The 69,930-nt window shown below is 42.2% G+C and overlaps 2 protein-coding genes and 1 pseudogene across 2 annotated transcripts; 2 read left to right on the forward strand and 1 right to left on the reverse strand.

The window, feature by feature from the left end:
* Window positions 1–2,460: 2,460 nt before the first annotated feature.
* On the forward strand, window positions 2,461–8,633 carry TSPYL2 (TSPY like 2). Its single transcript, XM_054565706.1, has 7 exons — window positions 2,461–3,389; window positions 4,625–4,702; window positions 4,826–4,937; window positions 5,018–5,163; window positions 5,293–5,390; window positions 5,677–6,329; window positions 7,966–8,633. Exons 1-7 carry the CDS (start codon window positions 2,583–2,585, stop codon window positions 8,103–8,105), a joined length of 2,034 nt encoding a protein of 677 aa, XP_054421681.1. The 5' UTR covers window positions 2,461–2,582; the 3' UTR covers window positions 8,106–8,633.
* A 4,374-nt stretch (window positions 8,634–13,007) lies between these two features.
* On the reverse strand, window positions 13,008–21,310 carry LOC129064571 (small ubiquitin-related modifier 2-A-like; annotated as a pseudogene).
* A 22,048-nt stretch (window positions 21,311–43,358) lies between these two features.
* KANTR (KANTR integral membrane protein) lies at window positions 43,359–43,610 on the forward strand. Its single transcript, XM_054565688.1, has one exon. It carries the CDS (start codon window positions 43,380–43,382, stop codon window positions 43,608–43,610), a length of 231 nt encoding a protein of 76 aa, XP_054421663.1. The 5' UTR covers window positions 43,359–43,379.
* Window positions 43,611–69,930: the final 26,320 nt, after the last annotated feature.

The following is a 69,930-nucleotide window of genomic DNA, read 5'->3' on the forward strand; positions in this document are numbered from 1 at the left end:
ACCATTGGATTTTGTAAATGGAAAACTGAAATGAACAATGCTATATTGGATGTTTTCTCTTTCTGACTGTGTGTATGTGTGTGTGTCTGTTTGTGTGTCTGTGTGTCTGTGTCCTGTCTGCATGACCACATGTGGAGAGGTATGATCGAGTGAGACAGTGTGTCTGTGTGACTTTGTGTGGGGAGGCACCCCTGCCTGGTACACACATGTGAGTAAATGCCTGTATGTGGAGACATATGGCATGCACACACACATACATGTATGCACCTAATTGAGAGGAGACAAACCAGAGTATGTGCCTGCAGCAGGAAGTAGAGTGGTTGGAGAGATGGCACTTGAAAACTGTATGCATGTATGTAGCAAGAGGGAGACTCCCATCTCATCATATCTTCCTCCCTCGGTCCAGACTCTGAACATGGCAGATAGAATACTTGAGAACCCATCTCTTCCCAAAGCCTGGAGCCCCCGCTTTTGACTCCTGAATCAATCTCTTCTCCAAAACCTAAACAAGGTGTTCCTGAAACTGGACCACCATGGAGAATGGGGATTGGGAATTAGGGATCGGACTTGGGGAGAACATATAGACTTAGGAAACGCCCCCCACAAAGAAATGGCTTCTGGAAGGACTGTTCAGTCTGGGATGGGAGATCTTCTGAAGGGCCTACTTTACACAGCTGGGACTTGGGTAAACTTTGGCTAAATTCAGAGGGAGGGATGTCAGAGGAGGAGGGAACCCAAGCCTGGGAGTCTACCCAGCCAGCCTGTTGCCTGGGCACTTGATTACCTTATTATTTATTTACTTATTCTCTCAGGTGCACAGAATTGAGTTGACCATACTCCTCAGTTCTTGGCACACTATATCATCACTGATCCATGCGAAGCCCTTTTATTCTTTATTTTGTTTTATTTTGTCCCCTTCATCGCCCATCCCTGATCCCATTCCCTTCTTCCACACAGGCACCCACTCTCCTGTATTTAACATACATCCTTCCAATCAACCATTCATGTGTTTATTTACATATATGTGTATCTGTGAAAAATATATGGTATTGTTATGTGTTTTAATTTACATAAACAGTATTGTACTATAAATCTTGTTCTGTTTCTTTTTTCACTCAACATTCTGTTTTTGAGAGATCCAGCCATGTTGCCGTATGCAGATCTAACTCATTCTAGTGGTCCATCTTATACACATATATCACATTTTCCTTATCCATTCCCCTGGTGATGGGTCTCTAGGTTGCCTCCAGTTCTCTGCTACAACAAGGCTGCAATGGGCAGTTTCCTACACTTTAAGAACGCCTCACCTAGAGGAGGTGAAACTGAAGCTCAGAGAGAGAGTGAGTTATAAAGCGAGGAAGAGACCCATGATTTGAATCCCAACCAAAGCCAGAACCCCACCACCATGCCTCACCGAGACTGTCCATCTGGCCAAAATAATGTTTGAAATACAATTAATACAGTATAGACTGGGTACAGGGAGAGGGGAAAGGAGGGGAAGAAGTATTGGGTAGATGAAGACAAAGTTCTAGAAAAATCTAGCATACGAACTGAATCACATTTTAATGACGCATAGGAAGTTACCTTTTTTTTTTTTTTTTGCGTGATTATTATTTCTAGAGCCATTTTGCAGAGATGGAAAACGCCACGTCAAAACCTGGCCTCAAACCAAAGGCCCTAGGTTTCTAAAGTGCAGGCTCATTTAGAGCCCCCTGAGCCCCCAGGGACCTCATCAGAGTTTGCTGCAGGGCAAAAGCCGAGGATTGCGGAAGGGACACGGGCAGTTTTTTAAAACTGCGTAGTTCCTGAAGGGAAATGGGAGGGGAGGGGAGGGGAGGGGAGGGGAGGGGAGGGGAGGGGAGGGAGAATGAACGACAGCTAGGCTCTCCAATTTGATTTGAGCACGTCGTGCTCCGTGCCTGCGTTCGTTTTCTGGTCCTAAGAACCACTGGTAACATGGGTTAATAAAATTATATAGGTTTTAGGGGTACAACTTTACAATACATTATCTGTATATTGTATTGTGTGTTCACCCCAAGCCAAGTCTCCTTCCATCACCATTTATCCTCCCTCTATCCTCTAATTCAATTAAAAATAAAAGGAGGACCATTGGTACTTTTCCCATTGGATAAAACGTTGAAAGGTGAGGGAGAAGGGCTTCTTCCCCTTAGCTTTTCTCACGGCCAATTGCCCAGCAGTTTCCCTTTGGTCGGTCAGGGGAGGGGGAGGTGTCAGCCCGATGATTGGCTGACCGAGGAGAACCAATGGGAAAGTGATGAGGTGGGGTGTTGGCAAGCAGATTGCGGGAGAGCGAGCAGTGGTCTAGGGAGCGTGAGTGACGCCTCTACGGCCAACAGCCAATGGCAAAGCAAACGGGCCCCTGACATCAGGGAGGGGCGGGGCCTGGGCGCTTGGCGCGGAGGGAATAGGGCAGGAGCTGTGGGAGGGAACGCCAGAGCGAGGCTGTGAGCAGAGCTAGTCGCGTGAGGCGCGGTGGCTCCGCTTCAGGTGTGACAGGCAGCAGCGGCCTGGCTGAGTGAAGGGGCGAGCGCGGTTCCCCTTGCGGTGTGAGCGCGGTCACCATGGACCGCCCGGATGAGGGGCCTCCGGCCAAGGCCCGCCGCCTGAGCAGCTCGGAGCCCCCTCAGGACGACGTGCTGCCGCCGCCGCCGCCGCCGCCGCCGCCGCCGCCGCCACTCCTGCGACTGCCCCTGCCTCCACCGGAGCAGCGCCCGAGGCTCCGGGAGGAAACTGAGGCGGCACAGGTGCTGGCTGACATGAGGGGGGTGGGACTGGGCCCCACTCTGCCCCCGCCGCCGCCCTATGTCATTCTGGAGGAGGGGGGAGTCCGCGCGTACTTCACCCTGGGTGCTGGGTGTTCCTGCTGGGATCCTGAGATCGAGTCTGGGTATGGGGGGGCGCCCCCTCCCACGGAGAGCCTGGAAACACTCTCTCCTTCGGAGGTTTCTGGGGGAAGCCTGGAAATCGACATTCAGGTTTCGGAGCCCAGCAGCTTTGATGGAGAAAAGGCCCTAGAAACCTGTAGCATAGGGGGGCGGGGGTACCAGATGTTAGCTGGTCTACAGGGGAAGGAAGAGGCCATCATCATAGTGGAAGACGATGAGGATGAAAAAGAAAGTGTGAGGAAGAGGAGGAGGAGGAAGAGGAAGCAGAGGAAGGTGAAGAAGGAAAGCAAAGAGATGAATGCCCAGAAGATAGAGTACATCCTGCAGGCACTGGAGAATATTCAGCTGGACCTGGAGGCGGTGAACATCAAGGCAGGCAAGGCCTTCCTCCGTCTCAAGCGCAAGTTCATCCAGATGCGGAGACCCTTCTTGGAGCGCAGAGACCTTATCATCCAGCATATCCCAGGCTTCTGGGTCAAAGCAGTATCCTTGTCATCTATACTCATGGGCCAAGAGCCCATGACAGGAAGGGGGGATGTGGGGGCAGGGACGGACAGGGCGAAAGGGTGTGGGGGCTGGCCTCTATTGAAAGAATGTCTAGTTTTGATGGAGGAGGGATGGAAGGAGGTGGGGAAAACATCAGAGAAGCTGGACTAGAAATGGGGAAGGGGGAGGGGCATACAACATAAAAGCTGGACTATGGATGGGAAAGGGGAAAGGGCAAGAACATAATATTAAAAAATGCATCACAGACAGTGAAGGGGGGAAGGTAGTAGAGTGGCATACAGCAGAAAAAATTGGACCAAAAATGTTGAAAGGAGGAGGGAGGGGCACGCAGAAGATAAACTGACTCAGAGACAGTGAAGAGGGAGGGGAAGGGCACCACAGCAGAGAAATTGCCTAGAATGGGTGCTTAACTCACACATGGCTCTGCAAAGCCTAGGCATCTACCTAGATACTAGGGAGACCCCAACCCTGGCTGGAGAAAAGGGGGCTAGAAAGGTTCTGGAGCCCCTGAAGGGTCAGAAGAAGTACCTAGGAATGGAGATCAAAGAGTTAAATGAAGGAAAGGGGAGAGGAAGAAATTCCCATTCACTAGTGGTAAGCTCATCTTAGGGACACACAGACGTGCAGCATGTTAGGAACACATGGGTTTAACATTCTAACAATTACATAGATACACACCCTTGGCACTCTCACACAAAGTATACATGATCACAGACCCTCAGTACCCAGTATCATTTGGACACAAACCCTCAAATCCAAACATATAACATCATGTGGACAAAGACCCATAACACCCAAATATGCATTATGTGACTACAGGCCCTGAACAACCAGATATAGCTTTACTTGGACATGGACCTTCAGCCCCCAGATACACAATGTCTTGTGAACACAAGTCCTCAGCATCCAGAGACATATCACATGGACATAGACCCTCAGCACCCAGACACAACAAACAACTATAGCAGGACCACCTGATACAGAGGTTTGACATAGCATAAACACAGGCCCTCACCATATAGCATGATGGAAATAGAAGTACAGGTCAGGTCCCATGATCCACTTGCTTCACACATACCAAATGAACACAGAAGGAATTCTGCTCCAGCTTCTCTTTTGCTTTGCCCTGCCTGACCTGCTCTGCCTGGCCTTCCCTCCCTCCTTCTCTCAATGAACAGTCACTCCTTGACCTAAACTGCTCCCTCCCTCAGTTCCTCAACCACCCCAAAATTTCAATCTTGATCAACCAACGTGATGAAGACATTTTCCGCTACTTGACCAATCTGCAGGTCAGGCCAAAGAGATTTTTTTTTACTAAGACTGGACAAGGAATCTGGTCCTTGGAGGAGAGGGCGGGGGGCGGGGAACCATGGTACAGTGGAGATTCCATCATTACCTTCCACTCTGAGCAGGTACAGGATCTCAGACATATCTCCATGGGCTACAAAATGAAGCTGTACTTCCAGACAAACCCTTATTTCACAAACATGGTGATTGTCAAGGAGTTCCAGTGCAACCGATCGGGTAAGAGGCAGTCCCAGGGCAAATCCATGGGTCTTCCATGTACACTTGTCCAGTCCCCTCTCCATTACCTTTTCCCCCAGGCCGGCTGGTGTCTCACTCTACCCCAATCCGCTGGCACCGGGGCCAGGAACCCCAGGCCCACAAGCACAGGAACCAGAACAGCAACCACAGCTTCTTCAGCTGGTTCTCAAATCACAGCCTCCCAGAGGCTGACAGGATTGCTGAGGTGGGGCCCCTCCTGGTAGTACCAGAGAAGGCCTCTCTAGGCTTGGCTCTGGGTGCCTGGGAAATTGGGAGTAGGTTCTGAGACTTGTACTCATAGCTCCACTTTCCCTTCTCCCCTCTCTTTCAACAGATTATCAAGAATGACCTGTGGGTTAACCCTCTGCGCTACTACATGATGGGCGAAGGCGGCTACAGGGCAAACAGAAAGAAGCAGGAAAAGAAAGAAAGGTGATCGGGGGTTGGAGGCTGAGAGGTGATTTGTTAGTGTTATATAGGATTTATAAAGCCAAAAGAGACCTTTGAAATAATTCAGTCCAATACAAGTGGGAAATGATGCCCAGAAATGGGGTGTGATTGGCCTGAAATTACACAGTCAGGGGCAGAAATGGGACTCTACCCACCCTAGTTTCATCCCTGGGAGCCCTTGTAGCCTACTGCCTCCCCAGTTACTTACCACCTTTCAGTAGTCTGTCTTGCGTACGCCACCTCCCACCAAACTTATATTCAACCCCAGGCTTTCGCACAGTAAAAAGAGGGACAAGTATGAGGTGGTGATCATGGATGACTATCAAGTAATGGAAGACATTATTGGCGAGACCTCAGACAGTGATGTTATCACCGACAATGAGACCATTCATGACATCAAGATCTCTGACTTCATGGAGACCACTGACTGCTTCGAGACCACTGACAATGAGATAACTGACATCGGCGAGAGCCTCTGTGACAGCGAGAGCCTCTGTGACAGCGAGATCCCAGACCACAGTGAGACCACTGATAACAATGAGGTTGCCATTGGCAATAAGAATCCTGATGACAACAATGAGAACACTGATGGTGATGATGAGAACCCCAAAGGTGGCAGCTATGGCAACAACCTGGACAACAGTGACAGTGACAATGATGGAGACAATGAGGCCAGTGATGATGAAGATAATGATGGCAATGAAGGTGACAATGAAGGCAGTGATGATGACGGCAATGAAGGTGACAATGAAGGCAGTGATGATGATGACAGAGACATTTATGACTATGTGAATGACATTGAAGAACCTGAGAAGGATCAAGTTAACAGCAACTACCTGGATGACTATGATGATGAGGTAGAGACCGTCTTGGAAGAAGAATCATCAATGGAGGAAGAAGAGGAAGAGGGCATTGAGGAAGGTGAGCTAGACCCCCTCTTGTTTTCCCTCCTTTCTCTTCTCTCAGAGAAAAGCTGGCCAGTATCAGGGAATCAAGGCATGAGCACATCCTGCCCTTGTGGAGAAAAGAGAAAAGCATTCTGTGCAGCTTTTAAAACAAAGTAAGGCCAGGGAACATTTAACTTACAAATGTAACAAAACCAAAGAAACATTTCAGTTGTAGATGATGGGTACATAGGTTGTAACAGCAAAAGACAAAGAGGAGGGAAAAGATAGGAGAGAGTAGGTGGAAAACTGAGGACTGTTTCACACACACGGGGGGGGGGGGGGGGGGGGGGGCAGGGGGGGGCGGATGGAAAGTAGCAAACACATTGCAATTCAGTACACTTTGTACTCTGCCCTGGCCTTCTGGCAACTCCCAGTTTTGTTTGGGGAGCTGGGGCTGAAGTGAATGTTATGCTTTGTGAGCCCAGAGGAAGGAACAGTTAATTCTACCTTAATGAGGAAGGGGAAAACTAGAGAAAGGAAGTGACATTTGAGTTGAAAGCTGCATTAGTCTTAAGGAGTGTTATAGGGCATTCTCGGTGGAAGGGATCACATGAACCTGGAAGGGTGAAAATGTATGGTATGTTGGTCACAATTTTCCCCAATTGTCTTCTGAGGACCCCTCACCAGTTCTGAAAGCTGTGTCTCACAAAAAGATTTAGTGGTCAGATATGTTAGGGAATATACTGCCTATAGTAATATCTCCATATGGAGTCACATGTACATTAGCACCTTAAAGGCTCTGAGAAGTCCTGCTGTAAGAAACCTATTTAAACTTTGTGGAACCCAGTATTTTTTAAGTTTCTTGACCACAGAAGCCACTGCTCACTGCTCACCAAAGAATGCATTTTGGGAAATGCTATGTTTGAAGGAAAAGATGGTGTTTAAGATGACTCCCAGGTTTGGTTCTGGCCTGGATGACTGGCAAAAGGAGGTGCCATTTCCTGGGATGGGGAATGGCATTAGTGGTGAGATTGATGGGATACAGGGAGAAACATGAAGTCGTAAGGGCGTGTTGGACATAAAGTGCACCTCTGGGGGAAAACCAACCACTCCTGTGGGTTTTGACCATGCAGTCAAAAACTTCCATTGAAGGGAAGGGACTAAGGAAGGAGGCACTGAATGAGTGAGTATACTCAATCTAGACATTTTCAGGTTGACTACGGAAATGGAGGGAATTGCTGGCCCCATCCCCTCCCACCAGGTGACACCTCTTTTGTTGGAGGAGAGGCAGAGCTATCTTCCCAGCCCTACGAGGGGAGTGAGGGTGGGGAATGGGGCTGAAGAAGACAGACTGGGGTCTGTTTTGATCACACTAGGGAGAAGGAGCGAGGGAGCTGCCTCCAGATGAATAGGGTTATTCAGCTGAGGTCACAGCTCAGGAAAAGACACATTGATGCATACAGGGGAAGAAAAAGGTACTTTCACAGACTTATCAATTTTGTTTGGACAGAGGCAAGGAGCTCACCCTGTTCTCCCGCCGTGCCCTCCCCCGCTCCCCCGCTTGTTCTAAGCAGAGGTGCTTGGCAAGTGATCCCTCACCACCAACAGCCCATCTAACCACCCTCTTACATTTTCTGGTCCTTGCCTCTCTCTTTGCCCTCTGCTGCCAGGAGGTGAGGACAGCCATGACGAGGAAGGAAGTGAGGAGGAGGAAGGAATCGAAGAAGATTGGGAAGACTCTGACATGGAGGAGGTCCTGCAGGTCCAAAACGCTTGGGCCGACCCGGGAAAGAGAGGCAAAACCGGATAAACAAACGTCCCGCCCTTGCCCTTGTGGCGGCGGCCTCTGTATTCCTCTCCCTCTGCCCCATTTGTCCTCCCTCTCAGCTAGGCCTTGAGGCCCCACGTTGCACTTCTGGGGGGTGACCGACTTCGTACACGGGTTTGAAGTTTATTTTTATGGTTTAGTAATTGCAGAGTTCTTATTTTGGGGGGGCAGAGGAAAGGGGGTTCCCCCTTCCTTTGGCCCTCCTTCGCAGGCTTCTGTGTGCTGCTATGTATTTATTGTGATGCCTTGGTCAGGGCCCCTCTATCCCCCTCCTCGTGCTGTATGGAGTGGACACCCTTGATCCCGAAGCGGGGCGGACTGCTGTGGCCTTGGGGGCTCTGCTGCCACCCTGTTGTCCCAAGTCTCTCTCTTTCCCTCCCCTTTTCCCGCTGTGCCCGCTAGCCCGCATCGGTGTCTATGCAAGGCCGCTTTGCCATTGCGGTATTCCTGTCCCCCTCCCCCAGAAGTCCTGCCTCATTCCCTGTGAACCCTGGTAATCCTAATAAAATTCAGAGCAAATTCAAAGTGCTGCTTCGAGTCCTTTGTTCCGCCGGGTGCGCTGTCCCCAGCAGCCAGTCTCCCTTGCTACAAGCCCTCAGGTAGCCGGCCCCTCTACGCACTAGGCTGCAAGGTGGTAGTTGACAGGAGTTGGTGGGTGGTGGATTTGGCCGGCTGGAATCGTGCTTGGCAGGGCCGCAGAGGTGTGGCGTCAGGCCAATGCGGACCATTCTGGCCAATGGCGGGGCGAGGTTGAGGAAGCCCCTCCCTCTCCCCTCGGGCCCCCAGTGGACTCAGCCAGGTAGCAAACAGCTTCCCACGCCTTCTCTTGCGCAGGCGCACAGAAACGCTTTGCGCCTTGGAATATCCATTTATTCAGTGATTCATCTTTTAATTTATCGTGCGTCAAACCTTTCCTCAGGCCGAGTGTGAACTGGGTGGTGGAGGGGGGAACCAGAGGAATCCATTTTTCTCGTTCGCATGTAGTAGAAAAAAATCATATCAGTTGGGACATCACGACCCAGTAATGCAGGAGTGCTCTCTCGTCTTAGGGCGGGGGTGCAGGGTCCCTGGAACTGGGCCTGGGAAAGAAGGCCAGAAAAGATGGCTCAGACGGAGGAGTTTCCATAGAGATGAGTACAAAGCAAAGGGAAATTACTATGTAGCTGTGTGATGGGGTGGGCGGGGGAGGGGTGGCGTTGGGAGTCTGAAAGGCAGACGTTATCTGGGAGACCTGGAAAAGGCTGAGATGTTTTAAATTTTGGATACAGTAACTTTATTTCAAGGGACACAAGAAATACCTCCCAGATATTTTTATGGATCATAATGACAACTTATGTAGCCATCTATCTGGGTCCGTCTTCTGCTATATACCTCCAGAACTTTCCATCCAACGCCCTTGCTTTGCTGGAAGAATTCAGATTTGCGTTTTACAGAATGCCCTCTGCTGGCTGCCAGAAGAATGGATTGGAGGAAGAGAGATCAAAGCTCGGCCTCAACTTGAGAGTGGCGTCATGGGGGTGGATATAGGAAGCTTTTAAAAATTTTGTTTTAATTTTAGAAGTTTTCTATATACAGAATTATTGCAAAGATAATAGAGTTCCCATATACCTTATAGCCAGTTTCCCCTGGTGGTAACATCTTTCATTAGTATGCTACATCTGTCACAATTAGTGAACCGGTGTTAATACTGTACTGTTAACTATAGTCCATACTTTATTCATATTTTATTAGTTTTTACTTAACTTCCTTTGTCTATTCCAGGATTCCATCCAGGACACCACATTACATTTAGTCATCATTTCTCCGTAGGCTCCTCTTGGCTGTGACAGTTTCTCATACTTTCCTTGTTTATGATGACCTGGAGTCATCAACATTTGAGGAGTACTGGTCAGGTATTTTGTAGAATTTCCTCAATTGGGATTTGTCTGATGTTTTTCTCCTGATTAGAGTGGGGTTATGTATTGAGGAAGGAAGACCACAGAAATAAAGTGCTATTCCCACTGCATCATATCAAGGGTACGTGCTATCAATATACCTTATTGCTGTTAATGTTAACCTTGCTTTCCTGGCTGAGGTAGTGTATGTCAGGTTTCTCCACTGTAAAATCACTCCTCCTTCTCCTTTCTTTTTTTTAAATATATAAACACATATTTTACTGATTATGCTATTACAGTTGTCCCATTTTTTTCTACCCTTTATTATCCTCTGCCCTGCACCCCCCTCCCACCAGCATCCCCCCTCATTTAGTTCATGTCCATGGGTTGTACATGTAAGTTCTTTGGCTTCTCCATTTCCTATATTATTCTTAACCTCCCCCTGTCTGTTTTGTACCTACTATTTATGCTGCTTATTCCCTGTACCTTTTGCCCCATTCTCCCCACTTCCCCTCCTCTCTGATCTCCATTTCTGTGATTCTATTCCTGTTCAAGTTGTTTGCTTAGTATGTTTTTGTTTTTGTTTTAAGTTAGTTGTTTATAGTTGTGTTTGTTGTCATTTTACTCTTCATAGTTTTCGATCTTCTTTTTCTTAGATAAGTCCCTTTAACATTTCATATAATAAGGACTCGGTGATGATGAACTCCTTTAGCTTGACCTTATCTGGGAAGCACTTCATCTACCCTTCCAGTCTAAATGATAGCTTTGCTGGATAGAGTAATCTTGGATGTAGGTCCTTGTCTTTCATGACTGTGAATACTTCTTGTCAGCCCCTTCTTGCCTGCAGGGTTTCTTTTGAGAAATCAGCTGATAGTCTTATGGGAACTCCGTTGTAAGTAACTGTCTCCTTTTCCCTCGCTGCTTTTAAGATTCTTTCATCTTGGGTAATGTAATTATGATATGCCTTGGTGTGTGCTTCCTTGGGTCCAAGTTGTTTGGGACTCTCTGGGCTTCCTGGATCTCATGGAAGTCTATTTCCTTGGCCAGATTGGGGAAGTTTTCCTTCATTATTTGTTCAAAGAAGTTTTCGATTTCTTGTTCTTCCTCTTCTCCTTCTGGCACCCCTATGATTTGGATATTGGAACATTTCAAGTTGTCCCAGAGGTTCCTAAGCCTCTCCTCATCTTTTTTTGAATTCTCATTTCTTCATTCTGTTCTGGTTGACTGTTTATTTCTTCCTTCTGCTCCAAACTGTTGATATGAGTCCCAATTTCCTTCCCTTTACTGTTGGTTCCCTGTATATTTTTCTTTATTTTGCTTTGTGTAGCCTTCACTTTTTCTTCCATTTTGCACCCATACTCAACCATTTGGGTGAGCATCCTGATTACCAGTGTTTTGAACTGTGCATCTGACAGGTTGGCTGTCTCTTCATTGCTTAGTTCTATTTTTGGAGCTTTGATCTGGTCTTTCATTTGGGCCATATTTCTTTGTCTCGTCACTCCTGTTATGTTGGAAGGGGCAGAGCCTTAGGTATTTGTGAGGGCGGGGCAACCCAGGTTGCTGTGTTGTGACCCTGTATGTGGGGGAGGGGTCCAAGAGGGAACAATACTGCTTGACTGGCTCTCCGCCAGCTTTCAGTCACTTCCTCCACTACCCACAAGCAAATTGGGCCCTACTGGTGCTGATTCCTGGGTGGGTGGGTTTGTATACATTCTGGAACCCTGTGGATCTCTCCAACAGACTCTCCAGTGAGGCTGGGAGTTTCTCCTGCCACAGCATCCCCCACAGGTTTTTACCTCCAGAGGTTTTGAGTCTTTCTTTTCTCACACTGAAACCCTGGATTGTGCAGTCTGTCTTGTTCCCCTGCTGTTCCTCCCGGTTTATCTGAACACAAATGTAAGACTGCCTGGTCCTCCAGTCGCTGCCTTGCTGCGCATCCTCTCTGCCCCGGCTGCCCGTCGCTGCCCCTCCTACTGGTCTGGATGAATGTTTCTTGTTTAGCTCCTTGGTTGTCGGACTTCCATACAGTTCAATTTTCTGGCAGTCCTTATTATTTTTTGTTTTCAAATTTGTTGTTGTCCTTCTTTTGGTTGTGCGAGGAGGCAAAGTGTACCTACCTACACTCTCATCTTGGCTGGAAGTCTCCTTTCATACTTTGGAAGGAAAACATTAAATGTAGCTCGTTCTTAGGGAGTTGAGAGTTATGCTCTCCATCTCCTCAAGGGCAAAGTATTTACATAAATGAATTAGAATTGTTCCACACTAGAAATGTGTCTGTTGTATGAGAACTTTCAAGATCCTGAAATTGACAGGCTTTATTTTTTTTCCATTTTAACCAAAAAGTTTATTTAAACAACAAGATGCTGGACATAAAGAGAAAACTGTCTAGGATTCATTTCTTTTAGAGTAATTTATCCCTATTTGAAGTCAGATTGCCCTACATGTAACAGCTATGTACGAAAATTTTATAAAATTGTCCTTGGTTTTACAATGATAAATAAAAAACATTAAAACTCTCCAATTGAACAAAATATGCAAGAATTTTATGCTGTTCTTTTTTGGTTAGACAGTGAGAAGAAAATAACTTACTGGAATATAAAGATAAGAGCTGAATGAGTATGCCATTAATGGAGAACGGGGGTATTTTCACAGAACTAATATTTTCCCTGTCCCATCTTCATTTGATGTCAATCAAAACATATGATTGGTTATTTTCTAGCTTTCAAAGGAAATCAAACTTTTGTGTGAATAAATAAACTGATTAAAAATGTGAGAAATAAACAAAAAACATACCGTTGGCCCTTTATTATATTTAAAAACGCAAATACTTGCGCGTATACATCAGTTACTTTATGTACAATAAAGGAATGGGGAAGGGGAAAATGAAAGAATAGAGAAAAGTATACTGTAGTAGTCAGGATGTGGTGGAACAAAACTGTGGTTTTCTAATTGAGAATGTCTTCTTGGTCTGGAGGAACAGAGCTCTGGAGTGAAGTAGCAGGTTCTCTTTTTAGTAGCTACCTCCTGTCTGTTGCTGCTGGAACACATCAATTGTATTTTCATCCTCCATGTCCAACTGTGCAGGTATGTCTGTTTCATTGATTGGCTGCCCGTCAAATTGGAATCTGATCTGCCTCATTAACAAATCCTGTAGTTCGCAATGGCCTTTCATTTATTTACTATGTGGTGTCTGCCTCAATCTTAAACTGCACCACAGAACCATCCTGTCCCACCATCTTCAAATTAATATGATAGTCCAAGTCTCGACTCCCTTGGGTTTTTTGTCAGCTTTGGCAAGTGCCAGAGTCTCCTCAGCTGCCACCAAATGAGCACACAAGCAGGAACAGGAGTGGCAGAGGCCAACAGGTTTTAAATATGGGAAAGGAAAGATTGAGAGAAGTCAGGGATGACTACTCAGGTTGCTGTGGAACCTTTGTCAAAGCTCCTTCCTTTCTGGACCTCCTCTGTGAAAATATTGGAATCCAGATCTTAGACATACACCACGATTCTGATGAATGTTTTGGGAAGAGCATGGGGGTTTGGATGCTTCTTGTTCTCACCTGGGACTGCACTGTCAGAAGTGAGTGGAGGAGACCCTGGCCCAGAAAGGGGAACATCTTGCCTCAGAGCCAGAGCTGAGAGTACAAGATCCTGAGTCAAGGCATCCTGTGCATAGGGAAGAGACAACTATGTGCAATCTCTGGAGCCGGTCCCAATGAGCAGGTGGTGAAGTGAAAGGGAGGAGAAAGCAGGGGCAAAGGTCTGGAGTGGGCCAGGGAGAGGTCATCCTGGCAAGAGGATACCAGCCAGTGTGAGAGACAGATGGCTTCGGTACCCTTGCCTTGGTCTGCTCTGCCTCACAACATGACTCCCTGGCCCTTTCTAGAGGGCCTCAATTTTCCCATCTGCAAACTTAGGCTAATCATGCTTAGGAATCAGTCCAGGAGAAGCAACCTGCCTATATTCCCAAGATGGAATCCAGCCTTAAAGTAGACCTCTGAGGCCTGGCCGTCATCATGCTCTTCCCTGATTCCTGTCTGTTTTCCTATTCAAATCCCCAGCCCCTCATCCTGGCATTTGAGGCTCCCTTTCACCTACCCTGTCAGAGAGGGCCTCTGGCTTCAGGGGCACTGTTAGGAGCTAAATATGGGATTCTAATATATAATAGTTAGTTAGGGCGCTCATGTCCTGCCTGAGGCATGGGAGAAGAGGATGTTCTTTGCCTAGAGTGACATCTTGTTCCCTGTACCCTCATTCCTCAGAGTATGGTGTGGCTTAAGGTTCTGCCCAGTCTGGGCCTCCAAAAGGAATGGACTGTTCTTGAATGTCTTTAAGGTCACATCCAACTCCAAAATATAGTCTTTGCTGAAGACCAGAGGAGATGGGCCCCATTTTCTGGGACCCTGAACAGCAACCAGTAGAAAGACCAGGAGGAGAAGACAGGGTTGTAGACCCAATGTACCCGAGGGCCTGTTCCCATGCTGAAGCTAATTGCTTTTGTGTCTTTCACAGATCACCTCATTTGCCTGCAGCAAAGGGCCCTGCTCTTGGGGGTGAGGTTCCCAGGATCTCCTGGGGCCAGACCTTTAAAATGCCACCCACTTCTGTGAACCAAAGATTGGCAAAATTGAACCAAAACTGGATTCACAAATATCCCTCTTTCTTAGGTCACCAAAAGGTCCAGCACTGGCTCCTTCAGTTGGGGGTGTATAGGGTGGTTAGCGAGGAATCCTATTATTCATTCAGTAAACATTTATTGAGCACCTACTGTGAGCTTGATACTAAACTGGGTGATAAGGATATAACAAAGAAACATGACAGAGCAGGTCTTCACTCTCCTGGGGCCCAGACTTCAGGACAAATAACTTTTTAAAGTTTGATTATACTTTTTTAACTTTCTTTTTTAAAATATATTTTTTTTAAATTTTTCAATTATCTTTGACATACAATATTATATTAGTTTCAGGTGTATAACCCAGTGATTGGATATTACATAACTAAGTGATCACCCTGATAAATCTTGTACCCATCTGCCATCATACATAGTTATCACAATATTATTGACTCTATTCCCTACACTGTACTTTACACCCCTGTGACTATTCTGTAACAAGCAATTTGTCCTCCTTAGTTCCTTCATCTTTTCCACCCATTCCCCAAGCTCCCCTCCCATCTTTCAAAAACCCAGTCTTCCAACCCCCCTCCCCTCTGGTAACCACCAGTTCTCTCTCTGTGTAAGACAAGTATTCTTAACACTTTTTATGCTACAGACCTGTTTGATGATCTCGTGAAGTCCATAGACCTCTCCTCAGGAAACAATATCTTTTAAATACATAAAATAAAATACCTTTGGTTACAAAAGGAAGTGATTATATTGAAATATTTTTATTAAAATATGGAAAAAGTACATGTTATAGCAGTATATGTGTTCCTTGTTAATTCATTAAATCGTAAGATCCAATGCAGAGTCTAATGACTATCATGATTTTAAAATAGAGATGAGATTACATGATATTTCAAAGGATCTGCAATATCTATAATGTCATACGAAATATCCCTTTGATTTCTATTAGCGACAGTCACATGTACTACTATTGTGGTTAGTTACATTCTTTACTGAATAAATGCTAAATTTCAACTAGAGGAGAGTGAAAAATAAAGATGTAATTCTTTTTCCTATGCAAATTCATGGACCCCTCCAAAACCTGTCCTCAGACTAGGTTGGAGGTCTGTGAACACAAATTAAGAATCCCAGGCAATAAGAAAGTCCTTCCTTTCTCTCCTTTCTTAAACAGCCCTCGTTTGGAGGACAGAAGGCCTGGGTTTTATTCTGGGTCTTACTGCTGTGTAACCTCAAGCCAATCATTTTGCCTCTCTGGGCCATAGTTCCCTCAGTCTGAAACAATGAGAAATGCAAGCATTGGGCCAGGAGGCCTTAATTATTAATATTCTGGGCAATTAATTTATGTTCTCTCAGTTAATCCTCAAAACGATAGTGTCTGGCAAGTTTTTTTTTTTAAATTGTCTTCCCATTTCACAGATAGTTAAACTTAGGCTCTTAGTGAGGTTGTCACTTGACTAACGTCTTTGTAAGTAGTAGGGGCTGGTGGGTGACTGGCCACACCCCTATATAAACTCCTCATCCTCCATGGATAAAATTAGGAACTACACTCATTTTGAGCTCAAGAAACCTAGCTCAGAAGTCTTTGCAGGGAGGATAGAGCGATAGAATATTGGGGGCAGTCGCATCAGAGAAATGCAGATCAAAACCACCATGAGGTACCACCTCACACCGGTCAGAATGGCCATCATAAACAGATCCACAAACAACAGGTGCTGGCGAGGCTGTGGAGAAAAGGGAACTCTAGTCCACTGTTGGTGGGAATGCAGACTGGTGCAGCCACTATGGAAAGCAGTGTGGAATTTCCTCAGAAAGCTGAAAATGGAACTGCCTTTTGATCCAGTGATTCCCCTGCTGGGACTATACCCTGAGAACACCAAAACGCCAATACAAAAGAACCTATGCACCCCAATGTTCATAGCAGCACAATTTACAATAGCCAAGTCTTGGAAGCAACCTAAATGCCCATCAGTAGATGACTGGATCAAAAAATTATGGTACATATACACAATGGAATACTACGCAGCAGAAAGAAAAAAAGAAGTACTAAACTTTGCGACAGCATGGATGGAACTGGAGAGCATCATGCTAAGCGAAATAAGCCAGGGGGCGAAAGACAAATACCATATGATCTCACCTATAAGCGGAACCTAACCAACAATGCAAAGAAGCAAGGAAAATATGACCAGCAACACTGAAAGGAAAAGAAATCAACAGAGACAAGAGGGAAGGGGGGGCAGGGAAAGGGAAGGGAAGGGGAAAGTCAAGGAACATATAGCAAGGACTCATGGACAAAACCAAAGGGGAAGAGCTGAGGGAGGGAAGGTGGGAGGGGGCAAGGGAAAGAGGTGGGGGGAAGGCAGAGACAAATGTATTTAAAAAGTAAATAAATTAATTTAAAAAAAAGTGCAAATAGGTAGCTACGGAATAGCCATGAGGATGTAAAGCACAGTATAGCAAATGGAGTAACCAAAGAACTTACACACATGACCTATGGAAATGATTAATGGTGTGAGGGTTGCCTGACAGAGTGAGGGGTGCTGGATGGGGGGGGAAAGTGGGAAAAATTGGGAAAACTGTAGTAGAATAATCAATAAAATATAATTTTAAAAGAGAAAAAAAAAAAGAATATTGGGGGCAGTCGTGTCTCTTAGCAGGTCAGTGACTTATGCAAAGGGGCTTACAGAGTTAAGACATCAGAAAGCCAGGATCTCTGATCGCTCAGTGACTTGCACCAGGCCCCACTTTGGGCTTAGTGCCTGAGTGTTCCCAGCTAACCTCCTGTAGCCTAGTCGAACAGACCTGGCAACGGGAATGATGAAGTGTCTTTCCCTGGCAAATCCCATTAAAGGGTGGGCTTGGCTCGTCAGCCAATCGAAGACCCACGAAGAGGAGGAGTTTTCTCCCGCCTGGGTCCTGTCCTGCAAGTGAGGGGCCGGGGTAAGTAAAAATAGTGTTTCCGTCTTCAGCCAATCCCAGGGAATACAGGAGGGCACTCCTCCAATGGGAGTCCCCGGGGCTGTAGGTAGCAGTGGAGCTAGCAACCCAGCATACACTCCAGCCCGCGGAAGGGACCTCCTGGGTATTCTCGAGATCCAGCTCACGGTTCCTGGAATCTGCTCGTTTGTGGCGTGAACTGCTGGAGGTGTCCGGTGAGAGGCTGTAAAGACCGAGGTCGGAGGCGCTGGGAAAGAGGTCGGACGGGAGTGTGTGAGGTGTGGGGACTTGGCGAGCTTTTACTTGGGTGGCCTCTCAACCCTAGGTCTGCAGGTTGCGGAGGATCGTGCGAGTAGCAAAGGGAGGGCAAGCGCCCCTGCGGCCCCATACTGCGACCAGGTGAGTACCCTGAGGAGCCCACCGCCCACGCCCTCTGCCCCCAATCTCTTGGAAAACGGTTCTTCAGTTCACGCGATTAGCAGCATGCGTGTCTGTAAGTCTCCCCCCAATCCTCCGCCCCGCCTTTCCCTCTTGCAGTCTGTCTCTATCTCCATCTTTCTGCCTGTACCTTTCTGTTTCTCTCCCTCTCTGAGACATACTAGACAACCCAGACCTAGAAGGCTGGATCCTGATAAAACTAGCCATGAGACCTTGAGCCATCTCCTTCATCCATGTGGGCCTCAGTTTCTTCATCTGTCAAATAGAAGTCTAATAACCCCGACCTGAGACAATACATGTGCATCATTTTGCCCAGTGCTTGGCCCCTAGAAAATATTCAATAAATAACCAGAGTCGTGATTGAAAAGAATATTATCTCGACGTTTGGCTTTGTTTTCTCCCTGTCTGTCTCTGAATCAACCTCCATTGGTTCTTCTTTTTCAATCCTTCTGCCTTTCTCTGTTAGTGTTTTTTCTCTTTCTACCTGTCTCTTTTCCTTTCCTAAATAGGTGGAAGGTGCATTGTTTATAGCAATGAACTTGGCCTGAGAGCACCTATGAACTTAGCCCAGGGCTCTGGACTGTTCTTTTGGGTAAAAAATGGAGCCTGGACTTGGGCTGCTTCTGGCCTCATTGAGGAGAGACCCTCTTTGTTCCCCAGTCTACTGTGTTAAACAGGTAGAGAGACCCCCAGGGGGAGGAGCAACTTAGATGAAAAAGTGGATCAGGCCCTTTATCCTGTGTCACGTTAGTCACCACAAGTAGCCCAGGCGCCTTCTAGTTACATCCCCACACAGCCCTCTGTCTCCATCTTGAAATCCTTTGACCAGGCCTTCTGGAACTCACCTACAATCATCAGTAAAATCCCCTCCTTTCTCTCCCTGGCTTCTGAACAGTCTCTTAATTTTCCTACCATTCCTTAGTGGTTCTCATTCCTATTGGATACAACACTCCACTTTTACAATGCAGATTTTGAAATGCCCTCTTCATTTCTGAAATGAAGTGCATAGCTAATAGAATCTGTCTACACATGTAATTCCCCCAAACCAATATAATGTCCTAATTGTAATATAAAAGAGAAGTAAAGGAAGGATAATTTATAATAAAACAATATGTATTTTGATATGTAAAGGCTCAGATATAATTCCACTAGAAGACATAATGAAATGACCTTGCATATCATGATACTTGAACCTGGGAATGTTGACAGACACATTTGTGTTGATTGGTGACTCAGAAACCATAGGTAGGGTGATACAGTTTTCCTAGATGATGAACAATTCTTCATAAAGCTCTAAACATAAAGTGCATAAACATAAAGTGCAATCTCCCCTGAACTTGTGTAGTTGTTGAATTTCTGGAAAAGTCAGTATATATTAAAATCTATGATCTGGCCTTCATAACCTCTCTGACCTTATCTCCTACCATTCTCCCCAATTGCTCTCTGTGTGTCACCCGTCCTAGCCTCGTTTGCACTACTTGAATGTATTAGGCACACTTCCACTTCAGGGCTTTGTAATGAGCCCTGTACCTAGAATGCTTCTCTGGCACAAGGTTCATACCCTTCCTTCCTTCCTTCCTTCCTTCCTTCCTTCCTTCCTTCCTTCCTTCCTTCCTTCCTTCCTCCCTCCCTCCCTCCCTCCCTCCCTCCCTCCCTCCCTTCCTTCCTTCCTTCCTTCCTTCCTTCCTTCCTTCCTTCCTTCCTTCTCAGATGTCACTTTCTCAATAAGGCTTACCCTAACCATTCTTTTTAAAATTGCAGTTCTCTGCTAGCAATGCCCTTATCTATTTTTCTCATAGTGCTCCTCACCCTCTTACAGAATATAAAATTCATATTTTTATTATGTTTGTTACTTATTATCTGATTTCCCATTCAATTGTAAGCTCTAGAAGGGCAGACATTTATTTGTGTGTGTGTGTGTGTGTACACCCTGATGCATCCCTACCTAAAACAGTGCCTGGTATATAGTAGGCTATTTTAGTAAATGTTGAATGAACGAATAATGAACTTTTTTTTTTACCTACATGATTGTCTGGTGTGGCATTCTAAAGTTGTATGGAATGTGGTACAACTCTTTGCTGTGTGGACCTGTCTTGTGCAGCAAAGCATCCATGGTCCATGACCACTAAATGTCACCAGTGATCTCCAATTATTGTGACAATCAAAAGTGCCCCCATATACCCCACGATTGCCTACCTCCATACTGAAAACTACTGCTTGAATAGAAACCTGCCTTTCCCCTGAGCACTTTGCTCTCCCATTGGCCCCCTTATATACCTCTTACCAGGAGGCCAGGAGATGGAGGTAGTTGTCTTCACTCTAATTGCCCTTCCCAGATATTTTCTTTTCCTCTTTCTTAAACAACCTGCTTTTTAGAATTAAAAGTTTCATTTAAAAATAATTTTAGACTTTTAAAAAGTTGTAAAAATAATACAAAGAATTCTTATATATCCTTTGCTCAGATTTCCCAAATATTAAGCAATTCAATGATCAAAATTAAGAAATTAACATTGGTACAATATTATTAATGAAAGTACAGAATTTATTCAGATTTCATCAGTTTTTTTCCACTAATATCTTATTTCTCTTCTAGGATCGAATTCAGGATCCCACATTGCATTTAGTTGTCATTTAGGCTATTCCAATCTGGGACAGTCCTTTAGTCTTTTTTTGTCTTTATGACTGATATGTTTGAAGAGTCCTGGCCAGTTATTTTATAGAATTTTGGTTTGTCTGATGTTTCCTTGTGATTGTAGTAAAGCTGTGGGGTTTGGGCAAGAATGCCACAGAAGAGATGTGTCAGCAGTGCTTTGTATCAGGAGGCACATGATACCAGTCTGCGCCAATACTGGTTTTGTTCACTTTGGCTCTTTGTTTAAGGTGGTGACTGCCAGGTTTCTCCACTATAGCTACTCTTTTCCTTTATGATTAATAAATAATTTTTGGATCGATTAAGATTATATAAATATCAACTACCTTTTTAAAAAAATCTCAGATCATCAAACTATACCATCTCCCACCCATCTGTGTTATAGTCGGGCACAGACAAACACATACCTGCCCCTGTCATGCTTTATTCCTGGAAGAATTTAGCTACTAGCTTCCTGTCACTCTTTGTAACACTGCCCCCATCCTACTTCTTGGTGGTTTTAATATCCTCATAGGTAACCCTTCCAGTGTTTTTGTCTCTTATTTCCATGATCCACACTCCTACAATGCCCTTGCCATTCAACCTCACCTCAGCCATGCACTCCAATAGCCATACCCTTCTTACCAGTACCTGTGGTGGCATCACCTCCATCATCTGTTTCAGGCATCCTGCTATCCATCCAGTACCTATTATCCCTCTAGTTCATTCCCTCTAGCACCCCAACTCCAATAATCCTTCAACACCACTGGGATGGAACGTTTTCACTACCCTTTACTTCCTTCACTTTCCTGTGTCCTCCCTTTAATCAGCTCAGATTCCATGGTCCATCATTATAGTCATTCCCTTGCATACATCTGTATCGCAGGAGGTCGAGCCCAGGGATTTCAACTGCTTGTCTGGATAAGCCGAAAAAAACCACAAGGAGGACTGGATGAAGCAGACACAGCCTTTATTACATTACAGGGAGAACCGATGGCAGCAGATTGACAAAGTGGGACTGCACCTCCGTGAGTCCGAGACTTGTTTTAAGAGGTCCCAGAAAAAGGGGGCATGTGTCTCACTCTTGACTCTAAACTACATGACCTCAGTGTGCACATGCAAAGAGAAAAGGTCAAGAAGCAGTCACACAGGACAAGAAGCCACTCCCGGAAGGAAATAAAAAGAGAATTACAATCCATTTCCAAAACAATACACATTCCTGCTGGCCAGGGGACCTCTGGCCAGCCTTTCATTATGGGGTTTGGAAGAGCCATGTCCAGCACAACCCCACACTCCACCCCAACATTGCTCTCCTACCTCACATCCTTCACGTTACATTCCTCCGACAGGGGACCTGTGTGGTAAGCGTGTTGGCACATTGCATCTGTATGCCACAAATACAGTAAAGGCTACACCCCAAAATCAACAATGCAAGAGAAAACCCAAGGAGACTTAGGAGAAGGGAATGCAACCAAGAACCTAGAGAATTCCACCAAGTTATAAAGGGGTCAATGGCTAGGGAGGATAATATGATTAATTTCAGCTTTTAGGGCAGTTAAGGCTTGGGATGCATGTGAGAATTATCAAGGACATATGTGCAACACTCGATGTGCAGAGTGGCACAGATGCCCTCCATGGGCAGCACTGAGTAAGCCTAATGCCATTCTGTTCTGCAGCACAACTTTCCTCATTTGAGTTACCTCATCAGAAACCAGAGCTATAGCATGTCTGGTGTGGTTAAGAGCTATTGCAGTGTGATTTGCTAGGGCTTTAACAGCTTCATGGGTTAGAATAGTACTTGTGGGGGGGGCACAAAAATGGCTAGGGGGTAAAGCCACCAGTCAGAGCACTTACTCGATAACAGTGATTCGATAGCAAGCCTGAAATGAGTCACAATTTCAAGGGACACTTGGAAGAGTATTTAACACTCAACCTAGGATATATGGTTCTCCCCAAGTGCAATGCTCAGTCCAATTAAATGGGAGGTAAGGCCAACCATATTGGCCATGGGCCCACAGGGCTCCCCATGAGCCGGGCCGGGCCTGTGTCTCCCTAGAAGACCATCTCCAGTGGTCTGTAGCAGTCATTACCATTATCTTCTTGCATAGGGCTGCCAGCACCCACCCCATGAGCTGAACAGTGTCATTTACAGTAACATTCCTATGTTCAATACATATGGGCATAGGTTGTTGCACCTCTACCTATAATGCTGACAGCCAGCCCACACCGTCCCAAACTGCATACGAAAGCCATGGCTTGACGCAGTTGGCCTCTTCTCTCATGAGGGAAAACACCTTTTCATGCATCTTCTTGAAGAGGGGGTCAGGAGCTTTCCAGCCTTGCAGCCAGCCCCAGAGTGTTTGGGTCACAGGGTAGATCCATCATGGTAGACTGGCGAAGGCAGCAGTGGGAAATTCAGTGCAGACCCAACAATCAGAACAGTTGCTGATGGCTGCTAGCACACCGGCCCACCGTAGAAAGGAGTTTCCAGAGCACAGTCTGAGGGTGATAAGAGAGATATTTAACAGGAACTAATAAAGGGAGATCTTGGCAGTCTGGCAATACGCATGCCACAGTCTGGTCTTTGGTTAACATGGTTACACTGACCAGCGGATGATGCCCTGGCTGTTGGTACCATGCCCTATCTGGCCCTAGGTTAAGGGCCTCCTGCGCTCAAAGGGCCAAGGGAGGTGTGTGTACCTGCCAAACCAGAGGTTATATAAGTTCCCTTTGGAACTGAGGTTTGCTGTGGGTTGTAACAAACAAGGGTAAGGGGCCAAGAGGCCATTATCATGGGTGCCAGCTGCAACCCCATGACAAGTCCTTCCCCACAAGGAGCCACCAAAGACCAAAAGTGGCACTCTACCTGCACCTACCAGGACCAGGTAAGGGTGCATTTCCCTGGGGGTATGTCTTGGGGCGCTGCTAAGATCATGTTATTTTGTTGTCCCAGCCCAGGGCAAAGAAGAGGCTCCTGTGTACTTAACTGTAGGTGGATAGGTGCTGCCCAAGGTTTAGTGAGGAGGTAGGCGGGAGATGCTTGTCCTACCCTAGGCCATTCATTCAAAGTTCATAGGCAGGCAGACAGGCAGGTCATCCACCCCTGGAATGAACTAGACTCAGTCTTTAGGGCACCTTTCAAGAGGCCATTGTATCTTTCAGTGAGGCTGGCTCCAGTGGGGTTGTATGGTAGATGGAATTTCCAAACTATATTGAGGGTGTCTGCCCATTCTTGTACTTGATGTCCCCTGAAATGAGTGTCTTGGTCACTTTTGATGACATCTGGGCTCCCATAGACAGCACAGAGCTGCTTTAGGCCTTGGATGGTGGTTCATTGTGTGACCTGCTGGCATGGGTATGCTTGCAGCAAGCCAGTAGTCGTGCCCATGCATGTCAAGTCATAGTGTGAGCTTCCAGATAGTGGTAGGGAGCCAGTGTAGTCAATCTGCCAGTGGGTCAGCAGGGTGTCCTCCCCATTGCAGGCCACCTGTATTTTGGGGCAGTCAGTGAGGGTGCTTCTCTGCAGAGAAGGTGCATTGCTGGCAGGCCATGACTATGTTAGAGTAATGGAGAGGTGGGCCCCAAGCTTTCACTACTTTTTATGAAGTCTTCTGTCCCACATGGTGCATATTTTGGTGGAGCCCCTCAGCCATGTCTTCTGTTGGAGCTTCTTCCAACCAGTGGATGTGTGCTAAGTCAATGGCTTTGGCACTGCCCGGGCTGCAGAGAGGTTGGTGTCCATTGACATGGTAAAGAGTTATTATTTTTTTAGACTATGTTCACAAATTTTTAAAATAATTTTTGCCCCCCACAGGGGTTTTCGAGCCACTTGCCAATTATTTCACTGTCAATGGGGCGGCCACAGGGTCAGTCCTCTGTAACTGCCCAGCTGTTTGTGCAGATGGTCGCTGGCCCAGGTTTTTGGGTTATGACTATTCAGATAGTTTTTAACTCAGCCCATTGGCTACTTTGTACTGAGCCATCTTCCCTCTATATGCTGTCCATGCTGGGTTGGTAAGGTCACCGCCCTCCAGGTGGGTGGCTGGCCCCGACAGGAGCCATCGGTGTACCAGGTGTCCTCAGGCACAGGGGCTCGTTCCTTTTTAATAGTAGGCCCAGTCATGGGAAGAGGAGCAGGGACTTCCGTGCCCACATCTTGGTAAGAAACTGGGCCCAGGAGCTGCTGCAAGTTTTGGCTCAGAGGGCTCGTGGCTAGTTTGTTTTTCTGTTGGAGATATGCAGTCCACTCAGAGTGGCTGCCTGTGCTACTGAGCTCTTCAGTCAGTTTACAATGTCCTGTACCTGCCCAGTGATGGGATAGGTAGTATGTACTCTAACCTCAGCCAGTCTGGTAGTGGTTTCAGTAGTGAGGAGAGCCTGGTAAAGAGTATTCACTTGTTGTTCTATTGGGCTGTATCGAGCCTTCCACCTCTTCCAGAACTGGGACCAGAAGCCAATTGGCACCTTGGTGTGCCCTTGCCATTGCCAGAGACTTCAGGCATAGCCTTCAGGGGTGACGTGGACGTGTAAATCACATGGCTGAGATTGTTCTATGACCTCTTGTGCTTGTACAGTCTTCACCGCTTGTTTAGCAGCCTTAAAGGCCTGGTCATGCTTTTCTCCCCAATCCCAGGTGGCTCCTTTGTGGGTGAGGGGATAAATAGGGCACACTAGCTGAGCTAAATGTGGTATGAAAACCCACCAGTACCCCAATAACCCTAAAAATTCTTGTAATTGCTTCAGCTTCTGTGGGATGGGGAGAGCCTGAATTTATCTATCATGGCAACAGGCATCACCTTTTTCTGACCCGACCAAACCACACCCAAGAATTTGACAGACAATCCAGGTCCCTGGATTTGGTTGGAATTGACTGCCCATCCTTGACCTTGGAGGTGAGCCAACAGCTGAGGTGTGGCATGCTCTAACTCTGTAAGAGGATCAGAGGTCAGTGTGATATCATCAATGTAATGGTACAATTTCACAGAGGATGGTGCAGTCCATGCAGCTAAGTCTTCAGCCACAAGGCTGTGGCAAACAGTAGGGCTGTGCAGGTAACCTTGAGGCAGAACAGTAAATGTCCACCGGCAGCCTTCCCAGGTGAAGGCAAACTGGTCCTGGCTTTCAGGGTCAATATCGATAGAGAACAAGGCATTAGCTAAATCTAATACATAATGGTATGTGCCCAGCTCATGGCTGAGCTGGTCTAGGAGGCTAGCTATGTTAGGCACGGCTGCAAAGGGAGGTCCCAGACCTCTTATTTAATTCTCTATAATCTACAGCCATGTGCCAAGTTCCATCCTGCTTTCAGATGGGCCACACAGGTGAGTTGTAGGGACTGTGGGCCAGTTTGATGATGTTCACCTTAGCCCATTCTTCTATGGTTTCCCCAATCTTCTTATGGCCACCCAGAAGACGGTGTTGTTTGGTGGCCACTATTCTATGGGGAGTGGGAAGTGACACAGGGGGGTGTCTGTCATGCCCCCTCAAAATGGCCTTCACAACCCATATTTGGAGGTAAAACTCCCCCATGATGGTCTGTAGGCGCATGACAACTAGAATGTCGATTCCTAGGATATACTCAGGGATAGGGGAAGCATACACCTTATAGGGGCGTGGTGGTAAACGCCCTATTGCAAGAGTCAGTGTCACAGCCCACGCTCAGATAGACTGTCCTCTATAGCCATCAATGGCAGTTATGGGTGTCCTAAATCTCTCCAGGTTACCATAAATAAGAAAACATTCTGCACAAATATCAACTAAAGCCAACACTCTTTGTACATTCTTTGGGGACCAGTAAATAGCAAGTTCTACATGTGGCCTCTGGTCCCCACTGGGTCCCTATAAGCAGGTCCCTCGGCCACCCTCCTACGCAAAGACCCTCCCCATGGATCATCCTCGGGATGGGCCAGAGGCAACTCCACAAGTGGGACAGCCATGAAGTCAGCCAAGCAGGGCATCAGCTCTGGGGGCACTGGAGGGACTGTTTTAGTTGATGGTGTCCATTCCAGTGTTCAGACAGTAGATGTCATTATGGGCTGTAACTGTTGCTCAGGTTTCAGTTGCTGCCACAAACTTGAAAGAATGCAGTTAGGCTTTCTGTCTATTTTATTTTTATCTACCCCAGCCTTTATCAGATCATTCCATAGTTTGCAGGTTATTTTCACTGGATTTTTTTTGTTTATGTTTCATAGTTAAAATTTTTTTCCCTTTTTTGGAGTGGTCCTTTTTAAAAATTAGTTTTATTCCTTTTTTTTGTTTGCTTATCTCAGTAGCTTTACTTTCCATAGGTTGGCGTGTCTGTTTCACTTCTTGTACAAAATCACCCCCCTTGGTGGACAAAATAGTATTGGGGTGCCAAAGTAAGCCAGGGGTGCTGTTTGCACAACCTAGTCCCCCATTCCCAGAGTAACTCTTTCCATATTTGGCCCATTTAACTGTGGGTTATAGATGTTGTGTCGCATGCCTAGCTCCCGGATGAACTGCTGGAGTTCTAGCAGACTGGTCCAGCATGGGTGAGACGAGGGTAGGTCCCCCTCATTAGGCCATGCCGCCCTACAACCAGCCATTAGCCACATAAGGGGGGTAGTTGTATGACTCGCTTGGGCTTCAGCCATGTGAATTCTTTGTCTCAAAGAGGGATGGGTAGTGACAGAAGACATGTTTTAACTCATTCCCTGTAAGCAAAATGCCATCAGCCCCTATATCCCACAGCCAGAACAGTCACCCCGTGATGGTTTTGAACTCTTTCTGTTTGAACTTAGCAGCCAACTTTACTAGCTTAGTGGGGGTGTAGGGGCGCACTGTAGCGTACAAGGTCTGCTGGGGAGGTGGCACTGGAGTACTCTGCGGCGCCCGTGGCTGTTGGGTCTTAATCTCTGAGTCATAATCGGATGAGCCATAAGTTTTCCATTTTCTACTTTTATTGTCTTTCTATTCTCATTTATTGATTTTTCTGTCTGAGTCATTTTCACTTTCAGCCGTAGGGATCCCACTTGCAAGGATTCCAGTCAGACTGTGCCCTGATCATCCATATATGGGTGGGTGCTAGTCACCGTCCCCCTGCCCTGGCAAAGTGTCACTTTGGGTCCTGTAATTGCTCACTGGCCTGTTCTATTGGTCTCTCTAGGGCGTTCTTATTGTCCGCCATTAGGAGATGCATGTTCCTTTCTAGTTTCCCTTCCTTTTCTAAATGCACCACGTGCCTCTGCCTCCATCTGTCTCTCAGTTACCCTCCCTATTAACCAGCCCAGATTAACCAGCGACAGGTGGAGCTCTTTCTTTTTCCCTAGGGCACACTGCTCTCCCACAAGATGCAAGCCTTGTAGGAGGCCATTGGGAGTTTCAGGGGCATCCCCCCAATCCCACAGTGGTCCCTGTGGATTTAGAAGGTTTGCTACCTCATACCACATAGAATTTGCTGGCTAGCCCAGAATTCCTCCCGGCATCCCCCTACTTGGCATTACATCACCCATAGTCAACTGAACTTGGGGAGTTTTGGGGGTATCCGAATCTTGCTGACTACGCCAAGTGTAATGCAGGAGGTCGAGCCCAGGGATCTCGACTGCTCGTTTGGATAAGCCGAAAAAACCACCAGGAAGACTGGATGGAGCAGACACAGCCTTTATTACTCACATTAAAGGGAGTGCAGCTGGCAGAAGGTCTGTGACGCAGAACCGCACCTCCCTAAGTCCAAAACTTGTTTTAAGGGGTCTCAGACAAAGGGGGTACGTGTCTTGTGTGTGACTCTAAACTATATTACCTCAGTGTATACATGTAAAGGGAAAAGGTGAAGAAGCAGTCACATGGGACAAGAAGCCACTCCCAAAAGGAAATGAAAAGGGAATTACAATCCATTTCCAAAACAATACACACTCCTTCTGGCCAGGGGCTCTCCAGCCAGTCTCCCATTATGGGGTTTGAAAAAAACACATCCAGCACAACCCCACAACATCCTCATTTTCCTTGCCCCCTGTCATCTCAGCATACTTACAGGGCAAACCCCCAGCCATGGCTAAATTCAATTCCACCTGCTCCACTGTACTTCCCTAGGCCGTTCACTCTCCCACCCTCCTGGATGAGTATTTCATACCTTCCCTTTCCTCAAATCTCCAGCACCTCCTCTCCCACCCTATACTCAGGATGTCTACTTGACTGAAAAATGAAAACCATCAGAAGAAAACCTCCACAGATTCCCACCACCACATTCAACCACCAAACAGCATCCGTACTCACACACTTTGTCCTCTTTCCTGTTCTTATGGATAAAGTGTCCTTGCTGTCATCAAAATCTAGTCCCTCCATTTGGGCACTAGATCTTGTCCTCTCTTACCTACTTGAGGACACGGCTCCAGCAGTGTTCTCTTCCCTCTCCTATATCAATATGCCCCTCTCTACAAGATCATTCCCATTAGCACACAGACATTCTGTTATTGCTTCCATCTTTTTGTTACGGTTTTATTGACATATATATTATGTACCATAAAATTCACCCTTTGAAAGGGTTTTTAGTATATTTACAGAGTTGTGCAATCATCAATTTTGGAACATTTTTATCCCTGACAAAAGAAGGTACATACTTATTAGCAGTTACTCCCTGTGACTCCCTACCCCCAGCCCTAGGCAACCACTAATCTACTTTTGGTCTCTATTTATTGATTTGTGTACTCTAGACATTTCAGATAAATGGGATTATATAATATGTTAGTCATTATAAGTGGCTTCTTTCACTTAGCATAGTGGTTTTGAGGTTCACCCATGTTGTTGCATGTAGCACTCCCTTTTATTGCCAAATAATATTCCATTGTATGAGTATACCATGTTTTGTTTATCCATTTGCCAGTTGATGAACATTTCAGTTGTTTTCATGTTTGGCTATTATAAATAATGTTGCTCTGAACATTTCTGTACAAGTTTTTATATGGCTGTATCTATGTTTTCCTTTCTCTTGGGTAAATATCTAGGAGTAGGGTTGCTTGGTCATACAGTAACTCTATATTTAACTTTCTGAGGAACTACCAAACTATTTGAAAAAGCCATGAGCAATATGTGAAGGTTACAGTTTCTCCACAGCCTCACCAACACTTTTTATTGTTTGTCTTTTTAAAAAAAATCCTCACCTGAGGATATGTTTTATTGATTTTATACAGAGAGGACGGGGGGGGGAGAGAGAGAGAGAGAGAGAGAGAGAGAGAGAGAGAGAGAGAGAAAGAGAGAGAGAGAGAGAGAACATCGATCAGTTGCCTCCCGTAGGCACCCCGACCAGGGATTAAACCCTTAACCTAGGCATGTGCCCTGACTGGGAATCAAACCCCACAGCCTTTTGGTGTATGGGACAATGCTCCAACCAACTGAGCCACCCAGCCGGGGCTTATTGTTTTTGCTTTGTTTTTTTTTTTTTTTTAAATTATAGCCATCCTAATGAGTATGAAGTGGTATTTCATTGTGGTTTTTATTTTCATTTCCCTAATAAATAATGATGTTGAACATCTTTTTTTGTGTTTATTGGCTATTTGTACATCTTCTTTGGAGAAATGTCTATTCAAATCCTTAGCTCTTTTAAAAATTAGATTATTTGTCTCCTTATTGTTGAATTGTAAGAATTCTTTATGTATTTAAGATACAAGTCTCTTGTCAGATATAGGAAATGTAAATCTTTTCTTTCATTCTGTGAGTTGTCTTTCACTTTCTTGATGGAGTTGTTTGATGCAGAAAAGTTTTAAATTTTGAAGTCAAATTTATCTATTTTTCTTTTGTCACTTGAGTTTTTCATGTCAAATCCAAGAAACCATTCCATAACCCAAGGTCACAGAGATTTATTCGTATATTTTCTTCAAGGAATTGTATGGATTTGTATGGATTTTAGCTCTTACAGTTAGGTTGATGATCCATTCTGAGTTACTTTTTGTGTGTGGTGTGAGGTAGGGATCCAAATTTTATTCTTCTACATGAGAATATCTAGTTTTCCCAGCACCTTTTGTTGAAAAGAGTATTCTACCCCCCATTGAATTGTCTTGGCAATTTTGTGAAAAATCAATTGACCATAAATTATATATTTAAAAGTTACTGTAATTTATGTACTTGGAATTCTATTGGTCAGTATGTCTGTCACTATGCCAGACTACACTGTCTTGATTACTGTAGTTATGTAGTAAGTTTTGAAATCAGGAATTAGAAGTCTTCTACCTTTGTTCTTCTTTTTCAAGATTGTTTTGACTTTTCTAAGTTCCTTGCATTTCTATACGAATTTTAGGATCAGCTTGTCAGTTTCTGCAGAAAGTCAGCTAGAATTTTTATAGAGATTGTGTTGAATCTATATATCACTTGGAAGATATCACTGCTTAACAATATTAAGTCTTCCTATTCATGAACATAAGAAGTCTTTTCATTTAGATTTCTTTGATTTCTTTTGGAAGTGTTTTGTAGTTATCAATATGCAAGTTTTGCACTTCTTTTGTTAAATTTATTCCTAGGTATTTTATTCTTTTTTGCTGCTATTATAAATGGTATTGTTTCATTAATTTCACTTGCTGATTGTTCATTGCTAGTGTGTAGAAATACAACTGATTTTTGTTTATTGATATTCTATCCTGCCACATTGCTGACTTGTTTAGTAGTTCAAAATGTTTTTTAGTGGATTCCTTAGGATTTTCTATATACTAGATCATGTCATCTGTAGAGATAGTTTTACTTCTCCTTTCCAATCTGGATGCTTTTTTTCTTAACTAATTGTCCTGGCTACACTTTCTAGTACAGTGCTGACTGAAAGTAATGACAGCAGGTGTTCTTATCTTGTCCCTGATCTTAGGGTGAAAGTATCAAGTCTTTTTCAATTAAGTGTGATATTAGCTGTGGGTTTTACATAGATACCTTTTATCAAGTTGAGGGAGTTCCCTTCTACTCTTAGTTCTCTGAATGTTTTTGCCATGAATGGGTGTTGGATTTTGTCAAATGCCTTTTATGCATATATTACCATGGTGTATTATACTGATTAATTTTCAGATGATAAACTAGCCTTGCATTTATTAAATAAATCCTAATTGATCATGTTATATAATACTTTTCATATGCTGCTAGACTTGGTTTGCTAGTATTTTGCTGAGGATTTTTATATTTATATTAGTAAGGGATGTTGGTCTGTGGTTTTCTTGTAATATCTTTGTCTGGTTTGGTATTAATGTAATACTGGCTGCATAGAATGAATTGGGAAGTGTTTTCTCCTCTGTTTATTGGATGATTGTGAAGGATTGATATTTTCTTTGAGTATGTCATGTCATTTCTGTTCCTTTGTTCTTTAATTCCTCTCTTCTTTTGTGTTAAGTAAATATTTTCTACTTAAACTTTTTAATTTCCTTATTAACTATATATTTTTTATTGATTGATTTGAGAGAGAGACACATCAATTTGTTGTTCCACTTATTTGTGCATTCATTTGTTGCTTCCTATATGTGCCCTGACCAGAGATGAACCCACAACCTTGGCATATTGGGACAATGCTTTAACCAACAGCTTATCTGGCCAGGGCCTTAGTTATATATTTTTTCAGTTAACTTCTCAGTGCTTGCCCTGGGGATTACAATTAACATCTTAACTTGAATCAATCTACTTTGGATTAATTCTAACTTTCAATAGTATATTCAAAACTGCTCCAATATACCTCTGTTCCCTCTCCTCTTCTTTGTGGTATTATCATACAAATTACTTTATATGTTATAAGCCCATCGATACAGTTTTAATATTTTCATTTTATGCAGTTGTATTTTACAACAGATAGGAAAACAAAAACATTACAGAATTCTTTTTTTATAATACCTATGTAGTTACCTTCAAGTTACCATTTAGTGTCCTCTAATTTCAGCCTGAAGCTAGCAACAAATTTTTTCAGTTTTCATTCATCTTAACTTCTCTTTCATGTCTGAAGGACACATTAGCTATATATGGAATTCTCCCTTGACCATCTTTTTATTAAAAAAAGATTTTATTTATTTATTTCAGAGAAAGGAAGGGAGGGAGAAAGAGAGGGAGAGAAACATCAATGTGTAGTTGCCTCTCGCGCACCCCCTACTGGGGAGCTGGCCCACAATCCAGGCATGTGTCCTGACTGGGGATCCAACCTGGGACCCTTTGGTTCACAGGCTGGCACTCAATACACTGAGCCACACCAGTTGGGTGACCGTCTTTTTATTACAACATTTTGAAGATGTCACACTGTAGTCTGGCCTCTATGGTTTCTGATGAGAAATCAGCTGTTAATATTATTGAGGATCCCTTATATGCAATGCCATTTTTCTCTTGCTGCATTCAAGATTTTCCTTTCGTCTTTGATTTTCATCAGTTTCACTATGTATCTAGGTATGCATCTCTTTGAGTTTATTCTACTTGAGCTTCTTGAATGTATAGATTAATATTTTCATCCAATTTGTGATGTTTTGGCCCCTTTCTCTTTCTCTTGTCCTTCTGAGACTCCTGTTATGTGTATATTTATATGCTGATGGAGTCTCACAAGTCTGTGAGGCTCTGTTTCTTTACCTTCATTCTTTTTTCTACCTGCTTTTCATAATGATAATTTCTATTGACCTGTCATTGACTTTACCCTTCTCTTCTGCCAGCTCAAATCTGTTGTTGAGCCTCTCAAAGTGTATTTCTGATTTCAGTTATACTTTTCAACTCCAGATTTTCTGTTGGATACTTTTTATGATTTCTGTCCCTGTTGATATTCTCTATTTTGTGAATAGAGACATTGTTCTCATACTTTCCTTTAATTCTGTAGATATGGCTTCCTTTAGTTCTTTGAAAATATTTATCATAGCTAATTTAAAGTCTTTGTCTATTAAGTCCCAAATACCGCCCCCCTCAAAACATGTTCTTTTGGCTGCTTTTCCTCCCTGTATATGTAACATAATGTACTGTTTCTCTGCATGTCTCACAAAGCTTTTTTTGTCAAAAACTGGACACTTTAGATACTCTAACAACTTTGGTATCAGATTCTTCCACCCTCAAGCTTTCTTGTTGTTCTGGGTTGTATGTGTGTGGCTGTTGTTATTGTGATTATTCTTGTTGCCGTTTACTTATTTAGCAATTTATCTCCACTAATTCTCTGAATTCTTATTCCCTGTGTTAGGGGGTGGGGCAAAAGTAGCTTTACAGTTGTTCATATGGAAAATAATATAATAATTCATAAATAATAATACAAGAATAAACTGCATTTTGTGTACTCACAACTGTAAACCTACCTCTATGTGTGCCCTGAACTCTCTGCCAGCTTTTTTTTAAGTTCTTGTTTTTATTCTTAAGCCTAGATTCCTAGAGATAACAACCAGCAAGTATAATTTGTAGTCAGACAGTGATTGGTCCAATAGATTTCCTTAAATGCCTTGTCTCTATGTCTCCTACTCTTTGCCAAGGAAATCTGTGTGAGAAGGCATGCCTTCACACTTAAGCCAGTTTACAAGGCAGCCTTACCTTTTACTTTCACTCTTCCTTTTTCATTTCTTTCTTGGGCATTCACATAGTAATGTGATCCCTTTAGATCCCCAGGAGAATATCATAGCTTTTCAAAGTTTCCTATAATTGTCCCATTCTCCATTCTCCATGATTTCCTTTTAAATTCCTAGCCAAAGCAGTCATGCCTCCTTGTTGTCTAGAATTTAGTCAGCTTTTGGCCACTGAACCACTGAGTTGAAGAGGGAGATAGGACAGGGATAACCACAAGTTAAAATGTCACAGAATCTGCTGTCTTACCAAGATTCAGTTGTTTCTCTTAGATAGATGATTTTCATTTCATCTATGCCCTTAGTTAATTGCCAGAATTTTGAGATTGTTGGCTTTAGTTGGTTTGCCCATATTTTCATTGTTTCAGTGAAATAGCTAGTTCACCAAAGTCCTCACTCTGCCATTCCATCTATCTCCTATTCCTTCCATCTTTTAAAAAAATATATAAAACTCTCTTTGTCCCACATCCCCTTGCAGCTATGGCTTAACTTCTCTATTCCCATAACAGCAAAACTCTCTAAAAGAGTTGTCATTCTTCACTTCTTTCTACTCTTCTCCTATTCTGTTTGGTCTTATGAAATATACTGGATATATAATAAAAGAATATATACATTACTTATAAAGATATTAATATGATGAAAACTCAAGAACTCAAAACCTTAACCAAGAACATTAATAATAGCATCTATCCCTGTGTCATTTTCTGTCCTATTCCCCACCCCCTGCCAGAAATTACCACTCTCCTAAATCTTGTGTTTAACATTCTCTTGCTTATATATATATGTATCTACACACACACATCACACACATGTACATATTTGTGGAAATGTTTCTAAAACATTGTTTATTTACCTTAGTTGTGAGTTTTGTAAAATATAGAATCATACTGTATGTGGTCTTCTGTGACTTACTTTTCCACTCATTATTGTGTTTCCAAGATTCACCTATGTTTTATATGTAGCTGTAGCTTGTTCATTCTCAGTGCTGTATAATATTTCATTGGGTGACAGTAAAACACATTATTCATCCAATTGTCTTTTGATGGACATTTGGATCATATAGAGCATTTTGCTCTTGTGAGCATTCTTGTACCTATCTCCTGGTACACATGCACACCCATTTTTCTATGGTATAGACCTAAGAGTGGAACTGTTGGTGAATAGGACATGTAAATATTCAGCTCAAGGAAATTGTGCCAGGGACTTCTGGTCAAGATGACGGTGTAGGCAGAAATGGTTCGCTTCTTCGCACAACATCAAAATTACAACTAAAATATAGAACAACCATCACTCAGAACCATCAGAAATCTAGCTGAATCAAATCTGACAACTATGGAATTAAGAAAATCACATCCATCCAGACTGGTAAGAGAGGCATAGATGCAGAATGGGTGGTCCTTCACTCACATGTGGTGGATAAAAATTTGGGAGGGACACCTTGGGAGCAATGAGTCACAGACCCACACCAAGCCCCCAGCCCATGGTTCTAGTGCCAGTAAGATAACTTCCCACAACTTCCAGCTGTAAAGACCAGCAGGGATTGGGTTGGTGGAAGAAACTTCTAGAGCCCCAAGCATTTCCTCTTAAAGAATCCACACATGGACTCACCTACTCAGACTCACTCCCTCTGAGCTCTAGCACTGGGGTAGGATCTGGAAAGGCACCAGTGGCTTACAGGGGGGAACGGAAGTGTCTGGCATCAAGGTAAGCAGAGGCCATTGTCCCTTTTCTAAACCCTTCCCCTACAGAGTCAGCAAGCTCGTGCCATATCTGAGAATCCATCAACCTGGCTAATGCTGTTTGATCGTCTTGGAGATCTCCAGAGATTCTGCCCCACCAAAATTACTGGCCCACCCTAGCTACTTTTCCATATTAATGGCTGGTCTTGGCTCATGCTTCACAACTTTCTAAATCCTGTCAAACAAGCAACAGCTGGCTTCAGTGAGCCCCAGGCCCAGAACTAATAGCAGCCAGCTTAGTTCACAGCTTGGATTCGCCTGGGAACCTCCAAGCCCAGCACAAGTAGCAGCCATCTCAGATTGCTTTATAGCTCAGGCAGGGTGACCCGGACAAAACACAGGTCGGGGCTGACCTTGGCTTGCACCACCCAGGAAACGCCAGGGCTAGTGCACCCAATGGACAGCTACAGACCACGTCAGAGCACCACCAGCCTGACCCTGCACAGCTGAACCTCCACGGAGGATGGAGGTTGGTGATCAATGGTCACAGCCAGTCCTTGCAGCTGACTGGCCTGGATAAATCCCTCCCAGTTACCTGCCAACAGCAACCAAGGCTCAGCTACAAGAGGAGGGTGTACTCAGCCCACATGAAGGGTGTATCTTGAGTACCCAGTTTGAGTGATAGGGGAGGTTGTGCCACTGGGCACTACAGGACACCTACTACATTAGGCCACACTACTAAGACACGGAGTCACAGCAGTTCTACCTAATACATAGAAACAAACACAGGGAGGCTGCCAAAGCAAGGAGACAAAGACACATGGCCCAAATGAAAGAACAGATCAAAACTCCAGAAAAAAGAGCTAAACGAAATAGAGATAAGCAATCTATCAGATACAGAGTTCAAAACGCTGGTTATGAGACTGCTCAAGGAACTTAGTCAGGACCTCAGCAGCATAAAAAAGATCCAGTCAGAGACGAAGCATACACTAATTGAAATAAAAAAAAATGTACAGGGAAACAACAGCACAGTGGTTGAAGCCGTGAACCAAATCAACGATTTGGAACATAAGGAAGCAGAAAACAGCCAATCAGAACAACAAGAAGAAAAAAGAACCCCCAAAAATGAAGATAGCATAAGCAGCCTCTGGGACAACTTCAAGAGGTCCAATATTTGCATCATAGGGGTGCCAGGAGGAGAAGAAAAAGAGCAAGATATTGGAAATCTATTTGAAAAGACAATGAAAGAAAATGTCCCTGATTTGGTGAAGAAAATAGACATGCAAGTCCAGGAAGCACAGAGTCACAACTGTGATGGATACAAAGAGGCCCACTCCAAGACACATCATAATTAAATTGCCAACTGTTAAAGATAAAGAGAGAATCTTAAAAATAGCAAGAGAAAAGTTAGTTACCTTCAGGGGAATTCCCATAAGACTGTCAGCTGATTTCTCAAAAGAAACTTTGCAGGCTAGAAGGGATTGGCAAGAAAGGTTCAGTCATGAAAAGCAGGGACCTATAGGCAGGATTGCTCTACTCTCAAAGCTATGACTTAGAATCTCAGGGCAGATAAAGAGCTTCCCAGACAAGAAAAAACTAAAGGAGTTTATCATCACTAAACCATTTTTATATGAAATATTAAAGGGAGTTATTTAAGGAAAAGAAGATCAAAGCTATGAACAATAAAATAGCAAAAATACATATCTATCAACAATTTAATCTAAAAAATAAACTAAACAAACAAGAACATGGACATGGAGAGCATTTGATGGTTGCTAGATGAGTGGGGGGTATCGGGAATGGGTATAGAGGCGAGGGGATTATGAAATACAGCTAGATAGTTACAGAATAGCCATGGGGAAGCAAAGTACAGTACAGGAAATGGAGTAGCCAAAGAACTTACATGCATGACCCATGGACATGAACGATGGTGGGGGCATTGCTTGAGGGAGTGGCGGGTGCTGGGTGGAAGGGGGAAAAGGAGGGAAAAATCAGGACAACTCTAATATCATAGTCAATAAAATATAATTAAAAAATAAAAAAGTTTGTTCCAAAATGTATTTTATTTTATTATTTTTCAAAAAGTTTTATATATTTTTAGAGAGGGAGGGAGGGAGGGTAAAAGAGAGGGAGAGAAACATTGATGTGAGAGAGAAAGATCGATGGTTGCTTTCCATATGTGCCCTGATCAAGGACCACACCTGCAACCCAGGCATGTGTTCTGAGCGGAAATTGAACCGGCAACCTTTAGCTTTGCAGGTCAACGCCCAACCAACTGAGCCATGCCAGTCAGGTCCCAAAATGTATTTTAAACTGATAGTACCAAGTTATACACCTTTCAGCAATTTATAAGCAACCCTATTGACCCAAAATCTAATCAAACTTAATTATTTTCCCACTTTTTAATTTTTTCATAGTGAGTGTAAAGTGATACCTCATTTTGGACTATATTAACATTTTTTCCAGTAACTAATGTGATTGAGCATCTTTTCATGTTTACTGGCTACTCATGTTTCTTCTTCTGGGAAATAACTGTTAGCACCTTGTGCCCATTTAAAAAAATCGCTTTTTTAAAGATCTTCAGAGGTAATTATATGGCTCTTTTGAGAGCCACTAAGGGCACTGTTTCCTCACCCAATTCCATCATAGATCTGTGTAGAGTTATTTGCTGGATTTTGATTTCCTGGAATTCAGGGTTGGCTCAGGGACTGAGTTAGTTTGCTTAGAGGTGCCAACTGGTGGCCAGACATTGCATCCAACACAGCCAAAGAGGTTCCTGGTATGATGGTGGAGCTCCCTGGGTAGGCCTTCTGTTCACACAGCTGATTGCCTAGACACCCTGGCAGGTCCGGAAGCAACTGTAGTATTTGGTGTATGTTGAAAAAATATATATATGGAGAGCCATTTTCTTAGATGAAGACTGGAAGATTTGTATTACACTTTTAGACTGAAAAAAATTGCTTTTCTAAAAATCATTTTTATTGATTTGTAGGAGCTATTTAATTGTTTGGAAACTCATTATTTGTCAGTTATTTGTGTTGACTATTTTCCCTCAGTTTGTGGCTTATTTTTTTCTTTGTGGTATCTTTGCATAAGCAGAAATTCCTAATTTTAAAGATGTTATTATTTATTTATTAGAGAGAGAGGAAGGGAGGGAGAAAGAGAGGGAGAGAAACATCAATGTGTGAGAGAAACAGATTGGTTGCCTCTCACGCACCCCTTCCTGGGGACATGGTCTGCAACCCAGGCATGTCCCCTGGCTGGGAATCGAACCTGTGATCCTTCAGTTCACAGGCTGGTGTCAGTCCTCTGAGCCACAACAGCCAGGAAAGAAATTCCTAATTTTAATTGAATTAAAAATTCAGTGTTTTTCTCTACAGATAACACTTTTTTGTATGTCTTTTTTTTGTATGTTTTTTTTTTAAATTACCTAACCTATGGTCTAAAAGATATTCTTTATTTTCTTCTAATAAAAGTTTAAAAGTTTGCCTTTCACATGTAAGTCCTTGGCCTAACAGGAATTGATTTTTGTGTGGTATAAGGGTATAAGGTAGGGAGTCAGTTTTATTATTTTCCACATGATAATCTGAAGTGCCATCTCTGACACACATTTAAGTTCTATATTTGTATTGGTCTGTTTCTGGGATCTCTGCTCTTGGCTGACTTTTTTTCTCTAAACCATATTACCATAATTACTTGAGCTTCATAAAGAATCTTGATATTTGATAGAGCAAAATCTTTTCATTTTAGTCTTCTTCAGGAATACCATATATTCTTGGTGCTTTGTTATTTCTAACACATTTCAGAATCGGCTTGTTATGTTCTACAAGAATATTTGAATTGCAGTGGATCTATAGATCAGTGAATTGATATGTTTATGATGTTGAATCTTCCCAGCTATGAATATGACATATCCTTTCATTTTAAATAAATTCTTGAATATCTTTTGGTACTGCTTTGTACTTTTCTGCATAAGGAGTTGCATATTTTTTTTTCTTTCATTCTTTTTATTTTTTAGATTATTTTTATTTATTGAATTTATCGGCATGATATTAGTTAATAAAGTTATGTAGGTTTCAGGTGTACAATTCTATAATACAGGTCTTGTATATCTTGTGTTAGATTTATTCCTTGGAATTTATGAATTTTGGTGCTATTATAAATGAGATCTTGTTATGTAATGTGTTGTTTATTTTGCAGGGGTATAGAAATGAAGTTGTTTTTAATATTGATATTATAGCCATTCACCTTGCTAGCCTTTTTATTTTTAAGCATACTTTTTATTTATTGATTTAGAAAGAGAGAGAGAGAGAGTAAGGGGGTGGAGAGAGAGAGAGAGAGAAAGATTGATTTTGTTCTACTCACTCATGTATTCATTGGTTGATTCTTATTTGTGTGCTGACCAGGGATCAAGCCTGCAACCTTGGCATATCTGGACGATTCTCTAACCAACTGAGCTACCCGACCAGGGCCAAACTTTTTATTTTATCATAATTTTATAGTAATAGAAAAGTAAATAAAGAGAGAGTACAGAGAGTTCCTGTACATTCCTCACCATAGTATATTTGTCAAAACTGAGAACGCAACATTGTTATATTACCAGTAACTAAACTTCAGATTTATATGGATTTATCAGTTTTCCCACTAATGTCCTCCTTCTGTTCTAGGCTCCAATTCAAAATACTACATTGCATTTAAGTTGTCATGTCTCTTGAGCGTCCTCTGGTCTATGCCAGTTTCTCAGTCTTTCCTTGTTTTTCATGACCTTAACACTTTTGAAGTGTACTATAGAATGTCCCTCAATTTGAAACGTCTGAAGTTTTCCTCATAATTAGACTGGGGTTGTTTGTGGAAAAAACACCACAGAGTTGAAGTGCCCTTTTTATCACATCATATCAGGGGTATGTGACATCCCCATGTCATCACTGGTGATTCTGACCATCTCTTGGTTAAGGTGGTTGCCAGGTTCATCCAATGTAAAGTTGCTATTTCCCCTATTTCCTTCTCCGTTCTTTGGAAGAATCTAGCCCACCTTCAAGGAGAGGGAGAGGAATTAATTTCCACCTCTGAAAGGGGATGTATTTATATATATTATTTGGAACTCTTTGGTAAAAAAAAAAAAGTGTGTTTCTTTTCCCTTATTTATATATTTATATGCTTATTTATTCAGTCACCTGTTTATATCAGTATGAATTCATGCATTTTTATTTAATATAATGTGAGTTATAAATCAAATACTACTGCATGTTGTCTTATTGTTCAAGTTTTACAGTTTTAGCTACTGGGGTTCTTTTTGAGGTTGGCTCCTGTGTTCTTTTGACATGCCTCCATCCTTTTGTTTTTAAGCACTTCCTTACTTGCTGGCACTGCAATATGCTTCCTATTCATCTTGTATTTTCCTGCCCCAGCCCTAGAATTTCCTATTTCTCAATGAGGCACAATTCCTTTCAGGCTGTCTGTATATTGTTCTGTGTTTTCAGCGTTAACAGCTATGTCAGCTATAAATATTGACAGTTTTGTTTTTTCCTTTCTAATCTTTATGCCTTTAATTTATTCTTTTTGTCTTACTAATGTGGCCGAGACCTCTTAGTAAGAAAAGACAGTGTTCAATAGAAAAGATGTTAGTGGGCATCCTTGTCTTGTTGGATATTTTAGAAGAAACACCACTAACCTTTTCCTATTAAGAGTGACAAGTTCTGCCCTGGCTGGCATGGCTCAGTGGGTTGAGCATTGTCCTGCAAAAGCAAAGGTTGCCAGTTCAATTTCCACTCAGGGCACATGCCTGGGTTGCAGCCAATTGATGTTTCTCTCCCTCTCTTCCTCCCTACCTTCCCCTCTCTCTAAAATAAATAAATAAATAAATAAATAATTTTTTTAAAAAGAATGACAAGCTCCAACCTGTTACTCTACACTAACAAGTTTTTATTATTGTTTTTAAATCACAAAAGGGTATTGAAATTTTTATCAAATACCTTTTCTGTTTCTTAGGATGATTATTGTTTTTTTCTCCAATAATGTGATAATATGTTAAGTGCCATTCATAGATTTTCCTCATGTTAGAGCACCTTTGAATTCTGGTATAAACATAACTTGGTTCTGATTTTTTTCTTTTTATACAGTACTAGGTTTAGTTTGTTAATATTTGTTTAAGATTTTTATGTCTTTGTCCATGAGTGAAATTGGTCTTTGTTTTCCTTTCTCATGCTTCCTTTATTTGCTTTTCACCTCAAGTGCTGCTGCTATGATAGAATGAGTCAGTGTTCCCTCTTTTTCAGAATTCTGTAAGATGCTACATGGCTTTAGAATGGTCTATTAGGTAGAATTTTCCTGTAAAACCACCTTAGTTTGGTATTTTCCTTTTTAATACTGAATTAATATTAAACTTCTAAATAAAGTCTTTTCAGATTTTTAAATGAGAAATTTGAAAACTGCTTCCATAACATGTTTATTTTATATTAGGTTTTATGCTTGATATGGCTATACACAAATTCTGATCATGACTTTTTAATGCTGTGTTCTTTAAGATTTTCAATAGTCACAGTCAACAAAAATCTATGTATAAGTAGGTGACAAAGTATTTAAAACCAATTTTTAAATTCTTCAAAAATGTTTAACAGTTGAAATGGTATCGGACAGCTTTTCTTTTTGTTTCATTGACAAATATATTGTTTCAATTTTTGTGACTATATGATTAGATTTCAAACCAATTGAATTCTTGCATATAAATTATTTCAAAATAATGATGAAGTTCTTATTTGCAGAACATGCATCATTGTTAGGACCATCACCCTGCAGCTAGCTTGGACACCATTAAAAGGGCTCATCAGCCGCAAATGGATAGAAGTATCTGATACTTGTGAAGACAGAGTTTCAGGGCTTCTGCCTGGAGCTACACTCTCTAGAAGCCCCTGCTTTGCCTTCCTGCTCACAGCCCCACCCCAGCTAGTCGCAAGTTGGCTGTGTATGGTGTTTCTTGGCAACGAACACAGACTCCTCCGGCAGCTCCACAGGCCCCTTGCCCTCAGTGAGCAGAAGACTACAGAAGCTGGCTACTGAAGAGGCTGTCCAAGTGATTGAACTCCTCCTTGGCCCAGCTTAGCACACTTACCACAGAGCAGTAACTGAGTGCTGGATGTTACTCATTTGTGCTCACCACCTGCAGGTACATAGAGGGATTTGTTAGACCTTGTTTTACTAAGGGCCACCCTCTAAGGATCTCCACAGGAGGCTGCCGATAGGGGTAGCCTTCCTAGGGTTTCCATTGCCTTAGGTTCTACATGGACACCTCCAAGGTGGAGGGAATCGGTATTTCTTTACCTACCTGTAATCCACAAATCAACTAGAAAATTCTGCCTCCTGTTTGTTTGTTTGTTTGTCTGTGTATTCATTTTTGGTAGGAAGAGTTTCAACTGCTGCTTCAATTCCTTTAGTAGTTAGAGGACTATTCAAGATAGTCCTCTTTCTTTTTCTCCTTGAGTCAGTTCTGGTAAGTTAAAGTTTTCTAGGAACTGGTCCATTTTGTCTGCATTCTCAAATTTATTGGCATAAACTTCCCTTATTTTTTATTCTCTGCTCTATATAATCTGTAGTTATGTCTCCTTTTTCATTGTTGATACTGGTTATTTGTGCCTTCTCACTTTTTTTCTTGATCAATCTCACCAGAGGTTTGTCTATTTTATTAGTCTTTTCCAAGAACCAACTTTTGGCTTTGTTGCTCCTCTCTATTTTGTCTTTGTTTTCTATTTCTTTAATTTCTGCTCTTATCTTTTTTGATCTCCTTCCTTCGACATTTTTTGGGTTTATTCTGTTGTTCTTCTTCTAATTTCTTAAATTGGATACTGAGCTCATTAATTTACAGCCTTTCTTGTTTTTGACTTGTGCATTTAAGGATAAAATTGCCCTCTAAATACTGCTTTTCTATAAGTTCAGATGTGTCGTATTTCATTATTGTTCAGTTCTAAGTACTTCAACTTTTCATCTTGCTTACTTCTTTGACCTGTAAGTTACATAGAAGTGTGTTTTTAAATTTCTAAATGTTTGGGGATTTTTAAATTTAGCTCTTCGTTATTGAAATCTGTGTTAATTGCATTATGGTCAGAGGATGTGGTCTCTGTGATAACAACTGAAATTTATTGAGAATTGATTATGGCTTAGTAGATGATCAATATTTTTGAATGTTTCCCATGTGCTTTATAAGATTGTGTGTTCTCTAATTGTTGACTATAGAGTTCTACATGTCTATTATCAAGTTTGTTAATTGTATTGTTCAAATTTTCTATACTGATTTTTTTTGGTCATGATATACCAATATTGTAAGAAGTATGTTAATATTCCGCTGTGATGGTGGACCTGTCTATTTCTCCTTGTTCATTATTAAAATTTTATATATTTTGAGAATATTTTATTAGGAATATTCAAATTAAGAATTATATATCCCTGGTAAATATGTAATGACCCTCTCTATTCCTGGTAATGAATTTTTTTCTTGAAGTCTATTTAATCTTACATTCCTATAACAACACAAGCTTTTCTTCTTGTTAGGATTTATGTGGTATATAATTTTCTATCATTTTCCTTTTCAACATTTTCATGTCCTTATGCTTTAATTATATCTCTTGGAAATGGCATATAGCTGGACCTTTTTAAAAACCTAATCTGATGATCCTTGTTTTTTAATAGGCAAGTTTAATCTGTTACATTTACTGTGATATATTTGGACTTGTTTCTACCATCATATATCTTTATTTCTATTTCCTACCACCATATTTTCTATGCTTCATTTTTCTCTTTTCTTGATTGCTTTTTTAGTTTTGAGATTTGTTTGTTTGCTGTCTTATTCAATTTTTTTCCTCCCTACTGTTTGGAATTTACATTTTTCCTATTTTTTCTGTGGTTATCCTTGAAATTTTACCATGCATGATTAATTTATAAGGTCTAAAGTTCTCCTCTTGAAGAACACAGGAACCTTCAACTATAAGGATTTCTCTTTTGGTGACATGCTTTTGTGTTGACTATGTTAGTTCCTTTTTTTTCTCTAACCTCATAATTTACATCATCATTAGTATTATTTTATATGCACAGTGTTTTTCTGGATTTACATGCATGCATTTTTGCATCTCAGACCATCATTCTGGGATGTATTTTCCTTCATTATGAGTACAATGTTTAGATGCTCTTTTAGTACAGGTCTTTTGGTGTTAAACTCTCCCAGTCTTTGTTATATGTAAATGTAATTTTATCCTCATTTTTAAAAGATTGTTTGTTATAGGTATTTAGAAGTCTGCTATCAGTCTAATTGTTGGGGGTGTTTTGGTAGGTGTTTTTGTTTTCTTATATTCTGGCTACCTTTATGATCTTTTCTCTCTTTCGTTCTTTTGGAGGGGGATGTACAGGGGGCTCTTCAATTTTATTCTAAAATGTTTAGGCATGTATTTCTTTTTTGTTTATTCTGCTTTGGAAATGTGCTTGCTTCATGTCTCTGGATTTGTTTTATTCATAATTTCTGAAAAGTTCTTAGCCATTTTTTCTTCAAATGTCGCATTCTCCCATTATTTATATATTTTCTTTCTCAGAATCCAGGTAGTCATACTTTTTACCTCATTATATATTCCATGTATTGTAACTTCTTTTTGATATTTTCTTTCTCCTTGTCTTCCTGCACTTCATTCTGGGAAATTTCTTCAGGTATATTTTTCAGTTTACTGATTCACTCTTCAGCTATGTCTTATCTGCTGTTTAATCTGTCCACTGAGTTTTTTATTTCAACAATTGTATTTTTCACTTGTTATAAGCTTCATATATTTCACTTTCTAATCTGCCTAGTCATCCCTAATAATCTGATGTTGCTCATCTTTGTGGTTGCGTCGTTATTTCTTTAAACATTTTATACAATTTTTGTTCAACCAATAATCACTGTTTACATAAATATGACATTGTAAATATTGTGTACATCTAAACCACATGGTATACCCTGATTATATAACCTTTGTTGTATACCTTTTTGTTTTCTTAGTAATTGCTTTCTTTATCTGGTGTTGTAATACCTATTACTAATTATTCTCTGAAATTCTTTTAAAAATCCATTTCAGGTTATGTCCCTCCTCTGCTCAAAATTCTCCCAAAGTCCTTCACCTGGCCCAAAAGTCTCTACATAGTCTGGTCCCCATCCCCTCTCTGACTTCATGTCCTGTCATTCTCCCCATCATCCACTGTTTCCCAGCTACACTGACCTCCTTCCTGTTACTCAATCATGTCAAGTGCCCTCCCCCTTCAGAGGCTTTGTACTTGTTTTTCTCACTACCTGGAACACTCTTCTTCCCAGACAATTTGCTGACTTTCCCAGCCACTTCCAGTATGCCTAAGTGTCATCTCCTTAGAGAAGCATTCCCTGAACAGTGTATCTAAACTAGTCTCATTCACCTACACTTTCTGTCCCCTTATCTTACTTTTTGTCGTATATTTTTCTGCAAAGTACTGATCACCACCAGATATATTTCATATTTATTTATTGTGATTAGTGTTTGTCTCTCTCCAATAGACTGTAAGCTACACAAAGCAGGGACTTTTGTTCACTGTTGTATCCCCAGTGCCAAGAACAGTGCATAGTAATATCTAGTAGATGCTCAATAAATATTTGTGGAATAAACTAAATGAATGAATGAATGTGGATGATAGAGAAATGCTTTGAGAACTAGGGTAAGCATGAAGGCCTTTCATGACATGCTAATGAGCTTAGATGTCATTGCCCAGAAGGCTGTGATGAAGCAGTGAGGATAGCTTCTGAGTTCTTTTGAGAAACAAGCTCACAGGTGATATGGTAGAGACAAAGCCCCATGTTCTCTATGAATGGCTCTGTACCCTGGGGACCCTGAAGGTGGACCTGCCTCTTTTTCAGACAACCCTGAAACTGCTGGGTTGTGATGCCAAACCAAAGACCCAGTTCTCACAGGGCCTTCCATCCCAGCTAGGATCCCCATTTCTCCTGCCTTACAAGGAACTGTTTCTTGGTTCCCAGGACAAGCAGATTGCCCCATTAGACTTTTTCTGTGGTGCTTGGTCGGGGTGGGATACAGGAGCTGGTACAAAGCCTGGCACATAGTAAATGCTGTTATAATGGTGAACAGCACAGGAAAGTAAGTGTTAACTCAAAAAACCCTTTTTCCACTGTTAAGGCTGCAACAGGTTATGAGGTTTTCGTCCTGACTTTTCCCCTAAGGTCCTTGTGAACTAGTGTGGCTCCAATGTTTCTGCCTGCCTATGACTGTTTGAATATTAACTCTGTTGTGTAGCATGTAACTTACTCCCATAGTTTTCTGTCACCCACTAATTTCATCAGAATGCCATAAATATACATAGGGCCCTGTGGCACACCACTTGAGATTTCCCAGTCCCGGCCAACATTAATTCATTAGTCATTACTAGTGTAATCAACTAGCTGTAAGTTCAGTTGAGCAAAATTAACTTGCCACCTATTATGTGTCAGGTTTCCTGCTCTGCACTAAGTACACAGAGATGAACAAGGTATGTTCCCAGTCACACAACCATAATTCCAGTGTGGCACTAGCAGGAACAATGGTGGATACAATGGACTGTGGGATCTGCTAAGGAACGCACAACCCAGCTCAGGGGGCCAAGGAAGGTTCCTTAGAAGAGATGGCATGTGAACTCAGTCTTAAAACATGAGAAGAAGACTTCTGAATGACTAACAAGGGCAGAGGATAGCAGTCCAGGCAAAGCATACAGCATGAGGAAAGACCCAAAGATGGGAAGCAGCGTGGGTGCACCAAGCTGCCTAACTACATTCACCGTTCATCTGTCTTTCAATGAGGTCATCGTAAGAGACTCTGGCACATACCAAAATCCAAATGTGAGGAGTTTGTGACCTCCCCTAACATGCTAATCTGTTAGTTCTTCAGAAAAGTAATGAAAAGTTGGTCAGACATGACTGTCTTTGTGCTTGTCCACAGCAGCTTTCAATGGTCATGGCTTCCTTATCTAGACCATGGTGTTTATGTGACCTACTTCCTTTAGTCCCCCCTGGGGTTGGGGTCATTCCCACTGTTCTGGAGGTTATGGAGTTTCCCTCCGGCCCATGTGTGGAGATCTCCTTGTGCAGAGATATTTCTCTGGCTCCTGACACTACCCACAGTGTAGAGAACCTCATCTTCCAAGGAATGGGCAGGGCCTGCCCATCTTGTCCTCAGACACTGACGTTGATCTCCTGTTGGGCTTCCTTCACACCCATAATAATCTAAAATAAGTGAGTGGTGGAGTCTAGCAGGCCGGTTTTCAAAGCATGATGCCCCCATATCTTGGCTGTGTGACCTCACACCTGTCCTCTCTAAGCATCAGTTTTCTCATCAGTAATAAGAGTCTGTCGCCCACTTGGACAGTTGTGGGTGTTTGAGTATTGGTAAAGTACCCGGCACCTGGTCACCATTTACTGAACACCTACTGCTGTCACCATTAAAGGGAGAACAGCATAGTGGTTAAGAACATGAGCTATAGATCCAGACCAACATCTGTTTGGATGGCAGCTAAACTACTTACTAGCATTGTGACCCTGCTCAAGTTTTTAGCCTTTGTTTTACCATTTGTAAAATAAGGTTAATGTGCCTACCTCAGAGTTGTGTGTATTTTTATAGCAATATATAATATGTAAGGTGGGGGCCTTCACAGCCCTCAGGCCCCTCTCCAGCCTCCGCTCTCCAGAGACCCTCTACCCCAGGGGACCTACCCCTTTCCCAGCCTCCTCCTCTCTAAGGCTGACAGAGAGCGCTGAACTGCTTGCTCAGAGTCACAGAGCCACCATGTTAGGGGAGCTTTCTAATGTTAAACTGTCCTTGCATTTCTGGAATTAGGCCCCACATTTTCATGTTATATTAAATCTTTTTCTACTCATCCTAGATTTGGCCTGATAATAAATTGTTTAGGATTTTTGCATCTTTGGTCATCTACCATATTTGATCAAGGTTAGAGTGGGCTCATCCAGTAAATAAATGAATTTTCTAGGAATTGGTTCAACTCATCTAAATTTTAAAATTAATTGTATCTCTTATTTTTAATTTCTACTATATATTTGACATTGCTCACATTATTTACTTTTTTCTCTTTTCTTCATTAATGCCCCCGGAGGTTTTTCTAGTGGTTTGCCTTGAAATTTTACCATACATATTTAACCTGAAGTCTAAACTTCAACATTATAATACCCTTTACAAACAATATAAAGACTTTATAAAACACTGTCCCCCAATTTACATGTTATTGTCTACTATTTTAGTTCTTTCTTTTCTAAGGAAGTCATTAACATACACACAAAATAGACATTAATATTATTTTATGCTGACAGTGTTTGTTTAGATTTAAATACTTGTTTACTATTTTATTTGCTCACCTTCCTTATACTTCAGACATCATTTTGGGGGATGATTTTCCTTTTTGAAATATATACTTAGAAATATATACTTAGAAGAAGAATATACACTTAGAAATATATATATATATTTCAGAAAACTGTCTCAATCTGTATTTATCTGTAAATGCCTTTTTTTCACTTTATTCTTCTTGAAAGATAGATTTGCTGGGTACTCAATTCTAAGTTACCCTTTTTCTCTTAACACTTAGAAGATATGGCACTGTCTTCCAGTTTCCATTATTGCTGTTGAGAGTTTGCTCTCATGTAATTGTTTTTGGGGTTTTCTTTTTGGAGTTATTCTTTTTCTATGGCTGCTTTGAGGATCCCTCTGTGATTATTGCTTGATTCTAAGAGCTTTTTGTTATTGTTGTCTCTGAATGTTTCTTTTTATAGCTCCAAATGTTGTTTTGTGAAGGTAACTTTTTTGGTCATTCTGAGGACGTTAAATAAGTGTCTTTTTTTTTTTAACTGTTCTTTTCCCTTCATAGCTTTTGTTTCCAAGTATGTATATTTGGGTGTTAATATCAGTGAGAAACTCTCACTGATGCCACATTTGCCCAAAGGTACTACAGATACTGAAGACATGATATATTCCGAAGCCTTAGAGTTTGTATAGATAGTGAGGGTGAGGGGGCAAGCACGGGTCAGTGCCACAATTCTATCACCTGGGAGCATGGTAGTGCAGTGGCTATGGATCTGCACTACCTGAGTTCAAATCCTTGGTCTGCCATTTCATAGCTGGGCAAGTCACTTAACCTCTACAATTCTTTAGCTTCATCTTCTGTAAAAATGATGGTAACAATAGTACTTATTTCATAAGGTGATTGGAGGATTAAATGAGTTGATATATATATAACATGTTTAGAATAGTGTGTGGCATATAGTATAAGGACTCTATATGTTTGCTGTTGTTCCCATTTTTGCTTTTGTCCTGAGAGCATTGAAAGTAGAAGAGTTCCTATGGTGCCGTGAAGAAAGCAGAGTAAGTATATCCAGCCCCATGTCTTTCCCCCATATCTTGGAAACAAAAACCATTCACAAAAAACACTAGGTCAGGAATCTGAAGCAATTATTTGGGCACTTTAAGGTGTGGGGCATCAAGTGCATCAGGTAATCAGGTACTAAGAGATTTTAAAGGGTGTGATGACTCTTCAGGCTGGGGACATACGTCTGTTGAGGGGCAAGGCTGCTGCCATGAGTTGATTCACAGTCCCACAGGTGGGACCGACCATATCAAAAATGCTTTCAATCTCTGTTCTAAATTCCCTTGGGTCCTCTCTAAGTTTGAGAAAAGTCTCAGCCTCAGTAACCATCACAGACACAATTCCTATGATTGTTGCAATAAATGCAGAAAAGCATTTGACCAAATTTGACACCTGTTCCCAATGAAAAGAAGAAAAGAACCTGTTGGCAACTAGGTATAGAAGGAGACTTCCTTGACCTGACTTACGCCTTATAAGAGGGCTTATGCAGAAACCCCACAGCTAACATATTTAGTGGTGAAGAACTGAATGTCCAACCCCCAAGATCAGAAACAAGACAACGCTGTCTGCTCTCATGACTTCTATTCAGCATTGTACTGGAGGCTCTTGCTGGTTCAATCAGGCAAGAAAAGGAAATAAAAGGCATCCAGATTGGTAAGGAAGAAGTAAAACTGTATTTGAAGATGACATGACTGCTGCGTAGAACATCCAAGTGAATCTACCAAAAAACAATAGCAGCAATGAGAACACTACTACTATTAATAAGTAAATCCAGCAAGTTGCACGATACAAGATCAGTATGCACAAAACAATTTTATATACCAGATATATATAGCAATGAAAAGCTGGACATAGAAATTTTTAATATTCCAGTTATAATTACTTCTAAAAATGTGAATTAGGAGTAAATCTGGCAAAAATAAATCTGAAAGGCCGATCCTAAAATTTATATGGAAATAGTAGTGCCTGATACAGAGTACAGAAGCCCTGGTCAGGGTCCAGCCTTCCCACAGAATCAGGACTGTCAGTGGAGCCCAAATAGAAAGGAAAAACAGTGGTGGCGGTGGAGAGCTCCATGAACACGTGTGCGAGAGAGATGAATAAGCAATTTCCCGAAGTGGAAAACCCAAAAAGCTAACAGGCATAAGAAAAGATGCTCAAATGCATTAGTTATCAGAAAAATACAAAAAAAAAACTACAATAAGATTTCACTTTAGATCTCCTAGATGAGCAAAATTTGACAAAGGTGAATCACATCAAGCCCTGCAATGGGAATGTGGGGGGGCATAGGGAGCCTCATGAACTTGCAGGGGTAGTGGGGACTCTGGCAGGCATCCCAGAGAGGAGTGTGGCAGAGTATGGTCGAATTCAGTATCCGCACAGGCCCTCTGAAGAAATTATTGCACAGATGCAGAAAGGGTCATGCAGGAGAATGTGGCCTCTGGTGTGGTTTGCGACAATGGGGAGTTAGAGGCATTTTGGTTGCCCATCACCGGGGGTGTGCACAAGAAAATAGCGAGGGATGTACTCTGTAGTCAGCCTTTCAGCATTTAGAGTTAAATGGACACAGAGCAACACTGATGATCTCCAGTATATAGATAGCACGGAGCCAAAAAGAATAAGCCATATAACAAACTGCTATTCACAGAAGTTGCAAATGCGTGTGTATACACACCAAATACACATCTTACAAGAACTCAAAGCAAAAGGATACAGGCCCCTGGCGGGGTTGCTCACCTGGTTGGAGCGCCATCCCATGCACCAAAAGGTTGGGGGTTTGATTCCCAGTCAGGGCACATACCTAGCTTGCTGGTTTGATCTTCGGTCGGGACACATGCCGGAGACAGTCAATCTGTGTTTCTCTCTCTCCCTTGCTTTCACTCTAAAATCAGTTTTTTAAAAAACCTAACATATCCTCAGGTGAGGATTTTTAAAAAGGGATATAGGTTACACACATTCAAAGTCATACTTATATGGCAGGGCTTGGGGAGGGTTGGGAGTCTGGGTATGAAATAAACAAAACAAGGAAGGGATAAAGAAAAAATAAAGTGCATATTCCCTTGTTTTAGGTCACCCACTCCATGATATTCATCCTTTAGTATAGGTTCTTTGCTAAGGACGAAACATCCACACCTGTCATCTGTTAACATAAGGACAGAATGCTCAGGTGCACGGTGCACCTGCTCACAGTGTCTGTACTATGCCCAGTGTCTGTACTGGGCTAAACTGGAACACGTGCTGCTGAAGCTCCTGCAAGCCCTCCCTTTTCAGCACTGCAGCAGCCTGGATCCGGGGTGGACACGCATTCTACCCCACAGAAGTTATCTGCTGTCATCTGCTCTTGGGGGGAAGAGGTTAAGGTGAGATTAGAAGTAGATAGAGGGACCCACTCCCTGTCAAACCATACTGTTACCAGACAACTCGTTTCTGGTCCACGCAACAGCCCCGCCAGTGCACTGACTGTGGTGAGCCAAGTGTTTATTGCCCTGGACTCACACATGACCTCACCCACTGACTTCCTCAGAAGCAGCTCTTGCAAACCCTTCGGGAAGCTGAAGTCAGACTGTGACTGAGAGACTCTGTTCAGCTCATCGTCTCCTGGGCATCTTCACCTAAGAGTAACTTCAGTAACCAGCAGGGTGTGTGCTTGCCACTCAGGTTTTCAAAACAAAACAATATATTGTTTAGGAACAACACATACACAAGAGGCAAAACTTTCAAGAAGACCAAAAGCATGAGAACATCAAAGTCAGGATAATGGCTTCCTGTGGGGCAGGGGAAGGAGGTATGTGAAGGGAAACAGGAGGCTTCTAAAATACTGTAACCTCCTAGTTCTTAACCTGGTTGGTAGATATATGGGCATTTTATTATTCTTCCTTAAACTGTGCAACATATGTTGAATGCATTTAAAATTTTAAAAGAAACAGTTTTCAAACCTAATAACATGTACAACTGACTGAACACATAGAATCAGAGAATCACAATAAACACATCAGAATATCTGCCTATGGAGGGAGAGGGTTGGAAATGGGAGTGGAGAATGACAAAATGTCATATAAATAAATGAAACATATACATTCTACTTAGGAAAGATAATAATGTGATCATGGACTGCAGTTTCCTCTACTTTCTGCACCTGAATATTGAATGTGATAAAGAAGCTGGGCCTTAGTAAATCTAATTGGTCCAAAACCAATAAGTAGAAAGCCAAATCACAACATACTCCAAAGATTATTATAAGTAAATGGTTGCTACAGAAAGTTTCCCAAGGTGGAGAACTTTGAAGGCCCCTCCTAGTGGTCCTTTCTCCAAAGTGTCATTTGTGGACTGCTGCCCAATGTTCCTGAAGGATTCCAAGTGTAACCCTTGGCCTATCATCCCATTTCACAATAAAACTAAAACAAAACAAAACAAAACAAAAAACAGTGGAGAAGGGAAGGGAGTTACGGGAGGTTGAAGAGGGTGAAGGGGGTCAAATACATGGTGATGGAAGGAGACTAAACTCTGGGTGATGAGCACACAATGCGATACACAGATAATGTATTGTAGAATTGTACACTTGATAGATGTCATGAACAAATGTCACTCCAATAAATTGAATTTAAAAATAACAGCAGAGAAAGCAGAAGACTAAACTGATGTCCCTACCAGAGGAAAAGACCAAACCGTCATGCCTCCAAAGAAATATGTTGGACTGCATCTCAGAAATTGCCTCTATAGTTTAAAAACAAGAAAAAAAACCTGCTGGAAAAATGAGTGCTTGAGTAAACCTCAGCCGTCCTCGGCACCGAATTTACATAATGTACAACAGCTTTATTGAAATATAATTCATATGTCACACAATTCGCCCATTTAAAGTGTACAATTCAGTCTCTTTTAGTATAACCTCAGAGTTGTTCAACCATTATCACAATTTGTTTAAAATATTTTCATCATCCCAAAAAGGAAACCTGTACCTGTCAGCAGTCATACTTCATTTTCCTACAACCGCCCCCCACTGCTTCCCTAGACAACCATTAATCTACTTTATGTCTCTATAGGTTGGCCTATTTTGGTCATTTTATATAAATGGAATCCTACAATATGTGGCCTTTGGTGTCCAGCTCTCATTTAGCGTAATGTTTTCAAGTTTCATCCATGTTGTAGCATGGGTCAGGACTTCACCCCTTTTATTGCTAAATCATAGTCCACTGTATGGATATACCACCTTTTATTTATCCACTCATCAGTTATGGACATTTGAGTTGTTCCCACTTTTTGGCTATCATGAATAATTGCAGCAATATATTGTAAGGTATACTCGGGAGGTTGTTTGTAGATCTTCCATCAATCTCAACTACCTCATAGCACTCATTCTGTGGTGTGCAAACTCTGGATGGCCACCCAGATTGCTTCTAATTCTTTGCCATCACAGATTTTTAAAAATAATTTTTATTTTTCAATCAAAGTTGATGTACAATGTTATAATAGTTTCTGCTGTACAACTCAGTGATCAGACATTCATATAAACTATGAATTGATCATTCCAATAAATCTAGTACCCATCTGACACCATACATAGTTATTCCAATATTTTTGAATATATTCCCTATGTTATACTACATCCCTGTGACTGTTTTGTAACTACCCATCTGTGCTTCTTAATCCCTACACTTTTATCCCCGAGCCCCCCAACCTCCTCCCTTCTGGTAACCATCAGTGTGTCCTCTGTATCTATGAGTCTGTTTCTGTTTTGTTTTTTCATTAATTTTGTTGTTTATATTCTGCATGTGAGTGAAATCATATGGTATTTGTCTTTCTCTGTCTTATTTCACTCAGCACAATATCCTGTAAGTCCCTCCATGTTGTTGTAAATGACAAGATTTCATTCTTTTATGTGGCCATTGTATACATGACCACATTTTTATCCATTTCTCTACTGATGGTCCATTATCTTGCTTCCATATCTTGGAGGTTGTAAATAATGTTGCAATGAACATATAGATGCATATGTTTTTTCAAATTAGTGCTTTGGGTTTCTTTAGATAAATACCCAGAAGTGGAATTGCTGAGTCCTACTTTGTCTCATGTTATAGCCTTTGTTTTATGGTCTATTTTGCCAGAGCCAAGCAAACGGCATTGTTCCATCTCTGACCCCTCCCCGACAGACAGCGTCTCAAGGCAGAGATGTGAGTTGCCCCGCCCTGGCGAATACCTAAGGCTCTGCCCCTTTCAATGTAACAGGTGAGCAGAGACAAAGAAATATGGCCCATATGAAAGAACAGATCAAAGCTCCAGAAAAAGAACTAAGCAACAAAGAGATAGACAACCTCTCAGATGCAGAGTTCAAAACATTGGTAATCAGGACGCTCACAGAAATGATTGAGCTCGGTCACAAAATGAAGGAAGAAATGAAGGGTATACAAAGTGAAATAAAGGAAAATATACTGGAAACCAACAGTGAAGGGAAGGAAACAGGGACTCAAATCAATGATTTGGAACAAAAGGAAGAAATAAACATCCAACTGGAACAGAATGAAGAAACAAGAATTCAAAAAAAAAAAAAAATGAGGAGAGGCTTAGGAACCTCTGGGACAACATTAAATGCTCCAACATCCGAATCATAGGGGTGCCAGAAGGAGAAGACAATGAGCAAGAAACTGAAAACTTATTTGGACAAATGATGAAGGAAAACTTCCCCAATCTGGCCAAGGAAATAGACTTCCAGGAAGTCCAGGAAACCTGGAGAGTTCCAAAGAAATTGGACCCAAGGAGAAACACACCAAGGCACATCATAATTATGTTACCCAAGATTAAAGATAAAAAGAGAATCTTAAAAGCAGCAAGAGGGAAGGAGACAGTTACCTACAAAGGAGATCTTATAAGGCTATCAGCTGATTTCTCAATAGAAACCTTGCAAGCAAGAAGAGGCTGCAAAGAAGTATACAAAGTCATGAAAGGCAGGAACCTACAACCTCGATGACTCTATCCAGCAAAGCTATCCTTTAGAATGGAAGGGCAGATAAAGTGTTTTCTCGACAAGGTCAAGTTAAAGGAATTCATCATCACCAAGCCCTTATTATATGAAATGTTCAAGGGACTTATCTAAGAAAAAGAAGATCAAAACTATGAAAGGTAAAATGACAACGAACACAGCTATCAACAACTGAACCTAAAAACAAAAACAAACTAAGAAAACAACTAGAACAGAAACAGAAGCTCAGAAATGGAAATCAGAGGGGAGAGGGAGAAGGAAGAATAGGGGAAAAGGTATGGGGAAAAGCAGCATAAATAGTAGGTACAAAAATAGACAGGGGGAGGTTAAGAATAGTATAGGAAATGGAGAAGCTAAAGAACTTATATGTACGACCCATGAACATGAACTAAGGGGGGGGTAATACTGGAGTGTGGGGAGGCGGTGCAGGGAGGAGAGGGATACAAAGGAGAAAAAAATGGGACAACTCTAATAGCATAATCAAATATACTTAAAATAAAATAAAAAATAAAAATCTATTGACCTCCAAAAAATAGTCTATTTTGTCTGATACAAACATTGCTATTCCAGCTTTTTTTTTTCCATTTGCATGAAATATCTTTTTTCATCCCTTTAATTTCAGTCTGTGCCTTTCAATCTGGTGAGTCTCTTGTACACAACATATGGAAAGGTCTTGTTTTCTTATGCATTCAGCCTTCATATGTCTTTTGATTGGAGCATTTAATCTATTTGCATTTAAAGTAATTGTTGATAGATATATGTATTCATTGCCATTTTATTATTCATATTTTTATTTTTTTTCTTCTTAAAGAAGGTCCTTTAACATTTCATATAATACTGCTTTGATGGTGATGAACTTCTTTAGCTTCTTCTTGTCAGGGGAGCTCATTCTCTGTCCTTTGATTCTTTTTTTCAAAAATATGTTTATTGACTTTTGGAGAGAGAGAGAGAGAAACATCAGTTGGTTGCCTCCCATATGTGCCCTGACTGGAGATCAAATCCACAACCTAGGTATGTGCCCTGACTGGAAAAGAAACCCTCAACCTTTTGGTGTATGGGACAATGCTCCAACCAACTGAGCTACACCAGCCAGGGCTGTCCTTTGAGTCTAAATGATAGCTTTGCTGGGTAATCTTAGTTGTAGGTCCTTGCTTTTCATCACTTTGAATATTTCTTGCCAATCCCTTCTGGCCTGCAAAGTTTCTCTTGAGAAATCAGCTGACAATTTTATGCAGGCTCCTTGAAGGTAAGTAACTGCTTTTCTCTTGCTGCTTTTAAGATTCTCTTTGTCTTTAATCTTTTGTATTTTAATTATGATGTGCCTTCATGTGGGCCTCTTTGGGTTCTTCCTGTTTGGAACTGTCTGCACTTCCCAGCCTTGCATGTCTATTTCCTTCACCAGTTTAAGGAAGTTTTCTATAATTTTTTTTCAAATAGGTTTTCAGTTTCTCGCATCCTCTCTTCTCCTTCTGGCAACCCCATGATGCAAATGTTGGTATACTTGATGTTAGTCCAGAGGCCCCTTAAACTATCTTCACTTTTTGGATACTTTTTGCTTTTTTGCTGCTCTTTTTGGGTGTTTTCTGCTACCTTGTCTTACAAATCGTTGATTTGATCCTCTGCTTCACCTAATCTACTGTTGTGACTCCTTCTAATGTGTCTTTCATTTCAGTTATTGTTTCTTTATTTCTGACTTGCTCTTGTTTATGTTTTCTATCTTCACTTTTCTGTTTTCTATCTTTTTGTTGAAGTTCTCACTGATCTTGTTGATCTCTTGTTCTCCTGAGTTCATTGAGCATCCTTATAACCAGTGTTTTGAACTCTGCATCTGGTAGATTGCTTGACTTTGTTTTGTTTAGTTCTTTTTCTGGAGTTTTGTTGTCCTTTCATTTGGGCCATGTTTCTTTGTCTCCTTTTTTGGACAGCCTCCCTGTGTCTGTATCCATGTATTAGGTAGAGATGCTGTGACTCCGTGTCTTGGTAGTGTGGGCTAATGTAGTAGGTGTCCTGTCGGGTCCAGTGGCAGAGCCTCCCATATCACCCAAGCTGAGTACTCAAGGTATACCCTTCATTTGGGCTGAGTACACCCTCCGCTTGTAGTTGAGCCTTGGTTGCTGTTGTCAGGTAACTGGGAGAGATTTACCCAAGCCAGTCAGCTGCAAGGACTGGCTGTGACTACTGACCACCGACCTCTGCCCTCTGAGGAGGATCAGCTGCACAGGGTCAGGGTGGTGACGCCCCGATGTGGTCTGTAACTGTCCGTTGGGTGGACTGGCCCTGGGGTTTCCTAGGTGGTGCAGGCTAATGTTAGCTCTGACCTGTGTTTTGCCTGGGACCACCCTGCCTGAGCTATAAAGCAATCTGAGATGGCTGCTACTTGTGCTGGGCTTGCAGGTTCCCAGTGGAATCCAAGCTGTGAATCTAATCTGGCTGTTGTTAGGGCTCACTGAAGCCAGTTATTTCTTGTTTGATGGGATTTAGGAGCCCAGAACAGCCATTCTTATGGAAAAGCAGCTTGGGTGGGCCAGTAAGTTGGGTGCGGCAGAGCCTCTGGGATCTCCAGGGTGGGTCAAACAGTGTCAGCCAGGTTGATGGAGTCTCAGACATGGCACCAGCTTGCCGATTTTGTGGGGGGAGGTTTTTGCCAAGGGGCAATGCCTCTGCTCACCTTGATGCCAGACACTTCAATTTCTCCCTGTATACCACTGGTGCCCTTCAAGCTGCTACCCTGGTGCTACAGCTCAGAGGGAGTGAGTCTGAGTAGGTGAGTCTGAGTGGGTTCCTTAAGAGGAATTGCTTGGTGCTCTAGAAGTTTCTTCCACTGATTCAATTCCTGCTGATTTTTACAGCCAGAAGTTGTGGGGACTTATCTTCCTGGCACTGGAATCCTGGGCCAGGGGGCCTGGTGTGGGCCTGCAACTCCTTGCTCCTGAGAGATCCCTCCAAAATTTTTATCCACAACATGTGGGTATGGAACTATTCCGTTCTGCGTCTTCTCCCCTCCGACCAGTCTGGATGGATGTGGTTTCTTTAATTCTGTTGTTGTGAGAGTTCAATTCAGCTCGATTTCTGACATTCCTGAGTGATGGTTGTTCTATATTTTAGTTGTAATTTTTGATGTGGTCGTGCGAAGAGGTGAGCCGTGTCTGCCTACATCAATCTTGACCGGAAGTCTCTCCTGACTTTTAACTGCTACACATGTTGTAGGACCAGCCTGTTCTGCATCTCCACCCTTCCTAGCTGTCTCAATGCGGCTTCTTCCATATATGTTTAGTTGTAGGAGTTCTGTTCAACAAGATTTTAGAGTTTTCTCAATGAAGGTTGTTCTGTAGTTTAGTTGTTATTTTGATGTGGTCATGGGAGTATGTGAGTACTGCATTTACCTACTCTGCCATCTTGACTGGAAGTTCCAGAAGTGCCATCACAGACTTTGAGGTGATCAGCATCCTCCAACCTGTCTCCTTGTGTACCTTTAAGATAATTTCTTTGGGATATATGTCTAGAGTGGAATTGCTGGGTCATAGAGTATATTCTTACTTTGACTAAGTTCTCCAAAATCGCTGCTCCATCGTCACTCCCACCAGAAGATCATGAGTATTCCTATAGACACAGCACAAACAAACACACACCAACACTGGGCCTTGCTCGGCTTTAAATTTTTTCTCAAGTCTAATAAGTATAAATGATAACTTTCATTTGAATCTATGTTTATTTGATGGCTACTTAGTTTGAGCATTTTTTTTTATGTGCCTGTTAGACATTTTATATCCTTTGTAGACCTGTTTGTATCTGAAGGCTTCTCTAAAGGTTTCTCTTCTGTGTAGACTTCACTGGTAGTCCCAAACCTGTAGGGAGCCTAGACCTCAGTCAGGGCTTCTGCACTCTATATTTTGGGATTCTCACAGATGCCTCTCTGTCTTTGATTTGTTGACCTGTTTGAATGAACTTCTCTGACTCTGGTCCTCAGGAACCCATTCTTTTCAAACTCTCCCTTTGGATCAAGGCCATGGTGTTGTCATTATTCATACCTTCCGACTGACCCTGAGGATTCAACTCCTGTGCCCTTCACACACCTCTGTTCAGCTCTGTATGTGCCCAGAAGTGATCTGTCCTGTCCTAGAGCTATCCCTTTATCAGAAAACCCCAGAGACATCCACTGTCCAAAAACTCATGAAAGGATGCTGTGTGGGGTCCTCCCAAGGGAAGGAGGTATTTAGAAGCTATCAGTGGAACAGGGCATCCAGGAGGTTTCACTCCTATGAAGGTCCTGGGGCTACCTTATCTGGAGCAGATCATGAGGATAAAACATGGGACACCTTCTCCTGACAGAAGGACAGATGTGTGGGAAAGACAGAAGTTCAGAAAAGCAGGAATCCTAGGTGCCAGGAAAGCCCTAGGAAGGAGGCAGTGAGGAAGCTAGGGGGGAGAGAGGTACCTATGACCTACAGTGGCTTTTGACAAGTGATGGGCAAGGCCCTGGTGGTACCTCCAGGGTCTGGCCCCTCCCTCACCAGCCTCAGCTCCAAAACCCTTCCAGATTAGGCTCTTCTGCTCAAAGGCAGCTCTTGGTACCTCACCACCATCTTCCTCTTGCACAGAGACTCCTGCCTTTATCATGCCTCCCTTCTTCTGCTCCTGTTCTTATTGGAACCACTTCCCTTCTCCCACCCCAGCATTCCACAAAATCTAGATCTAATCACAGTTACTCTAGGATGTCTCTTCTGGGTCCAAGTCTCCTTCCCCTTCTCCACTTAGCTTCCTTCTCAGGAAAGAAAGGAGGGACCTTCTGGCAGCTGTCTAAGGGAAGGAAGCTGGAGCATGATGTAGAGGGGAGTCTGTTCACCTCAAAGGTCTGGGTGTTCTCCAACACTGACTTGAAGCTGCCGTCTTTCCGGAGGTCACCACAGCCTGCAGGGCTCCTAAGTTAGGGCTCTCTCCACCAGCCCCAGTGACCGTAGCCCTGAAAAGCCTAAAGCTGCAGATTCCCACTTCATCTCACTCCCTCGTTTCTGCTGCTCCAATCACTCTTAGTAGAACAAGCTGGGCCCTGCTGCCTAGTCTCCAAACTTTAGATCCTGCTGAACCCTCAGGCTGATTCCTTTTTCTTTTATAAATTCCCACCTGAGGTTATGTATATTGATATTAGAGAGAGAGGAAGGGAGGCAGAGAGAGAGAGAGAGAGCGAGAGAGAGATTGATCAGTTGCTTTTCATACACGCTCCAGCTTGGGATTGAACCTCAACCTAGGTGTGTGCCCTGACTGGGGATTGAACCCACAATTTAGGTATGTGCTCTGACTGGGTATTGAACCCACAACCTTTTGGTGCACGGAAGGATGCTCCAACAAACTGAGCTACCCGGCCAGGGTCTCAGGCTGATGCTTCTCCCTCTGCTCATAATCTGGCAGCCCCCGCTCATCTTTCCAGACAGCTCCTCACCACTTTCTCTGTGGGATCTTCCATTACCCAGCCCCTCAGGCACAGAAAAGTGGAAATATTAGCTACGATGCACATATTTGATCTAGAGAACACAATAGATGGAATAAATAGGTTGAATATAGATGAAAAATGAATAAGTGAGTTGGAATGTTATATTGAGGAATTCTCCTAGAAAGCTGTAGGAAAGAATAAATATAGAAAATATTAATTTAAAAAAACCAAGAGAAACAGAAAGCGGAAGTGCCAGCATCTTGATAATAGTCTCAGAGAAAGCATACAAATAAACAAATAAATAAATGAGAGAAGAAAATACTTGAAGAATGGGGATAAATATCCCAAGATTATAGTTTACTGGGTACAAAATCAATTTACAAACACCACTGTGTTTCTGTACACAAGCAGATATAATTAGAAAATAAAAAATTTTAATTATCATTTAAATAGCATTAAAAATCAATTACGTAGAAGTCCTAGAAATATATCTGAGGACATGTGAGTTCTTTATAAAGAAAACTGTGTAATTTTTAAAAGAGATTAATGAAGATGTGAATAAATGGAGTGATACACCATAGTCATAGTCTGGTGGACTCAATATTTCAAGGATATCAGTTATCCCTAAGTTGATCTACAGATTCAATACAATTGTGACTAGAAGACACAATTCCAGCTAAAGAGTTGTCGTTTTATGAAACCGGACTGATTCCAAAATTTATATAGAAATGAAAGAGGCCCCAAATAGTCATGACTCCTAAAGAAGAACAACGTGGGAGAACTTGCTCTATCAAACGTTCCAGCTCTTTAATAAAGCTGTAGTAAGTAGGACTGTAGTACTGGCAAAAGGATAGAAAACTAGCCTAGAGGAACAAACAGCTCAGAAAAATACCCATGCATATGTTTACATGCCTGATTTAACAAATATGTGGCAATGGAGAGCAATGGTACCAGGGCAGTTTTTTCAATAAATGTTAGGATAATTGGGCATCCAAATAGAAAAGAAAAACTTAATTGGATGTTTGCCTCATATTATATATCTAAAAAATCAAATAATTGACAAGTATAATGTAAAACTGATGTGAAAAGCAAACAAGATAACATAGGAGAATATATTTTTGACTTCGAGATAGTAAAAGGATTCTTAAATAAAACAAAAATTACTAACAAAAGGAACAGATGTTTAAATTGACTACATTAAAAATAATAACTTCTTGCCCTGGCCAAGTAGCCCAGTTGGCTAGAGCATCATCCCTATACACCAAGGTTGCAGGTTTGATCCCCCATCAGGGCACATACAAGAATCAACCAATGAATGCATCAATAAGTGGAACAACAGATCAATGTTTCTCTCTCTCTCTCTCTCTCTCTCTCTCTGCCCCCCTCTGCTTCCTCTCTCTCAAATCAATAAAAAATAATAACAACTTCTTTTCATCCAGAAACACATAAACAGTGCAAAGGCAGATTATAAAATTGTTCTACAATCCTACAATTCAACTAGAGAAACTTAGATAATCAATAGAAAGATATGCAAAGGAATTGAATGAGCATTTCACCAAAGAATATCCAAGTAGCCAGTAAGTATATGCAAAGGTGCTCAACTTCTTATCAGGGAAATGCTAATTTAAACTACATGAAATACAATTTCACACTCCTCAGATGGGCAAAAGTTCAAAATTAACTGTACCAAGGGTTGGTAAGGATGTGAAAGAACAGGGCTTCTCATATTCTGCTGAACTTAAAACTGTGCTAAGAAAATAAAGCCTGTATTAAAAAATACCTCTTTATCTCTTTTCGTTATAGGACTAATGTAGCCTGACAGCAGACATGAAGGCAAATCCTGCAGGTTGAATTCCCCAAATCTCCAGGTCTCTTATGTGACATCAAAATGCCACTGATTGGGGGAAGAGTGGGCTCTTGGGATCCGGAATAGGAACATCAGGATTGATAGACAGATCCGAGTTCCTTAAACCCCAGCCCCACCGAGCCCTGCTTGGTGGCAGAGGCAGCCCTTCTTCCCCAGTCCGATGGGGTTGGACTTGCATGACTCGGGGCCCCTCTAATGATTTGGTTAATCATTCTCATGATCCATGCATCTCTCTCCCCTGGGTGCTTCCATACCCACTACTGGATTCATTCAGATTTCTGCACACCCCAGGGGAAGTAGAGTCGAACCCCAGGGGAGGTAGAGTCGCACCCATGAGGAGAAAGCCTACATATATACAAAAATGGTAAGATGTAACTGATTTATGTTGGCAGAAACCTCGGTAGTATGTGTGGGAATTGCTTCTATGGATGATAGATTAGAGAGAAATAAAATGTAACTTTAGATTGGGGCAAACGTTTTTTATTGTGGCAACATATATAACAAAATTTGTACAATTAAGTGGCATTAATTACATTCACAGTGTTGTGCAACCATCACCATTATCTAGTTCCAAAACTTTTCGCCATCCCAAACAGAAGCTCTGTACCCATGAAGCAATAGCTCCCTATCCTCCCCACCCTCAGTAACTTCTGTCCTACTTTCTATATCTATGAAATTTCCTATTCTAGATATTTCATATAAATGGGACCATACAGTATTTGCCTTTTTGTTTTTGGATTATTTCACTCAGAATGTTTTCAAGTTTCATCCATGTTGTAACATGTGTCTGAACTTTATTCCTTTTTATGGCTGAATAAAACTTCAGCATATGTATATACCACATTTTGTTTATTCATCTGTTGATGAACACTTGAGTTGTTTCTACCTTATGGCTTTTGTAAATCATGCTACAGTGAACATTGCTGTACAAGTATTTGTCTGAGCACTTGTGTTCAAATCTCTTGGGTATATACCTAGGAGTAGAACTGCTGGATCATGTAGTAGTTCTCTGTTTAATTTTTTGGGAAACTGCCAAAATGTTTTACACAATGGCTACACCGTTTTGCATTCCCACCATCAATGTACAAAGGTTCTGATTTCTTCACATCCTTTCCAGTGTTGTTCTTGTTGTTATTGCCATCTAGTGGCTGTGAAGTGGTATCTCATTGTGGTTTTAATATTTAATTTTTCTAGTAACTAATGATGTTGAGTAATTTTTCATGCACTTACTAGTCATTTATATATTTTCTTTGGAGAAATGTCTTTTCAATTTTTTTGCCCATTTTTTAACTGTGTTATTAGTCTTTTTGCCATCGGCTTGCAGGAGTTCTTTATGTATTCTGGATTTTAAACCCTTATCAGATATATGGTTTACAATGTTTTCTTCCATTCTGTAGGTTTCTTTTTACTTTCTTGATAGTGTCCTTTGATGCACAGTTTTTAATTTTTATAAAGTCCAATTTATCTATTTTTTCTCTGGTTGCTCATGCTTTTGGTGTCATACTCAAGTATCTGTTGCCAAATCCAAGGTCATGAAGATTTACACCCTTATGATTTCTTCTAGGAGTTTTATGGATTTAGCTCTTGTGTTTAGGTTGTTGACCCATTTCGGGTTAATATATATAGTGTGAGGTAGGGGTCCAACTTCCTTTTTTTTGCATGTGGAAATACAGTTGTACCAGCACCATCTATGGAAGTGACTATCCTTTCCCCATTAAATGGTCTTGGCACTCTTGTCAAAAATCACTTGGCCATTTGATTTTGTTCTTATTTTTCAAGATTCTTTTGGTTATTCAGGGCCCCTTGCAATTCCATATGAATTTGAGGATTGGCATTTCCACAATTCTGCAAAAAGGCTATTGGAATTTTGATAGCAATTGTGTTCATCTCTATATTGCTTAGGGTGGTATGGATCATGCTAACAATACAAAATCGACCAGTCTACAAACACAGGATGTGTTTCTCTTTATTTAGGCCTCCTTTAATTTCTTTCAGCAATGTTTTATAGTTTTCAAGATGCCAAACAAGTCTTTCACCTCCTTGGTTCAATTTATTCTTAGATATTTCTTTTAGATGCTATTGTGTGTAAATGAAATTGCTTTCTTTCAATTTCCAATTGCTCATCACTAGTATATAAAAACACAACTGATTATTAAAGTGTTGCTCTTGTACCCTGCAACTTCGCTGAATTTGTTTAGCTCTATGCCCTTTCTGTGTCTGAAATGTCTTTTCTGCAACTGAGTTGGCCATGTAGGTTTTTTCCTTTGTTCTATTAACGTGATGTATAACCTTGATCTATTTTCTGATAGTGAACCACTCTTGCATTTCTGGGATAAATCCCATTCGATCATGGTGTATAATTCTTATAATATGCTGTTGGGTTCGGTTGGCTGGAATTTTGTTGAGGATTTTACATTTATATTCATAAGGGATATTGGTCTTTTCTTTTCCTGTGATGTCTTTACGTGGTTTTGGTAGGGCCAACCTTTTGAATATGGGTGCTCTTATCAGCAATCCTTGATGTACTGTGTTAGCTGAAGCAGCTGGGAGTATTTGTAAGATTTTTTTCTATTGATTGATTGAAACCTGGACTCAACAGTAGCCTGTGTTAAAATGCCATACACACATTGTGGAGGGATCAATCAAAATGCTAGTGGTGGTGGTGGTATAGTGGTGAGCATAGCTGCCTCACAAATGTTTAGGGCAGTAAGAATATTGTAATCGATTCACCATGTACAGTCCACATAACTCACCCCCTAACCATGTGGACATTTCTTTCACAAAGGCTTTGAGAAATACATTACGAGGTGTGGCCAAGACTAGCTAGGTGGTCATTAGGCCTGTTTCTTTGTTCTCCTTGGGACAAATTCAGACTACACTTTCCAGTATTCCTGGCGGTTGGGTATAACCACTGCCTGAGTTCTAGCTAATAGAACGTAAGCAGAAGTAATTCCCACTACATCCAGGCTTAGCTCGTAAAAACCTCCCACGTGGTCTTTTCCTCTTCCAGTTGTCTGGGATGGAGATGACAAAAGTACAATGGTGATCATGTTTGGAAGACGTCAGATCTTCTAGACAGAAGGTGCCTAGGCCCCTGAATCATCGTTTAGAAAAGGGAAGCCCAACTAGTAATACCTCTTTTGGAATATTATAGGAGCAAGAAGTAAGCTTTTGTTGTCTTCAATCACAGAGACTTTTTTTTTGTTGTTCTCAGAAGCTAACTTTACCTTAACTGAGTGAACATCGGTATTCTTAAAAAGCATTGCAGTGTTGTTGTTTTCCTGTAATTCAGGGTCATGGTGAATGATCATGATAATGTGCTCCCTGATTTCAAGGGGGATGAAAGGGTCACCTCCAAGGACACATTGGGTCTGATTCCTATAATGGATTGCAGAGCCACAATGGTAATCAGAATGGTTTGTTTGACTTGTGGGGATCTGTAGTGGTTGCTAATTAACATGGTTTCCCTAGTTCCAAAATAGATGAATGGCTTAATAAGGTTCCATTTGATTAATATAACAAAAGAAAATTTAGTGTAGCAAGTGGGATCCTGGTCTAGTCTTCAAAACGTAGAGTCCCAGCCTTTCCTCCAGTTGATGGACAATGGCCTCTTGAATGAAGGGGGGTTGCATTTGAAGAGGGACCTCGCTACACTTTTCACAAGTGTGTATGGTAAAGTCTCTCTCCTTGCTTTTCCCATAGGGACCTGCAGCCAGCGTAATTGTGCCCTAGGCACAGGGAGCTATCCAGACCTTTCAAGAGAGACTAGATACTGGTTCTGACTGAGTTACTCTCTAGTGACCTAGCCATGTCACCATGGTCCACGTAAGTTTCGTCCCATGTCCTTCTCATATTTGGCCCAGGAAATCCTAAATCCCATTCAATGGTGATTTCCCTAGTTCCTGGACACATTATGGGAGTACAGGCTGTATAGATGGCATGGGGGGAGGCTACAGCTAAAGTGGCCACATTGTGGTAAGTCTCAGAAACAGAGAAAAATAGAAGTGGAAAAGCAGAACTATCTTGTGACTGAATGCCCAAGCTGTGTGTTAAACCGTCCCATCAAGCCATGAGGTCGTCTGTGTAGCAGCACTCCGCAACCAGATAGGTTTATACAAGAAGGCCTAGAAGACACGAGTAAGTTGCCTGAGCCGGTGGATCATACTCTCACAGGCTGCACTGCCGTCCCTTTCTCAGTCATGCCCAACGCCTCCTGGGGCTTTCCCTGCGACCAGATGATTAAGGGGACCAATATTTAAGCCTGGCTTACAGATGATTGTGCATGATAGGTTGGCACCAGCTGGAAGTGGCCAGCTGTGGCATTAGAGCCCCACTTAGGGTTGACCCTGAAGGACAGTGAGAAGGAAAATTCTCCCAGTAGGAAGACTGGCAGGTTGCAAAGATGATCAGAGGTATAGATCTCCAGTGATTCGCGTAGTTTCTAATGATCTGGCTAGGTGGTCAAGGACTTGGAAAGAGCAAGTCTGAAATATTATTGATAAGGGAAGAGGCATATGGGTATCCCTCTTGGAATGGGCAGAGCGTAAGGACATTCACATTGCATGTAAATGAGCACCAGAGATCCGCTCTAGAGGAGGATCTTAATCAGATGGAAAACATGTCCCATTCTGTGGATGTCAGCCAGCCTCTATCTCTGTTACCCTTTTCCTTCCTGGACGCCTGAACAAAATGGCCATGGTGGCAGGCATGGAACTGATGCATGGGTTCCATTATATGGACTTTCATCAAGGCCAGTCCGGCTATAGCCAGTTTTGAATGTCCAACCTGACAACAGCACAGAAGCGCCAGGCGCCTCTATGGAATTGCCCAGTAACGGCTGATCGGAGACTTGCAAAACTCCATTGGCAGGAAGCAGACTGGGAAAACTACTCAACTGCAAACATGTGCTACCTTTCATGGAAAAGAAAGGCAGGCACAGAAGGTGGAACCAAGAGCCCAGAGAGCAGAGCCAAGAGCCATGGAGAATTATTCCCAGGCTTTGAAACCTAATCAAGGAATGTCCGTTTGCCCAGCTAGATTTCCAAACTGCTATAGACCAGTGCCTCCTTTGTGTCTCCCATTTCCCCCTTTTGAACTGGAATGTCTATAGCAGCTATCCTGTGCCTGTGGCACCACTATATGTTGGGGACAGAGACTTTGTTTAATTTTCATAGATCTACAGGTGAAGAAAAATAGTACTTCAGGAGCTACTCTTAAGAAACACACCCAAGGAGCCTTGTTCACATCTGAGATTCTGGACTTTGTGGCAATGCCGAAACAGAATGAGACTTACAGTGGAGCAGAGCCCACTGAGCACTCAGATGAGAAAGGGCAGAGTCCCAGTGTGCCAGGCTCCTGTGCTAGGTGGGCATCAGGGCCTGGCCTTTAACCTTTAAGCCCTCGAGGCAGTGCCCAGCCCCCGAGGAGGAACGGCCCTTGTGGAACCAGGCACGAGAGGCTGGTGGACTACCCCACTGAAGCAGCTTCAGTGCTCCTGCTTCCTCTACCATATCCTCATGGGCAGACCGAACACGGAAAATTCGGGACCACATAGAGTGGCCCTTGTTTGCCTTTGGAGGGATAAGGATCCCTTTATGAATCTGATGCAAGCTGGGCTAGTCTTCTGGCCAGAAAAACATACATGCAACCCCCCACAAAAATATGTAAACTCCTGTGATGAGATCCCTCATCTACTCCAGCACCTTCAGGTTGGGGCCCAGGAGAAAAAAATCTGCCCAATATGAAGACATCATTAACATCTACATTTAAAATGAATTCGTCTTGAAACCATTATGCTAAGTGAAAGAACAGTCAAAAAGGACCACATATTGCATGATTCCATTTATATAAAATGTTTGAAATAGGCAAATCCATATAGATTAGTGGCGGCCTAGGAATGGAGAACAGGGAGGGGAGTGGCGCCTAAGGGGTGTGGGGTTTCTTTTTAGAATGAGGAAAAAATTCTAAATCTTTTGCAGTGATGGTTGCACAATTAGAATACACTAAAAGCCGTTGAACTGCATACTTTAAGGGGGTGAACTGCATGGTACGTAAATTGCAATAAAGCTGTTTTTCAAAAGCGAACTCCAGTTGCAAATGACCACACATTTGGGCTTTAGTCCCCAGTCACAGGGTCAGAAAGAACGCTTGAGGGTAGAGAAAAATCAGGGAAGGGTCCCTGATTGGCATATGAGTTGCACAGAAAGCTTTCCAGAAAGAATGATTATGTACATTGTATATATAACCTTGGTGTTCAGGGCAGTGAAGCATCATGAACAGTTTTAAGCAACCGAATGACATGACCAGAGCTGCACTTTAGAAACACCTGATTGACTGAATTGTGCATTTAAAATGGGTAAATTTTATGGTGTGTAAATTACACCTCAGTAAAGCCAGAAAATCACTCTGGGGGCTTGAGGAGGACAGACAACGGCTCCTGTAGGAGTTAAGTGAGAGGTGTAGGGCCATCTATTGGG

Source organism: Pteronotus mesoamericanus, unplaced genomic scaffold (assembly GCF_021234165.1).
Source record: "Pteronotus mesoamericanus isolate MK-2021 breed Mesoamerican mustached bat unplaced genomic scaffold, CSHL_Meso_final contig_166, whole genome shotgun sequence".
Lineage (NCBI taxonomy): Eukaryota > Metazoa > Chordata > Mammalia > Chiroptera > Mormoopidae > Pteronotus > Pteronotus mesoamericanus.

Excerpts from the sequence above, each read along its gene's own strand:
- KANTR (XM_054565688.1), top strand. The coding sequence starts at position 43,380 with ATGTCTCCTTTTTCATTGTTGATACTGGTTATTTGTGCCTTCTCACTT.
- TSPYL2 (XM_054565706.1), top strand. The coding sequence starts at position 2,583 with ATGGACCGCCCGGATGAGGGGCCTCCGGCCAAGGCCCGCCGCCTGAGC. Across the intron at positions 4,938-5,017 it reads GTTCCAGTGCAACCGATCGG|GCCGGCTGGTGTCTCACTCT; the intron begins GTAAGAGGCAGT and ends CTTTTCCCCCAG. Across the intron at positions 6,330-7,965 it reads GGAAGAGGGCATTGAGGAAG|GAGGTGAGGACAGCCATGAC; the intron begins GTGAGCTAGACC and ends CTCTGCTGCCAG.